Source organism: Notolabrus celidotus, chromosome 16 (assembly GCF_009762535.1).
Source record: "Notolabrus celidotus isolate fNotCel1 chromosome 16, fNotCel1.pri, whole genome shotgun sequence".
In the NCBI taxonomy this organism is placed as follows: Eukaryota; Metazoa; Chordata; class Actinopteri; order Labriformes; family Labridae; genus Notolabrus; species Notolabrus celidotus.
In genome coordinates, this window is record NC_048287.1 from 17,240,955 (window position 1) to 17,313,043 (window position 72,089).

The 72,089-nt window shown below is 38.3% G+C and overlaps 2 protein-coding genes across 2 annotated transcripts; one reads left to right on the forward strand and one right to left on the reverse strand.

Moving 5' to 3' along the window:
- Window positions 1-22,301: 22,301 nt before the first annotated feature.
- LOC117828283 (relaxin-3 receptor 1-like) lies at window positions 22,302-23,907 on the reverse strand. The gene is given in 13 exon segments (XM_034705323.1): window positions 22,302-22,742; window positions 22,745-23,002; window positions 23,005-23,055; window positions 23,058-23,105; window positions 23,108-23,199; window positions 23,201-23,228; window positions 23,231-23,312; window positions 23,314-23,367; window positions 23,369-23,436; window positions 23,439-23,483; window positions 23,486-23,686; window positions 23,689-23,776; window positions 23,778-23,907. Coding segments are annotated over 13 exon segments (1,167 nt in total). The 5' UTR covers window positions 23,814-23,907; the 3' UTR covers window positions 22,302-22,626.
- A 6,311-nt stretch (window positions 23,908-30,218) lies between these two features.
- Window positions 30,219-51,771, forward strand: LOC117828080 (zinc finger protein 516-like). The gene is made up of 5 exons (XM_034705066.1): window positions 30,219-30,478; window positions 41,679-43,210; window positions 44,248-45,489; window positions 45,718-45,782; window positions 49,150-51,771. Exons 2-5 carry the CDS (start codon window positions 41,878-41,880, stop codon window positions 49,198-49,200), a joined length of 2,691 nt encoding a protein of 896 aa, XP_034560957.1. The 5' UTR covers window positions 30,219-30,478; window positions 41,679-41,877; the 3' UTR covers window positions 49,201-51,771.
- Window positions 51,772-72,089: the final 20,318 nt, after the last annotated feature.

Below are 72,089 nucleotides of genomic sequence, written 5' to 3' on the forward strand. Positions count from 1 at the left end.
TACTAGCTTTATTTAAATGCATGGTTATGATCTAATGTGGGGAAAAAGCAGTTAAATGTCAGCCTGGTGTGTTACTATGCATCCCAGTATAATTTGCAAAAGGGAAGGACCACATTGAATACACTAAAAATGGGGGGGCATTGTGAGTCATTCAATACTATGACACGAGGTGACGATTCTGGCGACCACAACAAATGTCTGTATGAAAGCTTGTAAAAAAAAGTGACATCTTTTGGGTAAAATACCATAAAAGATGTAAATGAATTTTGACTGGTATATTGACCACACCAGTGTACAGGCAACAGCTCTCTTTTCAGATGGAAAACATTTATTAAAAGTGAGTCTTACACAATCAATTATACGATGGGTGTGTATAGATATGACTATCACATGTTTCTGTTTGGTTTTTGCAAAAGCCATAACAACATTCAATTGAAAACCTCATAATTTTACATTCAAGAAAATAATATGTTGTAAATCAATGATTGCATCACAAAATAAAAGATTACAAAGAATATATAAGAAAGTGGTGAGGGAATACAGATGAGGGATGACCCCACAGGGAGCCTCTCTTGCCTCAGAATTCAATTTCAGTGTCTAAAATTGGAGAGAAGCCCTTCATTTTGTCTACTCTTCTGTGTTAAGAATGAGTAGTTTTGAAAATCCTCCGCTGCTCTTGTCCAAAACCCTGGGGATTTAAACAGGCCTTGGACCATCCAGCTCTCTCAGCAAGTGTGAAATGGGCTTCATCAAATCATGTCCAGTCCTCTTGATTTCACCAGAGGATCCAAACCTGTTTGGTCTGGTTATTGGGATGTCATGCTTTGAGATGTGTAGAGGCAAAGCTGGCACGGCCCATTCTCTACCCATTTTATTGCCTTGTTTTACATCAACTCCATATGACACGCTTTGAATAACCCATCAAGTGCTTAGGAAAATGGATTATCAGAGAGAATTTATAACACTTCTGGCAGGACTAAAGACATGGCTGAGTGTGCCAAACATATGCAACTCTAAAAAACTGACCCAAATTGATCTGATTCTTCAAAAATCCAGGCTGTAGGTTTCTTGACAGTCCAAAGTGATATTGATCCAACCTCAGCACAGAGGCTAAATTAACATCTGGGCCTCTACTCGCCTGGGTCAGGACCATGCACTCTAACCTTGGTCATTCCTGGACCTCCTGTCTTAGTTCTTCTGTTGGCAGCAAGCACTCCCCATCTATCATCTCCATTGATCTCTACTAATGACAGATGGTGATTATGGGTGGAGGAGACAGATTGCCTTCAGCACAGCACGGCTTTACAGGCATGTTCAGGCAGCACAGGCTGTGCATGCTGGAGTATCTGATATCTTATTTTCACTGATAAACAAAGTCTATTTCAACTCTAGAAACTCAGGGAGAGAGGGAGCAATGCTGCTTGAGGATTTCACTAACCCACAAACTTAGACAGGGGCCATAAGTGTGCAATAAATGATTTATCACAGACTAATGCAAGTTGAAGAAGCCATTAAAAACCTGAGTTTTATGAAGAAAAAAACCCCCATACTAATACATAATTTCTTTTTAGTTTCTTTCTTATCAGTGTTTTTCTGGTTTAATATGAATATAAATATAACCATCAAAGATGAGCATCTGTCATAACTGAAAAAAACAAGTTTTACTTTTTCAACACCTAAAATCCCATTAGAGAATCTGGGTCACCAACCCATTCACTCATGTAATGCCGCCAGACACTATCCAGATGTGTAGCCATGTGGAACGAAGCAAAGATGCTCACTTTCCAGTAGAACATTTAGCTGAATTGTTGCATATTATGCATTTGTATGGCATTGCTTCGTAGACAGAGAGTGTGTTTAAAGATGCACAAGCCATGTGTTCATCACAAACTGCCGCTTCAGGAGCAATGGGAGGGTAATGTGGGAATCAGCAGTGTTTGCAGTTAGGTTTTGCACGCAAAGCATTGGTTTCAGTTAAACTCTGGACTCTGATCCTCACTCTTACTTGAGGATTTAAAATCAGACCAAAGACATTTAAGCGCAAAACGTTTCCCTGTTCACAATAAGAGATTTATAACTGTCTCAACCTACCAGGAGAATTGGTTGGCCTGGCAGTGAAAGCACACGCCCCATGTACCGAGGCTACAGTCCTCGTTGCTGCGATCAGTGGCTTGACTTCAGGACACAACCATTTGCTGGCATGTCTTCTCCCACTCTCTATACCCCCACGTTCCCTGTCTCATTTGACCTGTCCAATGTAATAAAGGCAAAAATGACAGATAAAATATGTTTAAAAACAGCTACTCATGGGATTTGCAACTCATGTGCCACCTCTGCATTTCAACGTGATTCCTCTGTCTCTGTGCTGAATCCTGTTCTGTAATGCATAAAAATTATTCTGTAACAAACATGGACATGGACGATGGAAGATGGGAGTTAAACACTTTTCCTTCCACTGTGGCAGATTTTTGGGTGGTCACTTGTGCAGCCAGTCATGCTTTAAAGAGGGGCAGCGCCACCCCTCACCAACCCCTGAAAACGCCCCTGCTTTAAAAATAACCAGTCTTTGACACAGCAGTCGTTGGTTTGAATCCTAGCCACTGTATGTCCAATCCTAGGCATTGTCAGTCCTTCAATACTATGACACGTATAATTTGTCTTACCCTGTCAGCTAATTACATACATCAAAAGTTTTCCTAAGAGGTTCACCATCAAAACAGAACATAAACAATGCATTGAATGAAAAAGTAAATGTGAGGTCAAAAGCAGTAATGAGAAGTCTAATCCACATTCCATTGTCACAGTCTTCAGATGTAATTTAAAACAGTATTGTGTTTCAGGTCACACTCCAGCAGAGCTTCTCCTGTTTATTAACTGGAGGGACTTGAAAGACTTGCTCTGACTAGCTCAGCATGATTTATTCATAAGACCATGGATCTGCATAAAGACATGTCGATGCAGTGGGGGCGCAGAAGAAGGTCAATAAGTGGTCAATACTTATTGTGCTTACATTAGAATTATTCATCATTCTTTTTGACTGTTCATTCACCATCATGTCAGGAGACATCAATATTGTATTTCACTTACTACTCATTACAGAGGAGAGTAGGCGGCCTGTCATTATTTTGTTCAGTTTTTTTATACATTAGCAGGGTTTTCAGTTCATGAGGTTGGTTTAATCAATCCCTTTGTCCTGGAGGGACATTAAAGTGTCCATCTGCAAACAAAAAGACACGTGCATGTAGAAATGCATATTTAAAAGAGGTGTAACTTCATGAAAAACATCCTAGGGATAAAGGAAGGTAACAGCTCATCATATAAACAAGTCTGAATTTCATCCTTTTGGTAAGTGTTGACCTGAAACTTTTTTTTATGGAGAGACCATTACTTCTTACATTAAAGTTAAATTAAAACAATAATATTTTGAAAATGAAATTAGAAATAGAAACAAAGATGAGTTTCTTGGCAGGGGATTTACAACTGATAAGAGAGGTCAAGTAAAAAGAAAGGTGTAATCAGATGGGGTGACATTTTCACAGAGGAAAGAAGAGTAACAATATGCATTACTATTTAATTTGGTTCTTAGGATATACTTCAGTATCTGTACTTTTATTCACAAGAAAACTTTTTACTTGACACCTTGTTAAATTTGAACTATTTTATTTGGACTTCTACCCAGCTGGCAACCTCCAGTGTTGAAAAATGAAGCCAGTGCAGAAGTACAAAAACTCCAGTTCCTCTGTCTCCAATTGAGGCTGGGTCAAGCCCCCAAAACCCATATAGGCTCCTATATTAAAATGTACACTTTTTGAAGAATTGGATATGTTAACAGCCTGATGTAACTTGGTTGTCTTGGTAATCTACTTCTTTGAAAACTGTACAGTTTTTTATGACTGTTTTGGCAGGTTGCATGATGTAGCTGTTAAGCAACAAGGTGGAGCTGAGTCAGGCCTTGAATCTCCTATTTGTTCTTAGTCCATTGATAGTTAGTAGCAGTCAGCATTTCCATCTTTATTGGACTCCATAACGCCTCTTCGGAAACCAATGAGTGACATCCCAGAGACTACGTATATGTTTTATACAGACCACGTTTCCACCCTTTACATTTCAATACAGACTTATTCCCGTAGCTTTCACTAAAGGGAATCTAAAGAGAAAATTAAAGATTATTTTAATTTTGCATAATCATGCATTTTCCTTTATTTGAGAAATGTTTAAGTTTAACCGTCTTCTGAATACAAGATGAGACAGTTATCTTTACACTGATACAGCTGGAAGGTCATTTAAAGGGCTGCTATTTACATTAAAATAGAACACTTTAAAGCTTCAATTTTGTCATCTGTACTTAATTTGTTCTTAAAATCAAAGTGAAAACTGTAAAAAAAAAAAAATATGAACCAGTTGTTCTGCTGTGATTGTATTTTCAAAATCTATATTTTCAAGATCTCATATTTTCATAAGAACCTTCTGCAGAAACTTCTACTTGTGTAAAGACTGTGTGTCTTTGCTTCTTGTGTGAATTTCTTTTGGAAAAATAAAGAAGTTTGGCAGTGCCACAGTTTTCACAGATGTAAGAAATTATCTCAATCATTAATTCACTCCAAAGTGGAACCACAAGCCTGCTAACCACTCATGTTTAGAATCCACAGGAGTACAGAATCAGATTAAACTTAGCCTTGCTTCTCCCGGGGTTTTTTTCAAGCTGCATCAAATGGAACCAGAAAGTGCAAACCTTGTTGTGTGCAGCAGTAAAAACAACATCTATAATTCAGAACCGTTATTAGGGGCAAGGTGGGGTTACAATCACAGAGCTGTCCCAATCCAAACTTAGCAACGTCAGGAACTTAACACTTTGAACACTTGTGCCCACATGAGGTCCCGAAGGTGTCCAGCAGTCTTGTAGGACCCTCAGACTCAGCACCAGCTACAGTATATGATTTAGATGAGGCCATAAAAGCTCAAAATGGAGATGGGAGGCTAGTTGCTTAATTGACTTTTATTGGGCTTTCTGCTTCATTTCAAGACTGGATATTAAATTAACATGATAATTCAGGCCCAGCGTGTTAATGCCATCATTGCCCCCCTCAGTTCCCCCCACATTTTAATATCACCCCGTAACTGTTATGGCCCTCATTGATTTAGCACTGCTTTTTATTAACTGCCTTTAATTTTCCATATTGGCACACACTCACACAAAGTAGGTTTTATTCCAATTGAGCAGTGCTCTGTTACAGGATTGAGAGTTTATGAGCCTGTTTCTATTAAAAACCTCCCCTACTCATACTGTGACATATACAGGCTGTAACATGGAGATGAGAACGGATATGTATAGGGGAGCTCTGGGGAGGCTTATCGGACTCATCGTTACAGTATGTGTTGAGGGTGTTAATTTAAATTTTGTATCTTGACAGAGTGTTGTACATGAAAACTGTCATGTATAATTAGCATAACAGAACAATTAGGATCATGAAAAATTATATTAGTCTCATAATTTGGAGGAAATCTGACTATAACACAAACAGGTACTGTATTAAATGTTCAAAACTGACATATCCTCACAACGTTAAGCCACTTCTATAGCACGAGGTGTAGGCTTTTAAAAAAATCAACCAGGCAACCAATCATAGACTTCAGTTAAAACAAAGCTGATTCGCTGGTAACAATCACAGTATGACTTAATAGTTAAACTGCTACATGAAACAGTGATTAATGTATGGTTTTCATTTGTTATCCCCGTTCTTGTCTATTTGATCATTATTTTTAGTTTGTACGCCATATTCATCCCTCTTCCATTCAATCAAAATATCACAAGAATCCCAGCAAAACCTAGCAACCTCTGTTGATCTTCACACTGCTTTAGGGAACAAACTAATAACATATCTCAAATGTGAAACTTATGCAGCCATCTGAGGTGAAATAAAGGAGTTTTGTGGTAAGGCTTTAAAAGAGGAGGCTGAGAGAGCGCTACTGTCCTCTGGTGGAGGCAATCAGACTAGCATTTAGGAGGCACTGAGATTGGATCTCTATTGTAAAATGAACGAGGATATCAAAAGAAGAAAAGTAAAATCTGGCTAAAATATAGTATTTTAAAGTCTTTCCAAAAAGTGAGCTTCATAATAGCTAGGGTTGATACACAAATCAAGTCTTACACTCTTAAATAAAAATTAATCCTGAGTTTTTCCTATAATAGTGATTCATGTAAACATTTGTTGGAGGGATTTTGAGTATTTTTTGAATGTGTTAATTTTTGTGAATGTCAGCCAAGGCTATTCAGGTTGTTGTAGGGTATCTAATAGTTAAAGACACACCCCAAAACTTAAATAAATGTGGCATTCAAAATTTAAGAGTGCCTCAACTGGATGGTCAATAAGTGTTGATGTTGGTTCAAGCGTCTCAATCATTGGTGTACAATTTTTCTATTAAAACTGTTGAAAAATACAAATGAATACGGATCACAGTGTACTCATACTGTTATTTTACCCTGATAAGGAAGCACAATTTTCCTGTATCTGATGCACAATGTACATATGAGCAAACAGTGACCATTACATCAAAACCTCAAAGCCACAAATGAGTAATATGAGACAAAGAGAAAGAAAGCACTTAAAATGTAGATGGAACAACTCCACACAAACACACACTAGACAAATAGGGCCACACACTGCCAGTCTGACAAAAAGCCAATAACCAAGCAGCACATTAGAGGTGAATTGCTTACCGGATGCAGCCCCCTTTTTCCCCTCTCCTAAGTGGATACATTATCATTTTGTGTGTCACAAAAAAGAGGAGCCAAAGAATATGAATATGCGTTTACATGTCTTCCATTAATATGCATGCCTGAATCCACATCTCAACACAAAGCCAATTTTCTGGCCATCTGGGGGATGGCTGGTGGAGGTAATGAATATTCTTTATGAATACGTTTTTTTTGCAAGGTAGCGATACATCATGAGCATGCCACCGTGGTTCTCTTCTCTCTCCCTCTCTCTGAGGCGCTGGGAACCTTCACTGCACGGCTTGATGAGTTTAATTAGACTGTGTAGACAAGGGATGGATGGATGGATGGATGGATGGACAGATGGAGGGAAGGTTGGATGGAGAAGAATGGAAAAAAATAATCTCTTACCGCACAGAGTCTCCCTCTCTCTTGTTCTCTAATAGCAGTCTTAATAAGCCACACACACCTGCTCTAAATGGTTGTGCTGGGGAGAGAAATACGACTGAAGCTAATAGCTATCATGACATCCGCAGTAAAGTTACAGTCCTGATGTTCATTTAATTACCCAAGTAAATTATGACCACAGTGCAACTCATAGAAAACTCACTAGTTTCACAGTGTTTTCTGATTATGCACAGGGAAAATCCTCATACTAAGTAAAGCCTTGAGGTTGTTTCAGGATTCACATTTCATATTGAAAAGTACAACTGTAAAAAGGCTTCTTATTGATGAATGACATTTTCGTGTATATATAACTTACAAAACAGGCAATAATGTGCTATCAGATTAAAGACAGAACACATAAAATGATAGTACAGCGACAGTATTGCACTTAAGATTGCACTGTATATATTGTTTTTTTGTTCTCCTTTTTATCCATTTGTTACTTTCTTAAGTTTGTGTCAGTGCTTTTTGTTATTTTGTGTCTTGGTTTGCTTGTTTTCAGGAGATGCACTGTTTAAAAACAGAGATGCACTCTTTTTAAGCTGAAGCCCAAGCTGTTTGTAATGCAGTGAGTTCCACTACAGAGTCATAACAGTTTTTAATGTAGTGATTTCCACTACAGAGTCATATCTGTTTTTAATGCAATGAGTTCCACTACAGAGTCATGTCTGTTTTAATGCAGTGCTGCTTGTGGGCCCAATTGTCTTTTAGATATATACCAGTCTATGATTCTATAGTGGAAAACAGTCATCCATTTAGTTTAGAAAACATTAAAGATTGAGGGCCAAAGACTGAAGCGTAGGAGGCTCTACTGAAAAAGAACATAGGTGAAGCTAAATGAACTATGATCGTGAACTAGCTCACTTAAGTCTGTGAGAACTGAATTTTGAGCAAGCTCATTTTTTGTAAACTTGCACAACACTGCTGTCAACAGCCAGGATTACTTAATACTCAAAGCTTTTAACACCACACTTCTCCACAACCTTTGCTATATTGCATACATTGTCTCTAAGCACAACGTGCACCCTCCTTTGTTCCACAACAATGTTCCACTGCCTGTGCATGGTTTCAAATCGCTACACAGATCACTTTTAATGTACATATGTGAAACAAAGCACTCTGTGCATGCAATGATGTCTTTCTCATGTAAATTATTTCATCCAGCCACTGGGCCATCAAACTTAGCAGACTCACAGGGCTAACATCAGAAGTCCATGGGTCTGTGGTGAAAATTGAGTCACTTACATTGTTGTCAATCAGAGTGTGAATATGTTTGGGAACTACTTCAAACAATAGGCAAGGATACGTCTGCTGCGATCTGGAGGTATACCTGGTCCAAATCTGCTATTAGCTGGCGAAATCCTGTCAATTGCTTGTCTTTGACAAACTATCTGCACTCATTTTCTTCTTGGTGCTAATGCTAGCTGGCTACTGGCTTTTAATCTTAACATCATCCTTGTGGTGTTGTTGAGTTTCCGGATGGCTTATAAAGATGTGTGTTTAAAACTTGAAGACTTGGCCTAGCGGTCTTAGGGTGTGCCCAATGTACAGAGGCTATACCCTCGTCGCATAGGTTGTAGGTCCGATTCCAGCCTTTACCATTTATTGCATGTCCCCCCCCCCCTCTCTGTTCCCCCATTTCCTGTCTCTCTTCAGCTGTCCTCTCCATTAAAGGCAAAAATGCCCAAAATATATCTTAAAAAAGAAAAACTTGAAGACTTTTTCCCTCCTCTGGGAATCGGTGATGCACACGTTTTGCAAATTGCAACTGTATTATCCTACTCAAGCCTGATTTATATTTCTGCGTCGAATCGACATCTTGGTCTACGCCTTAGGTCTGTGTAGCTCCCGTGCCTATGCAAAAGCCTACGCACGTAGCTGACGCGCACCTCTTCCAAAATGTAACTACGCATCGAATTGACACGGACCACAAGCCCTGTGATTGGTCCACTCTGCGGCATTGTTCGGCTGTGCTTGCTCTATTGCTCTGTTACCAATGGCAGAGTGCATACTGCCACATACAGTGTCAGAATTCTTGTAATATTTCATAAAATTAAAACATTAAAACGTTCACAGATCATATATTGATATATAATGTATGGATGTCTGTTTAGAACGTCTGTAATTTTTACTCCAGTTAATAAATAGTTTGTAATTCATACAAAGATGAATTCTGGCAAAATCCTCAAAATTGCATCCCTGACATGTTTTGTTTAGGTACATGTTCCCTTATTAAAGGGCAAATACATTTTCATGACTGACTTAAGAAATTAGGATAGAGAGGTGGCGAGCATAGGATATGTCACCCTGTAGGCACCTTTATATGTCACATCAATGATTTAGACGTCAGTGACAGTATTACTGTTGCTCTCATGTCTCTAGGGCCTCAGCACAGTTCATTGGCTGGTGTTGTCCTTCAATGATTTATGATTGAAGTTAGCCCGTAAACTCCCCAGAGGAGCCCCTCAGAGTGAGATGCACAGAGAGTGACCAGTTTTATGGCTGGGCTGGGAATCAATTATGCTAACGTGGCTAATGAATGCACTTGAGGGAACTGCTCCCCGCACTTGAGGGCCATTTTTTCCTATTTGCATATTGATGGCAGAAGGACAGTGGCCACTTTTATCTGTCTATGGATGAGCACCACTGCAAATGGATTCAATGTTTACCTTTTACTCTCACTCTAGACATTATTGTTTCTTTTCTTCAGATCTCAAGTTTTTTAACACAAATAGGTTACAATTAGCACGCAAGTAGAGATCCCATTTTTCCTTTACTGATAACTGGACTTGGACGATGTTAGAATCAGACATTGGGGGCGAACTTTGCTAGCACCACAATTTTGTGTGGTTTTGTCACTGGATAATTTACATCAAACCGGTTCATTATGGTTTCAAATCACCGCACTGACTGATATTCTTACCAATATTCAATATCCCATTATATATGTCAAAGACTACAGGATAATGGTATCAAATCTACCATACTAAAGAAAAGTCGACAAAACAATCTTTCCTCTGCCTCTAGACAACATTAAATACACACTATTATGCCTCTAACCAGGCCTCTTGTTCTGTTTCAACTGTCTGCAGTCATTTTCAATTAGCACTCTTATGTGGCCAGCAGGTGAAGAGTCCTGGAAGAGCTCCAGTTTCTCCCCAAGTACTCAGATAGACACAGTATGGTTTAAGAGGAATAATGGTGAAGCTTTTTACTGCAGCTGAGGTTAACATGCATTAAAGTCATCTGTTTGCAAAGATGGATGTCTGGCAACACTCACTCTCACTCCACTAAAATGCATTAAGGTAAATACCCCCCACTGAGAGAGAAATCGCTTTGTCTGATGCGTCTCAGTGAAGTAAAGAAGGCTATGAATATCAAATATGCTATGAATAAGTTATGTGGTGGCGGAAATAGTGCAAAAAAATTAAAATAAAGTCTGGATGCAGAATCAAAGGTTTTCAGAATGAAAAGAGGTTGCCTTCTTACATTGGTATTATGAAAGTGATATATGTATTGATATGTATGTATATGTAGACATGTATGACATTTTAAGGGAAAATGTTTAACATTTTTGGACATACGGTTATTTATATATTTATTATATTATATATCTAATGATTAAAGGAGAAGAGCTAGAGGAATGTTAGCTTTTCTTACAGACATTTCAAAACCTGTTTTTCCTTTTAAACTCATCACATGGTTATGACTACATACTTAATAAAACAGTACCGTCAGTGACATCACCCATTGGTCTTCAAAGGAGCATTATGAAGCACTTACAATCATCTGGGGATGCTAATCAAGTCTAACTTTCGGCCTAAATATAATCAAAACAAATGACTTATGAAACGCTGTAGTCATACATAGAGAATTGAGATGCGTAGACCAAAACCTTGTTCTATACCAAGCTTTAGGCATGTTGGTTTCTGCTGTCAAACTGCTGATTTCGTCTAGCATAGCAGCCATTATTGTAAAGCCACATCATGAAAATTCAGGTAATTAAAAACATACATTTCTATGTGCATAACTTCGAAATGACCAGTAATTATCCTTAAAAAAGAACCTATTCAAAACAACTAACCAAAGTCCTCCTTAGCACAAAGAGTATCATACCTGAGGCATATAAAGTGTGGACACAAATGAACTTCCATGAGTGATGCCGTCACTCAGTGGAATATACAGACAGAAGCAGACAGGCAGTGTTCGAGGCTCCCGCTAATTTGTTCCGGTGACATTTTCTTCTCCAGCCCCTCCAGGGGGAAAGAGCAGCAGAAAGGGAGTGAGAGAGTCAGAAAAGGAGATGTTGGAGGGAGAGTAAGAGAGGTTGAGATGGATGCAGAAAGAGAGAGGGAGTGAAGTAGACACTAATGAACGCAGACAACAAAGACCCTAACCTGAGCTTGGAGCCCCTGGAGACATGGAGAGGTTTCACACTGGGTCAATAAAAGCACTGGACCATGTCTGCATTGTCTTGCCCTTCAAGCACCCGCTAAACTGCAGAGGGAGGACTTTTGCTGAAGGTTGCTGGAGTTACAGGAAAATATCACCAGATTTCATACTTCAAATATGTGACCCACAAACTCTATTTTATAGCCCTCTGTGCAAGGGGGGGAGAAAGAATCTGTGATGTTTATGTGATGTCAAACCAATGCCCATCTACTTCAGGGGTCACTCCGTTCCGTCATTTAGTTTAAAGCTGCCAGATGAGCTGGACCAAAACACCATGTAGCAAGACTGGCATCTTTTTACAAATTTGTTGGAGTTTCGCATTTTTAAAATAATTCATTGTATTTTGATTTATATTTATTCTCTTTCATATTAAGAAGTCTATTTCAACAGAGAAGTTCACGTTCTACCTAAAGATGGCTTAGAAAGATTCTTTTCAAAGCATTGCAACTCTGGATTTTGTTATTTCAATGTATTTTAAACTGTTTGTGAGCTCTTTGTGTAATAAAAGTAGAGATATGGAAATTGTTATGGTTAGAGAACTATTACTACTATGTCTGTGTCACTGCAACAACCATCATTTTTTAAAATGACATTACTCATATTGTATGGATTTGCAATGACTGCTATAATTTTGATGTTTCCTGACTCAGTCCCTTGAATAAACCTAACCCAAAATAAAGCTGAGCACACATAGACAACCAAAACCAACCATAGCAGCACCAGTCACTGATTGTAACAATGTCCCAAGTCTGCCATCGACGGTGTTGGAGAAACAGATCTCCTAACATTTGAAGACTTTAGTATGTCTTATAACAAGTTTAGTGTACTCTAAATTTTAAATTGTAGGATATAGACTTAAAATGTATTATTTTTAAAAAGATCTTGGTAACAAAACTGCTAACTTTGACTCTTTTTAAGTTCCATTGCAATCTATATAGCTTGGAAGGCTATTGTTTTGAATGATGACAATACAAGCTGATTTTTGGCAGAGTGAAGCATTATGGGTTGCCCTGTTTGAGGCTGTATCAGAGGAATTTCAGATACTGGTATGTGTTCAGTAAAACTCCAGCACCACTGGGCAAGCTAACTGAATTGCTTCCTTAGATGTGTGATAGGCAGTGGCGGATCTGGCGAGGGGACAACAGGGGCCAGTGCCCCTGTAAAAATGAACCTGGACCCCCCTGTGGCCCCCCCTCCACACCAAACAAATATTATACAAAAAAAAAAAGCTTCAGCGATATTACAGGCGGAACACATGCGTGTGGCACTTGGTTCGAGTCCCTTAGCGCTCTAAGGGACTCATGTTGAGTGTAAACAGCCAAACAGCTGCTGTCAGTCTGCATTTTGATATAGTACATAGTAGTATATGTCTAATATAGGGATATTATATAGGGATAGTTTGTTCTCAGCCGGTCTTCGCCCTTCTCAGTCTTTTTTCAGGGTTGAATGTGTCACTCTTACAACACCCTTGGCCCCAGCCTGGCCCCCCTAGTAAAATTGATCTAGAACCGCCACTAGTGATAGGTGAAAACACGAACGCCTGCCTGTTTTGTTTTTGATGTCAATGGAACAGTCCAATATAGAAGTAGAAATACCTGTCCATGACAGTAACTGCTAATTTTGTTCCATATGTATCTCTCTCTACATAAAAACAGCACATGCACATGTCAATATTTTTAAAAACTTAATTTTCATTTAAGTGAGTCTTTAAGGAATAATTAGAAATTAAATGATGACACTGAAACTGATTTTAAAGTACAGATAGAGGATCAATATCTTCTCTCCCAGTGGATATTTCAAGGTTAATTTCTGCAAGAGAGCAGAGCTGTATTCCTCTGCCAGATCAGAAGAATGGAGCAGTCAGAGGAAGGAGAGCAAGGTTAGCCAAAAACAGCATGATGAGATATTGACTCTTGGCTTGTAATTTCATTTTATGCACCAAGTGGCAAACAAGATATCACACTGTTTATAATCCTCAGCATCCCTGAACACACACACATACGCTCACACACCCACCCACTGGCTCATTCTTGTTATTCATGGAGAATATAAAGTCTGTGCCTGGAGTGTGGGGCCTTCACACCAGGACTCACACCTGAAGGTTGAGAGTCAATACACACATTCACACACATAAGCATGCTGGGGGACACATACTTGGTGGCCCCACTAAGTCCCCCCACGTCTGACATATGTCACTCCCAATCTGTTCAGCAGGCCACATCTTTCCAGCGCTGCTACTGTGGTGAAGATGGCTGCAGAGAGGGAACATCAGGCACAGACTGAAACGGAAAAAAAAGAGGGCACAGAGGGACGGAGGCAGAAAGAGAGAGAGAGAGATAAAGACAGACAGACAGACAGAGATACAGAGAGAGGGGGGGGCATGAAAGAGACAAGGAGAGCTGCTGCTAGTGGCTTGTTGCTACCCTCTGCTTGCTGAATGTAAGCTTGAAAACAACACCATCTGTTCTTTAATATAGTCAGAGTTAAATGCACAGCTGAAAGGAAGTCACTGCTCCTGAATACATCACCGGTAGGAAAGGTAAACATTTCAACCACCACAGCCTTTTATTTCAACACAAAGATCCAAGACAGGCATCAGTTATATTTATTGTAATATTCATGGACTCTGAAACTAGACCTGTGATACTGCCAGGGAGTGCTAGATAATGTAAACACAAGAGGACAGACAGGAGAGTAGTGAGTTAGTGGACACATTAAGAAATAAGTCATCTGTACTCTGTACAAAGGCACTGTTTGGATCTGAAAGTGACAAATGAAGTTAGACTGCCATCCTGTGGTTGTTGCACGCAATCACAGTTAAGAAGTGGAAAATCTCTGCTTCATTTATGTGCTTTTCTTATTGTAAATATAGTGTTGCATTATATTGGTATCAATGATAAAGTCATAGTGGCAGCATGTAACAAATTCTTGAACTACCTACAGTCAACAAAAGGTTTCATATTATTTTTGTTACATTTTACTTTTTTAAAAGTTACTTGTATTTAGCAGGTATTTATAAATTATGTTTTAACTTTTAACTGATTTTAGTTTACTCCTTCATTTATCTTGTTCTTATTGTCTTTTATGATGTATTGATCTTTGTAACTTTTTTGTCTGTTTGTTCTATGTGAAGCACTTTAGGCTATGTGCTTGTATACATGAAAGGTGCTGTTCAAATAAAGCTGGATTGGATTGGACTGTATAGAATTTAAATAATATTTTATTTTGATTATGTTTTTGTAGGACCAATAAATCAAGGTGACTGATCTACACTTTGAATCACATATCCACTAAGCTAAATTGTGTTTCAAAAAGGCAAATACTCTTATTACAACTGTAGTAAATTTGGCTGAGCAAACAGTTTCATTCGCTGTGTTTTTAAAACTTTTTATTTATTTATGTATTATCAGCAACAGCAGATAGAGAAGGTAGTATCAGAAACACCACTACAAATTCCTTGCAAGTGGGAACCTTAGCCCGAAACCTGATCCTGAGGACATTCAAGACAAAAGTGGTTCTATACCAGCATAAGCTGCACGAAGGGATATAAACCAGGTCCTCTTGGGATTCACAGGCACACAGCTCAATGCAATGACCGTTTTACATCACCAATCTGTTACAGTGGGATCTCCCCAGCTTCAATCCCATGGATGATTAAGTGTGATAATTAAGGTTTTTGGACATTATCCACAGCGGAGCAGATGTGGCAGCTGGTGACATTCAAGCATTCCCAAACACAGAGGAGGGAATTACAATAAGGCCTCCATTCATTTCAGTGATCACAAAAGTCTTGGCACTCGCTCAAAAACAGCCATGCTGTTGTTCAAAAGGACTGTTTGCGACTCTCTTGTTGTATTGTAAGAAATGTACCTTGATCTGTGTTACACAGACACTGGCTCTGTCCAATAGTGAAAGATACTTCAATTCAGCATTTTTTCAAAACACAGATAATCTTTTTTTTTTTTTTATCATACCAATATACTAACCAAAGTTCTATTCGATGATCTAGCTGCAGTATCAGCACAATCAAAGGAATATGGTGGCAAATCAAGTATGAAGTATAAAAACTGTGATGGCTGGAGCTCTTTTATAGGCCTAGTTCTTATAATTTTGGTTTGTGAATTTGGTTTGCCTAATTTTGGGTAAAATAAAAGCCCACTTCTCTTTAAAACTTACGCCTGTGTCTTGTGCTTTACTGCTTGGTCCCTAACAAAAACACACAAATTCCAAGTCAATCCCCTTGTGTCTCTGATTCAACAGACAAATCAGAGGAAACATTTTTGAAAGAGGTCATATTGGATTCTGTTGTCCTGTCCAAACTGCAGAGGGTAACAGAGTGGGTGAAATGATTGTGTGTTTGTTGGAGTTAGCCACAGTTAGCTTGCCCGCAACATATGTCCATTATGCTTTTTTCACAGCAAGAAAGACAATTTTTTGATGGTGTCTTACTCAGAGAGGAAGTGCTATTGACGCCAGAGAAGTAATAGTGCCGACCCATAGTGGATACACTACAAGCTAAAGCTAACCTATAACTAAAGTTCAAATCTAAGCTTAAATTGGAAAAATCTAACAACAAACTACTTCTAGACAATAGTAACTTTTTAATTTCTGTAAACTTTTAACTCTAAAATCTAATCAAACCGAATCACTAAAGTCTGATAAAGATATTAGTCTGTGAAACTCTCTTAGTTCACTGAACTACCCACAGTTAGCCAAGCCAAGTGATGTACAATTTATAGGATTTGGAGACAAAAGCGTGGACCAAATATGTAAAATAAGCCACCAGACTAGCCAATAGAACAATCAAATTGTAGTAGTCGGGTTTCAACCTGTGGAGGCCAGCTGCTATGCAGATTGTTAACACAATTTGAGGAATTTATTACTTAGTACTGTGATACCCCTGTTGGGCCATCATCTACTGGTGTCATTCTGGAGGTGTCTTAATAATGGTTGCAGCACCTCAACAAAGGTAACTGCACAGTAATTAACACTCTCTCTGCTTCCCCCAACAGGTACACTGCATATTTGGTTCTGTTTGCTTCAGTTGCTCTTGATTTAGTGTTTTGTTATGTTTGGGTCACGACAGTACTCAAATGTATATAGGGATCAAGACCCGAGTGACTTAACAAAACTATTAATTGCCCGTATGAATATGTTTTCAGCAACAAAAAGTGGTTTAGGGGTTCAGTTACTCTTAAATGTAGCAAATTATCAGGCCCGCCTTAACCTACCATTAGGCCCTGGAGCTAAGTTTTGTAGGCCCCAGCCCCATCATTTGTCCCTCTCTAGGCAGGACTCACCATAAACAACAAATAACAGACTTAATCAGCAAACAACAAATAACAGTCTGGTAACAGCAAATGAAAAATAAAAGACTAATAACAACAAACAAAAAATTAAAGACTACTAACAGCAACAACAAATAACAGTCTAATAACGGCAAACAACAAATAAGAGCCTAATAACAGCAAACAACAAATAAGAGCCTAATACAGCAAACAACAAATAAGAGTCTAATAACAGCAAACAACAAATAAGAGTCTAATAACGGCAAACAACAAATAAGAGCCTATAACAGCAAACAACAATAAGAGCCTATAACAGCAAACAACATAAGAGCCTAATAACAGCAAAAACAAATAAGAGCCTAATAACAGCAAACAACAAATAAAAGCCTATAACAGCAAACAACAAATAACAGTCCAATAACAGCAAACCACAAATAAGAGCCTAATAACAGCAAACAACAAATAAGAGCCTAATAACAGCAAACAATAAATAAGAGCCTAATAACAGCACACAACAAGAGCCCAATAACAGCAAACAACAAATAAGAGTCTAATAACGGCAAACAACAAATTAGAGCCTATAACAGCAAACAACAAATAAGAGCCTATAACAGCAAACAACAAATAAGAGTCTAATAACGGCAAACAACAAATAAGAGCCTAATAACAGCAAACAACAAATAAAAGCCTAATAACAGCAAACAACAAATAAGAGTCTAATAACAGCAAACAACAAATAAGAGCCTATAACAGCAAACAACAAATAAGAGCCTAATAACAGCAAACAACAAATAAGAGCCTATAACAGCAAACAACAAATAAGAGCCTATAACAGCAAACAACAAATAAGAGTCTAATAACGGCAAACAACAAATAACAGTCCAATAACAGCAAACAAAAAATAAGAGTCTATAACAGCAAACAACAAATAAGAGTCTAATAATAGCAAACTTCTGTCCTTTTAATGCATCTCTTTTGCACTGAAATGAGTTGCACTTCAATTCTGTTGTACAATGTACAATGACAATAAAGATATATTATTGTCTATTCTAACAGCAAGCAAATAACAGCCTATCAGCAAACAACAATTCATAGTTTTCAGTCACGTGACCATTGCGGATGCCCGTAGGGCAAAAAAAGTGCAAAGTAAAATGTCAACCTCCATTGAACACTTTGGAGCTGCAGCATGGGCTTTTTAATTGTTCATCTTTCCAGAATGAAGTTTACTTTTATCCCCTAACAACACAACAGAAAACCAGAGGTATTAAGAGTTTACTTAAAGGTGAAAAAAACACTGTGTCACAAGAATGTCAGGATAAATGTGTCTGACTGTGAAAGCAGAGCGATGTACTTAGTCAACAGGTTACCACTGGAGTTTTTAACATTGTCAGAACCAGTAAGTAATTGACTAAAGCATTAATCCACATCTTCTCCTCTCAGATTCCTTCCTCAAATGGGATCCTTTTGAAGCACAACCCCAGGCTCGTCTCTCAGTCAGCTAGCGCATCCAATTGAACGGCAACCTCCGGCAGTATTTAAAAGTTTTTAAGTTTTTAACTATTTGGCAGTAGAGTCTAGTAATTTCCCTGTAGCATGAAGCTTTCTTGCCCACCAGGGGAGATGGTTCAGTAAGTGTGTCACATCCGGTCACATCATGTGAAAATTGGTCCTCTGATATATATATATATATATATATTATATATATATATGGCTTGATGATAGGCCCTGAACTCCAAAGGCCCCAGAGCTTCAGCCCAGCCAAGCCCGTGCATTAAGGCCAGGTGGAATTTAAAGTGTCAATACAACATTAAGCAAACAGGAAGAAAAATGAGATAAGGAGGACTAAAGGGGGGCAGTTCCAGCAGACTGCACAGGCTTAGAGGAGTTTTCTCTTTCGTTAAATCAAGGCAGGTCAGAAATAGAAGGTCTGTCAGGGTCTGTGAGTTCTGATCCTGGCGTTGGCAGCTCCAAGGTATGTATAAGAGCTTTGGGGATCAAGTGCTAAATGTATAACTTTAGTGCCCATCATGAATTACATTTTTTTATTTAGTTTTTAGTTTAGAGAGATACCATAGTTCTCTTTGTGAACACCATTGTTCAACCCCACAGTGGTAGATTTCTTAAAAAGTTATCATCTTAAAGCTAGGGTTGGTAGTGACAGAAAACTATCATGGATTTGAATGAAGCATTTCCTCAGGACTCCGTCTGTTTGTTCAGGGGGCACTGGGGTACATTTGTCAAGCTGCAGATTGGCTAGGCTTCCTTGTATCTGGAGAGCAAATAAATGTAACGTAATGAAATGTCCTCACTCAATAATTTATTTCTCAGGGAAAGAAACTAAAGACCACTGCCAACAGCCTCTGGCCCCCACCTCAAGGTCATCACAATTAAAAAAGGTTTGAAAGTTTGAAAGAATTCTCATAGTTTTCCAGACAGAGAGGACCAAATTACCCATTTACTCTGCAGTTAACAGTTAACTCACTTAAATTAATACAGAAGATGCAGTTCCTGTAAGGACCACATGGCGTCAGCAGAGCATAAGAGGGAACAATGCACAGCAGCCACTCCCTGTCAGAGAAACCTAGAGTCAGAGGATAATTGAGAAGACAGAGACAGAAAATTAAATTCTTATACCAAGTGCAGTGCATGTTTAACTGAAGACTTTATATGAAGTTCCAGGGTTATCTTACTTTGCTGCTCTGGGTTAGGTGCTCTCCAATCAAATCGTTCCCATGCATACCCACTAAAAATATTTCCTTTAACAAATATACATGTTTTATTTATGGGTATAAAAGTATGCCTTCCCCATTAGTAATGTTCGAGACCACCGATTTCCTTTCCGATCCGATACTGAGTAATATTCAGGCTGGTATCGGCGATACCGATACCGATTCGATACCGATACTTTGTGCAAATTCACCTGTGTGTGGTAAATCTAAAAAAGTAGTGTATTTCTGAGTTATTTATTTATTTAAAACTTGTAAGTATATCGAGGTAGCGGCCTCATTTACAATATAGCCAAGCTAATACAACAACAGAAAAATCAAACAGAGGAAACAATCATACAAAATATGTGAAAATGGTGTTTTAAACACTAAAAAAAGAAAATAAGTAAAACAATAAAACCATAAAATTAAATTATTGTTTAATTATTAAGAACTAGAACTAGTAGTTCCCACCAACTATGTATCATTTAGACAAGATCTCAATGGTTTAGTTACTTTCCACTGTGTTCCTGTTAATGATATACATTGCCTCAAATGACTGAAGTATCAAAAGTATCAATTTTGATTTGAGAATCGATTTTAGAGCATAAAGATCTGGTATCGGAAGTATCGATATTTAGTATCGATCCGCACATCGCTATTCCCCATACAATGTCATACTACTCAGACACCTAAGAGCTCATCACCATTCACATTATATGAATTAACTCAGCTTTAAGCGTATCCATCTTTTTTGATGTTATTTCATAAGCTAATAGTTGCCACATCAACCTCAGTAAAATTCAAAACTGAAGACACCATAGCATCAACTTGCCTGGGAGCACTGACTTATCTGTCCTTCCTCCCACTCTGCAACATCTTTCCTGAGTTGGTTATTCTATTATTGTCATTTAGTCCCCATTACACCACCCAAGCTCTTCTGCCTAATTGATATAATTTCTTCATCATCTACATTATTAAACTTCCTCTCAATTTCCTCCCACTGAACACTTAGACTCCTCTAGCTTACTAGGATTAAAGGGAAAGTTTCATTTCATGAAAAGTAATGGGACAACTCACAAAAGTTTTCAAGAAGAATCCTGACATTTTGCTGGAAGATTTCATCAAGTTTGTGAGAAAATAAAACCAGAAAGTTTAAAGGTAAATTCCCAAATTTTGTGTGATCTTGTTTGGAAAAAGGAGAAAACTGTGTTGGAAAAACCTGACAGATTCCAGAGAGATTCCATAGAAATAGTTGGAAATTCCAGAAAATGTTCTTTAAATGCCTAAGAGTTTTCTGAACCAAAAAAAAAGACTACACTTGAATTGACCCTCTGTCTCTCTTGGGCGCTCTCTACAATTGGACAGGGAGCCTCCCTCTCTCCCACTGCAGGCATGAAGATGGCTGGGTTGTGAAGATTAATTTAGCATCTACATGCATCCACACATGCTTTACAATTCTCAAAACAGATGTCACATTATGATCAGTTTGCTAATGTTTCTGTGTAAGTAATTAAATTACTTTTAATCACCAGCTCGTATATGTCTCTATTTAACACAATCTTGAGCTGGTTCGTGAGACTCTTCTGCCTCTTTCTTTTGTTGGTTTTGACAAAAGCTTATAACATGTGTGTTGTTTTTTATCAATACAGTAGTTCCTAAACATAGAACAGCCTGTTTGACCATCGCCTTTGTGTTGCTTCGTTTTGCCCTCATACACATTTATGTTGGTTGAAGCTGCTGTGATGGAGACAACCTCAGTGTCACAGCCCTGAGTGTCGCCTTTGACCAAACTATCTCAGTATGGTCCTCTCCCTCCTACTTCTTTAGGGTCTCAAGATGGGGCTTGGTTAAGAGTACATCTGGAGGGACAAGAAATGGCATAGGATCATCAAGTGTAGCTTATGTTCTGCCTGCAAGTCAAGAAAGTGTGAGATAGAGGTGAACAAAGCTGTGAGGGTGTGTCTGCTCAAGCTTCATTTACGAAAATGTAATTATCCCCTGGAAGTCTGCTTTCCTTTACCCAATAAACCATGGGTCTCAAATATCTTTCAGAAACATAATTATTCAACAAAACAGTAGCTGTAACCAAAAAGATATGTCTTGACACTGGGAATTACAGAAACAAGTAAAAATGATCTAAAACCAAGTACAGTTAGAATAACTAAGAACTATAAACATAGGTTCCATTGAATGAAGCCTTGGTTTGATGCTACCCTCATTGTACTTCACCTCAAAAATTCCACAGGACCGCTCAATAAAAAGTTTAACTGTTTACTGCAACATAAATATAAAGGTACAGAAAGGTGTCCATTTCCATAGTTAACATCAAATAGAATCAAAGGGATACTAAGAGAGGTCGAAATACTGTGTGCCTCCACTCTCTGCTTGCCTAACTGCCACGTCGATAAAAAAAGAAACTCCTCTCCAGAGGTCAAATCACCTTAACATGGGGGCGGGGTTACTGAAAGCAACGGCTAAGCCACCTATCCAACAGTGACATTCTATGCACGTAATAAACCCACATACATTTTAAATGTTCTAAATCAAATATATAGGATATTTCCCAATAATGTGCTTGTTGATTCCCTGTATAATTACAATTAAAGGGACCTTATGAAATTCCTTGTGCTTGCATCATTAATTGAAATGATGAAACAACCATTTTACTTTGGTATTGACCTTTATTTTTTCTTTTCCAAATGTTCAAACTAAATGAGAAAACAGGGGTTCACACTTGGACAAGTCAACCACAAACCCGAACAACAGTGCAGTAATATCAATTGTTTTCAACTGCAGTCGATAACATGAACATTTGATTTATACAGTAGTCTAGTTTTAATAATACAATAATAATGTTTGGTTTGCATCACACTAATACAGCAAAAAACTCAAATCATAAGATTCACAAAAGCTTCTGTATAGCTCATTTACAGCAGATCTTGAATTGACATACTATATATCCTTAGACATTAAGCTGAAATACATCTCTAAAGAACTTGGTCATCTTTTTGTTGCATTACAGAATTGACACATCTGTTGGTAGTGCAGACAGTGGTGCATATCTCTTTCCATCAGTCTGGCTGTGAACATCGTTCAGCTGAATAGCCAACTGCCCTGCTTGTCCTGATCCTCTGTATTAATACCATAGGGTATCTTGGCCATAATCGCCATACTAAGCTTGAAGAGCACATTGCGGAGAGCCACACGGTACTCTTTTCTCACCAGGCAGTAGATGACAGGGTTGAAACAGCTGCTGGTGAATGCCAGGCAGTTTGCAAGAGGAAAAAAGTAGGTCTGCGCCAAGTAAAACGAGGAGCTGATATCAACAATGTCGAGCTGGATGAGGGCGCTCCACAGTGTCAGGATGTTGTAGGGGAACCAGCAGGCACAGATGAAAGCACCACTACTGCTACAGACTTTGAAATATCACTTTTCCTCCTAGAATGCTACCTTTCAGTTTATGCCTGCAAAGGAAGCGTAGAAGAAGCAGATAGAGAGGATAATGGTGGTGTAGGGGAGCAGAAATCCTAGCACTATTCTCAGGAGCTGGTTTATCCCAAGCCAGGCTGTGCCATCTGGGAAGCGAGCAGCATGCTGTGTCATTTCCACTCCCCACGTTTTCACATCTGCAAATACAGCTCTTGGTGTAGCTGCTACAAGTGCCCCAGTCCAGATAAACGCTGGAGCCACTGGAGAGGTGCAGGTATCTGCTGCATCTAGAGGGTCTAGGATTGAGAGCTGTAGCCACGGCGCAGTAGGGCGGTTAGACTCATAGCTGTGAGGAAAAAGCAGCTTGCAAAGACATTGAGTCCAGTTAGAAGGGACCGGCTTTGCATGTGGCTAAGTTAAAAGGCCAGCTGTAGTCTAATGCATGTCCACTGCCCAAAATGGCAAAGCAAGAGAGAACAAGAAGTGAGCCAAAGCTACATTGAACACAAGAAATTGATGGGTTCCTGTTGTGATGGTGTGAGTAGAATACATAAGACACATTACCAACATGTTGCCCAATACTCCTGCCGTGGCAACAAATAAAGTAACAACAGAGATGATGATTCTTAACCAGGGGGATCCATCTCCAGGATCTCATGTCCGCGGTCCCAGCTGGTGTTGTGTAAAAACAGGTGGGAGTTGTTACATGATGGACAGTCGTTCAGAATACTGCGGAAGAAGCTCAAGTTTCTTGAAGTCAGCGTCTGACATCATGCTACCTTGAAGGGGATCCCGTTGAGATGTTTCCGCTTGTCCTCTTTGGGGCCAATAATGAACAAAAGTTTGTGTCGTCTGTTTCTTAGCCGACAGTCATACTGTCCATGCAAGGAAGAGGAAATGATTATTACATAATAGGCGCTGAAGTTGTATGGGTAAATAAGTACATAGTCTGAGCAGATAAACAAATTTTACAAAGTGTTGAACGAGGGTAATCCAATGTAGGTTTAAAGAAGCAAATGTCTCTGGAAGGAAAATATATTTAAAGACAGGAATTTAAGTCATTCTGCATTTCAGTCAAGTGTTACTAAGTAAGTATTTCTAGAGAAAACCATGGAACCCGGGGGATATTATTACATGTAATCTTTGCCCTGATTGATAAGACAAGACGCATTATTTATTATTAGACGCAAAAAAAAATACGGACCAGGGAGTTAAACTTTAAGTAAACCGTGTCATATATCATCTGAAAAATCTCAATGGATCTTTGATCTTTGAACAAAGATGAATTAAATAAAGCAGTGTATGGTAAAATAGGGTTAATTGAAGTTTACTATTATTATCCGTAATGATGATTTCTTTGAGTCCTTAATTACAACTTTACTTTTAAACCTCAGCTCTTAATCTCAAACCTTAACAATCTATGTTGGTCAACCTGATCCAACGGCTATTAGCTCCATATAGAAATATGTTACTGCAGTTAGGTAACACTAAGGTATTTTAACTCTGGGTGCAGTGACCCAAAAACCAATGTGAAAACAATATTTTCCAAACTCCTAAACCTATATGTGTTTGCAACTCATAATCTTTTAATAATAAGTACCGTTTGCATATTGAAAATAGCAATACAACTAAATATTTGCATTTTTTTTTAAACTGAAAGTTGATAAACTAAAACCTTTCAAAACTCTCTAGAATGTACACAGCAATATTAAAGAAAAATCTCACCTGTTCTCATTAAGGAGGTCAATTTCCAGCTTTCATTAAGTTTTCTTGGAGCCAGACGCTCTGCTGTACAACATGGAGTTAGCTCAGAGGCAGACAACAATAACAGCTAGATATCACCCATCCAAGGTTCATGCTCCACCCATCCAGATTTTCTCACTTTGCATATTCAGACCGTAAATCCCCTGCAATGGCCATATTGAACACTGTAAATAAAAAAAGTTAACATGAAACAGTTCACTGGCCAGGAAAGTGGTGTTTCTTTTTTTTTTTTTTAAATGTCATCAATCTTAAGTCAAGATGAATTTCTCTCCCACAACCCCCTTCCATTTCCCAAAGCCTCAAAGTCCATTATTCTTTTCTTTTATTCAATAACTGTTAACTGCCATTCTTTGATATCTGTGATTTATTTCTTTATGGTTGCTTCTATGTTAATCGCTGCAGAACACTGTTATGTCAGGTGCTATACTTATTTAAATGAAATAACAAATGGGAATGAAACTGAGAAATGTTGCTCTGTTTTATTTATCTTTTGTATATGTATTTGTGTTTGTGTGTGTGTGTGTGTGGTGTGTGTGTGGTGTGGTGTGTGTGGTGTGTGTGTGTGTGTGCGTGCATGTGTGCGTGCGTGGGGGATACCAAGGTCTTTGATTTATAATTTTCACTCTAAAACTAAATTCTCCTCATTCAACCAACTATGTATCGGATTGCTATCAAAAATATAATTTTCCGTTCTTACTAAATCATAAGATTCCGTTCCAAATCTGATGGAAAATTCCATAAAAGTCAAGATTGGAGTTATATTTTTACATATGTATTGTTTCAAATGATTTACCCTTGCTACGCCTCTCTATGCTTTGCTGAACCTATTGATAAATGTGTTAAAGGCACTTCAATCTTGAAGTAAATTTTTTTTTTTACAAAACTTTGACAAAAAAGAAGGTAGCAATTTCTCTCTTCTATTCATATCTGGGATGCTGCTTTAAGATTTGACTGAGAAGCACAGATGACTCTTCATTATAAATGGTTGATAGTGGAAAACACATCAGCAGTGAATGACTAAATCAGATTATCTGGGAATAGGCGGAAGAGTGGAGGAGCTGATTAATGCTAATCTGTCTATACTGAGCCATTTTCATAAACTAACAGAACATGCAGTGTTCCCACAGTGTTTATGTTGTCATGGCAGGCAGTGTCCTACAGTAACAACTTTCCTCCATGCCAACAGATTAATAATTTTGGGATCATTAAAACTGTCAGTAGCATATTTCAACATTTTCCATAAACTGTTTTAGACCCATAAAGAAGGTATATTGTTTACTTGAAATAGATGAGTTATTTCTACCTCATTAATTTAAAGTCTCTAATTTTGACTTGATGTTTTACAATAACAAACACTTGACTTGAATATTGTCCATTTACACCGCTCAATGTCTTGTATTTTAAACTTTAAGGTAATTTGTGTATATCTTTAATATTAACTATCTCCCATCATTTAATTAAATCAATAAAAAACATTGTGAAATATATGTCTATTTTGAACCAGTGTCGTTAATTTAACGAGTATGATACATTTTTTGTAAACACAAATAAGATGGCCATGCTTAAACATGAGTTAATGCTGCCTACGCAGATATTGTGTCTGCATTTCTCTGCAGTTTCCAGGATAATCAAAGTGGCTTCAGAGGAGAGGGGGTGAAGAGTGACAACATGGCTTTGTCGCCACCCTTTGTGCAGCAAGAATACAACACTTCACTGTATCAAAAACAGGAGATGCCTGACAAAGCTCCCTCCATCTCACTCCCTGTGCTCTTTTGTTAAAGAGAGCCCCTCTGGTGACAAAAGTCTGACCTGAACAACATGGTAGCATGAGCCCATAATAGGTTATGATGGGAGAAGTTGTCAAGGGAAGGGATGCATCAGACATAAAAACACAAATCCTTCTTTGTAAAAAGAGATTATTACATTTGAACAAATTTAATCTAAGACCAGCAATAGCACATATTGGTATTTTGTCTTTCAAGGAAATCGAAGTAGTCTTATTCTATAAAGAGAGTAAGCTCAAAGATAACGTCATCTCTATTGTTAAGCCACAAATTAAAACAGAGCTACAACAGGTACACAATTATACACAAGCCGTAGCAATGAACCTAACTTATTGAACTTAACACGCAACAGTGCAATTTATGATATAACAGTGCAGTATTCTTTAACTTATTTTATTATGGTGCCTTGATTTCATTTCTATTGTTTATTGAGTTATTTTATATCTCGACTTCTTACCATGCTGCTAATGTTAAGAGGTTCTAAACTGTATTCGCTGTACTTTATTTTCATTATTCATAACAATGACAATAAAGTTCTATTCTATTCTACTTGGAAGAAAAACGTATATCACCGCATCCACTAATAAATCGTGTAATGTGCCAAACACAATAACTTCAACATATGTCAGATCGATCTAATTTATTTTGTTAATAAAAACTCCTTTAAGCACATCAAGTTTAGTCATGGAGTTCCACAAATTTCAGTCCCCAAAACATCTCCTCTCACTTCATTCATGATTCCTCTGGGTAATATGATGAGGAAACACTCCATGAATGTTCACTGTTATGCATATGACACTCAGTTATACTCATCAATGAAGCTGAAAGAAATCAATCAGCTAGCTAAACTAGAAGTATGCTTTAAAAACATAAAGACCTAGATGACCAACATGTTTTGCCTCTCATCTCAGACAAAACTTATGTTATTGTTTTTGGCCCCAAACTCCTTGAAGAGACATTTTCCAACAATATTACTGTCTTAAATGTCATCAGCCTGGCATCCAGCACCACTGTTAGGTATCTGGTAGTTCTATTTAATTCCAAACACTCCCAAATACTAAGAACAGCCTTTTTTCATCTTTGCAATATTGCAAAAATCAGACACATCTCGTCTTGGAACAATCCAGATAAACTAGTCCATGCATTTGTTACCTCTAAGTTGGATCATCGTAATTCCCTTTTATTAGGCTGCCTTAATAAGTCTCTATAAACTCTTTAGCTGGTTCAAATTGTTGCAGCTAAAGTACTGACTAGAATATGTATCAGCTTGTCATTGGTTCCCCATAAAATCGAAAATCAAATTAAAAATCCTTCATCTGACCTACAAAGCTCTTAATGGTCAAGCACCATCATATCTGGAGGGTGTAAACAAATCCAGCTGCTACATACTACCTACGAATGATACATTGTTTGAAGGTAATATGTAGTAGGACTGTTCAGTTAGATCTGTTTTGCTTTATGCTGGGCAGGGGGTCGCTGGTTTTCAGTTTTGAAAAGCAGAAGTAAACAATGGCTAACCATTTCTATAGCATCCACTTGGGATTTTAAAAAAGTGTCAAGAAGTGATATAAATATAATTGAATAAGTTACTGCAACAATTAATTTCTACCTTTATTATCATCATCCTTATTGTAAATCCTAATTTCATACCTGTTGACTTTAACTGCCATAAATATTAAAATCAGTCTATATATATACTTACATACTTTTATCATTATCATCAACACTGTAACCACAGTCTGTATGAACTATTGTTGTTGCTGTCATTGTCTGTCTCTCTCTTCCCTTTATCTCCATTCCATTCCCAACACAGTCACAATATATGGCTGTTCAACAGAGTCTGGTTCTGTTTGAGGTTTATGCCAGTTGAAAGGAAGTTTTTCCTTGCCAATGTAACTTCTTAAATGTTGCATGGTGCTTTGCTTGTGGTGGATTAAATAAGATAAGACTGAATCTTTTCTAATCTTGGTGTTGTGCCCTCAAAGTTGTTGGGTTGTTTTATGTGTGCATTTTAGGACTCAGGGTTTAATCATGTCCTCAGAATAATAGAATTAACATTTATTGCAAAGACCTCTCAGTATGACACAGGATCAGTTTGACAGCATTACAAACTACAGCCTTAAAATGGGCCATCATACTTACCAACCATAAATTTATATATTTTTTACCAGGCTAGAGGCACATGCCGAGTTTGATGTGTTTCTTAGTATGGTAAAGCCACTATGTCAGTGATCTTTCACAGAATAAGATCATTCTAATCCTGAGGAATACAAAAGGGTGCCTGCACCGTTTACTCAGGCTCTAAATATGATGCCTTGTTTATTTTAAATCCATCTGTAACTACCTCAAGACCCAGACCTTCAAACATATTTGAACGGTAAATGTATTAAATATAGATATCCTGTTGAAAATGCAATAGAACTCACTTAAGTTTACTTTTCATTCACATTGTTTGAGTATGAGTAGGTCATTATTCTAATTGTAGGCCTTTCCAGCCTTTGTGGTTCAGTGTGTTGTCAAGAAAAGAGATTTATTTTATCCTAAAAAAATTTCAAAAGCAAAAGTTTTGAGAATAAGGGGGGCTTATGGACCATCATAAATAAAACACAAAATGTTCGATGAAATACTGGATTGACAGATAACTGTGACAAAATAATCTGACTGGACCAAAGGCATTTCAAGAGAACAGACAGTATGCAAGGTACAAAAACACAAGGACTGCTATTCAGGTGTTCTGAATACCTTAAGTTAACACTGCATGACTTAAATTACAGTCCACTGTGTGGATTATAATCAACCTCTGCACTAACATATTTCCTAAAATTGAACTTTATTAAACTATGTCTTGAATATCAGAACCATTCATATTTTCTTCTGCACCACCTGCGGCCTTGTGATTTTGGCTGAAATTAAGCCCCAATTAGTACTCCCCCTGGTTTCATTTTGCATGTTCAAAACAACAACCTACTCATCTTCTGTTATCAAAAAGGTGAAATGCAAACCACATTACTAATTAGATTTACATGGCTAACATAAGACTTTTTCTCACATTTTTGTTTTAAATCTGACCTTTCTTATGAGGTATTCAAATAGGTCTTTGTGTTTCTAAACATTATAATAATCCAGTGACGGGAAAATGGAGCTGTCCCTATCCCACCCTTTATCATAGCATAGTTAGTTGCCCTCGAATGTAACTGGGGACACAGTCCTATTTAAACAAAGAGTTGGCTTGAAAGGTCAAGATTGTGGAACATTTTGCCTTTACAATGGAGAACCCAATGAATTATTTTACTATTTTCATACAGCCATGGAAGTTTCTAACATGTTTTTATCCTACATTATTAAACTAACAAATGCAGCTTCATCAACGTATACATTTTGGAAGGCTAAACGTCGTTGTATGCTCATAAAGATCATCAACCACAAGCTATTATTAGATTACATTCACCTTTGTATGTACACTGCCCCATAATCCCAAGTAAACTACAGTTAATCTAAGATAAATGTTCCGCAAGCGCGCCCACCACTGGCCACTTCTTTTTCTGCTCGGTAGCGATGAACGGGGCAGCGTCGCAGAGATCACTCGCCCTTGTTATTAACGTTAATAACGTTATCTCTCGCGTCACTCATGTCCCCAACAACGACGGCTGCTGCTGCTGCTGCGCTGCGGAGGAGGAGGAGCAGGACGGGACTGCGGTTCAGGTGCACCGCTGTGATTGAGAGACACTGAAGTTTAACCGAGAAGAAAGAGATTAACACGCGGCTGAAGGATTAGACGACAAGTGTGTATCAGTTAAATAAAGCCCCACAGTTTTTTGTTTGTTTTGGTGTTATCGTTGATGATGGGATTCCTTCAGGAGCGACCTGCCGCCTAATGGTCACCCCTGTGAGGTAAGAGTGAAGCTAAAATGACGGTGAACTAACAAAAGATAGAGGAAGTGGGATGCTGAGTCAGTTTGTACAAGTGTGTGGCTCTTTTTATGAGTGTGTGTGGGCGAAAGTTGACTACAATACCGAAGAGTAGTTAGTTAAACGGTAATGTGGATGTCAGATGTAGTAAAACACTCGGCTAAGTCGTGTGTGGGAGCGACTGCTACGAGCAATTGACACAAGTCTCCTGGCACGAGCGTCCTATGTTATCATCATCATAATCACTATTTTTGGGCAGTAAATGTAATTTGAATGCGGGTCTGGCACAGCTGTACGCCGGCTGTCAGTGCACAGTTTACGCACACAAACTTGTGGTAAGTGAGTGCAAACGGGACAGACAACAAGGCTGCCATTGTACCGGATCAGCGGCGGATTAACGGAATTCCTTTTCTCTGCACTGTCTGAATGGCCTCCAGTCTCTCTATTTTTCTCTTTCTGCCTCTCTACGGGTATAACATCTTGATTTTAGCTACTTTATCCCCTGCACGTGTTGGAAATAGTTTATTAAAACACCTCACAGCCAGCAGCCATTAAATCAGAGGTACCCACCGGAGCTGGTGTGAAACATGTGGATGGGACAGTGCTGGACAGTTTCAGTTATTGTTATCAAGGCTTAAGGCTGTAAAGAGGTTATTAGTAAACAGCTATGCTGCAAACAAACGTTTTTTTTTTCAACTGTTGATTTATTGTAAAGTCTGATTGGTGTAATAGTCAGAAAATAGCAGTAATTTTCCTCTTTTTTTCTAATTCCCCATTATTTTCAGCTAATATCTTTATAATGACTGATTTGTCTAATCAACAGTGTAAACTAAAACAGTTGTATCGTGCACAGCAGCCACTCCTGATATTGAATATGCTCTTGGAATGTGGATCATTTTTGTTTGATAACTAACCAATCATTTTTAATCAACCATAAAAAAACATTTTGCCGATTAAGTGTCTGCCAAGCAGTACTTTAACTATTTCATTTTATGTAAACATCTTTGCAAGGTGATGCCACTAGTCTTCAAATTCCTGGCTGAAAAGAGTTAATGAGCCTGAGAAAACATTAGTGTCAAGTAGGTCTTCAGAGTGTTGTTTGTCTGCCCTGCTGATAAAAAGCTATTATCTCCTGACTTATAATTGGTGCAAACATTTAAGGACTGTTTTATGAACTGAACACTCTTAATTACAATACATCACAAAGACCGTCCATTATGATAAAAGCTATGGCTCTACCATGCTATAACACTCAAACACAATAAACAAACACAGATTATCTAATTCTTCCTCCTCCTCCAGTCCTCCCACCCTGCATCCATACACTTGCACATCATGCTCAACATGCACCATGCTCCCCCCCTCCCCCCCTGTGTATGTGGCCAACCAACATGTGGGGAGGTAATCCCAGCTATTAGGGTAATCTCCTCAGTATGACGATCAATATGGGAGGGTGTGCGACGACTACCAGACAAGAGTAGCGGGGGGACAAAATTTGAGCTAAAGAAAAATGATTTAATCATCCAGATTAGGTCAGGAGACTGGGGTCTGGACAGGGGCTTGTTGCTGGACGGGGGGAGGGGAGCAGACAGAGCAGACAGGAAGATGTGAGGGGTAAGGCCATCTCCACTTAGAGGCAGATAGATCCCTTGTGTGACAATGGGCTGCAAAATGTTGGGTTCTTCAATCTGGGTCGGTGAAAAAAATCCCAATTAGAAAAAAAAGATCACATGGAAAAGTTGAGATGGGGTCAAGGTTAGGGTTATATTTAAAAACGGATCAATGTTTGCAGTTTGGCTTTGAAGCATTTCATCAAAATAAGTTAAACTCACAATTTTCACAAGAAACTGAATAGAAAAGCTGACAACAAAAAATTTAGTTTTGAGTTTTTAAACTTTTGACATTTTTGAAGGAGATACGTTTATAAAGAGAATGAAATCGATGCATCAAAACGGATAAGAGTCCTTATGCTGCTCCTGTGGGTGCATTGTAAAGGAACTGTTGTCAGTGTATCACATCCAAAAAGTTGTGTATTCCCCGTTACGAAAAGTCAAAGCAGAACTTCTATTCAAATTCCAAAGCTACATCTTAAAACAAGTGGTGACCATGGCTGAACATGATTATTTTTCCCTGTAATTACTAAGTATTGAACTTTTCAATTACTTATTATTTTATTCACCTCAGGTCTTTTATGCCTGTTTTGCTCTTGTTGTCTCCAGTTCATTCTTAAACACCAACAATCAAGATGAAAGTTGCAAAAAGACATCAAAGCAGGTTCAGGAATTAAGGCCTGTGTCCACCAACAGCTTCTTTTGGGCTGGCTGTGCCTGCTACATCGATTTCCTCCGCCTTGCTAGGTTATGAAAGGTGTTTCCCAGCACTAGGTATCATTAGCTAACATACTGTCGCTAACATAAATTGATATGACCTTGATATAAAAACACTCATCTGACATCCCCACTGTTGTGACATCATCTCTCCTTGCTGTAGCCTTTTTTCCATTAAAATCCTATTAACCGTTCAAAGTATGGTCAAAAGGAATGATGGTTTTCAGTCACTGCCAGGATTAGTTTCAGCCTCACCATTGTTGTTTACAAAGTTTATATTGGACCCCCCCCCCCTTCATGAGTTTCATTGGCTGGTGAGGGAAAAGTGACAATGGTAGGATTCCAATAGTTGAACTGTCTTTAACTGAGAGCACTGTCAGTGACTGAAAAGCAGCTGACAATGAGAATTGGCATTGGTTTTGTACAGAAAATAGCCACTGGTGGCCACAGGCCCTTAATATTTTACATGCACTGTAGTAGCAAGCACCCTAAAATGTAACTGCACAGGGTGATATTTTTTGTGAAATAAATGGATGTGCTTCTAGACAAGTGTGACCTGTTTAGATCCGGCTGAGTTTACATCTTCCCACAGGATTCCTTTCAGATCCACATACTGGATTCTGTGTGTGTGTTAGTATAACTAACTGTTTCTTCCATGCCATGTTGTTCAATCTAACTGGACATTTAGTCTAAAATGAAAAACTCAAACTGCTAAGAGACACAAGGAAGCTCTTGAAAGAGGCTTTGCATAGTTTCTATATAACACAGTGGGAAAGTAATTGTCAAAGTAGAGCTTAAACAATTACATGATGAGTAACTAAAAGTTGTAGGTTTCAGCATTTCCGATTTTAGTATGTTTTTCCCTATGCAATGTCAATGCCTGTGTGCATTTTGGACTGTCTGTCATCAAAACAAAACTTGTTTGTGATTTTGAAGATCTGACGAAGAATCAGGAAATGAGTTGCAGCAGTTGGTTTTAGTCATTATTGAATGTCAAAATATAATATTAAGTGAATTTCTACAATTGGTCGTCAAATGGGAAAAATAACTAATCTTTACTGTAGGAATTACTTCAATCTATTAGTATAATATTAATATCCTAAATGTCTACAGTGGACAAACTGGTTTCCAATCACCGGGAAAATGTCCAGATGGAAGATGGGAGGGATGAGTAAGGCATTCACAGATCCCTTCTGCTCGGCCCCACTGAGACAGGGGGAGATGAGATTGGATGGGTCTGAGGGAGTCGGGTTACTATCGGCCCATTCTACTCCAAAGGATCCGTGGTGTTAAAGATGCAATACCCCTATGGGAAACCTAATCCAGACCCTGCTGCCAGCTGTCATTCTTTTGCTCCAGGGTAAAATCGCTAAGCAGGTATCGCCTTACCCTTCAATCCTTACCTTAATCATAGCAGGAGGAAGGGACTTGCACACCTGAGTCTGAACTACAATTCAACAATGTCTTTGTCATTTGAGAAATTTGATAAGTTGGATTAATAAAGACCAACACATCACACAAGAGAAACCCCATTCTCATGTAAACAGCTGTGCTCTCGAGATTCTGCTGTATGTTTATATAAATGATAATTTCTTATTCTAAATTTGAACATTGAGTATTACATTTAAAAGTTGATAAAGTCAACACTGCATACTTGTGCTAAACACAGAAGTTAAATGTAAACAATCAAGTGATTCATTACAATGGTGCACACGATGTGCAACAAATATTTTGATCCTGAGCTAAGTATTTAAAGATCAACCGGGCTTAGATTGAAAAGAAGGGAGGTGTATAAGGCTATTTTTATTGTTATCTGATACGTGGGCTCAATTGGTTTAGTATTTTTTGTGATGTGCAATTGAACAAATACAAGATCAATTAATTGGTTTATTGGAATTCAATTGTCAATAATATTGTATCTGCCAAAAATACTTTTTGGGCATGAATGTCCTTTTCAAGCCTTTTTGGAAGTAAGTTAATGTATACATGTGGGCTACTCACCTCTCTGTGATAATGAAGTTAATGAATTATTAATTATGTCAGACTGCATTTCGGCCAAATAATTAAACAAATAGATAAACTAAGCTCCATTTAAATGTTAGCATCTTCTTTAGCGAATTTTAGTATTTCAATTTGAAGACCAAACTCACTAATTTGTCAGCCATATGCATCATCATTTACAGCTCTGAAGTACTAATAACTGAAGCCCCTTTAAAAACAGTAAGGCTTTTAATCCTGAACATACATTTGATAGTAAATAAAGCTTGATCATCAAAGTTTCATGTTCCAGGCCCACCATATGAGCGAGACCGTTTCTTTATCCTTTCTAGTAATCGTATCGTATCTAGAAAGGAAACGATGTGAGTCTGTTCCAGATCAGTTAAATATTATTAGTTAATGTTTTCTTTGGCTTTACCTCTGAAAACTGTCGAATGACATCACGTTAATTAAATCTGTAACCTGTGCTTTTTCTCTTTTGCACTCACAGTGGGATTTTTATGAAAGTGGAACTAAAACAAATTACTGTTAAAATGTACACCTGGCAAAGGTACTTGGGAAGATAACAGCAAAACTGATCAAGTGAAAGACAGTAAGCAGAGTGATGGAGGGACATAAAAGGAGGCAGGCAGAGCGAGTCTGAGCTGACCTTGCCATGATAATCTAATCCCTGTCGAGAGTGCTTTTTTTAGAGAGCAAGTTAATGCTAGCAGATTATACTCCAGTGTCTCCCATACTAGCCAATCCAGACTTAAAAAAGAATAGGCCCATAGTAGATCTACAGACCTGACAGACAAAACAAATTAGCATCCATGATTGCAGAGTCATTTAAATATGTCTCTAGAAATCTAAAATCTCTAGTTTTGTTGGTGGTGTTGTCTAGTTGACTGCATTAGGGTTTGCAGGAGACATCATGTTACTTCAGCAATAGGTGAAATCCAAGCCAAGAATATTTCATGTCTGTCAGTGCCCCTTCCCTGCATGTGCCTCACAGTACTAAGGGGCATCCATGATAAAAGGCCACTCATCAAGCAGCTCATCTCATGCTACGAAGAGTAATCCCTGTATATGTTGTGTAACCAAGTGGAGAGTAGGAAAAGGAGGGGGATGGGCACAATCGGGCGTAAGTTTGTCTCTGCTTGTGACTGTTGAGCTCATAGCTGTCTAATCTCTTAGGTACATTAGGCTGTTCGCCCACAGTGCTGCAGCTTCTTCCCTGTCTTTCATAAAATTAAGTCACTCTAGGAACAGTGTTGGTCTTGAATACTATCTTGGACTTGCGCCCAGGTTATACGTTTTTACAAGAATGTGTTAAGATATGTTAGCAATAGCATACCAGTCAAACCATGTTAGGGATGCAAGGAAGTATAGATTCACTTGCATGTCAGGATGTTTCATGATACTATATTGTTTCCTAAATAAACAATTGGTTTTCAATTCATCCAAGACAAATAGTAATTCTATGGCAGTGACTAAAATATATAAATTATATATATCACCTTGCTTACAGTATATGTAATAAAACACAATGTATTGAACTTTTACCCCTTCATTGTGATACATATCATATTGCCAGGTTCTTGTCAATAAATAGCCTTCCTCATTAAACCTTGGATCTGAACAGCACAGGGTGGCACCAGATGGATAGTCCAATGTATTTTGGTTGTGATGTCACTTTAATCCTCTCTTTCTGTTGCTGTATTTTGCTTGAACATAGTTGTTCTATGGGAACAGGGGTGCTGTGAGAGCACTATAACCTTTGTTATTTGAGTGATATGCCGCAGACATTTTGTGCAGCCCATTTGCATTGAATGAGGAAATGATGTACTTACTTGAGTTTACTTACATAATGTCCTGGATTTGATAATGATGTATTTCCCACCATTACTACCAATAGGTCACCACAGTTCTGCTGAACCGCATTCTTAACTGCATGCTGCTCTGCATATCATCCATATCTACATCTTGTAGGATTTAATTCTTGTGATGGATTTCAGATTGCTCCTTCTTCAAAAGGGTATTTGTTCTATGAAAAGAGCTGCCTGCTAAATTTGAAGTTTAAAAATGTAATATTTATTTGCTATGTGCATCAAGAGTTCTTAGAGTATTTCTCAAGGGCTATAGCTTCTGTATATGGGGCACTATGCTCCACCAACTCAGCTAAATCAGGATCCCGAGCATTGAAAAATCTTGACCTGGAAAGAGACGCGAAAAGGCAGTGAGTGAATGAAAAACAATATTAAAAAAAATACATCAAATAAAACTTTGAGATGCATTTTGGCTCTGGATAAATAAATAACTTGCCCACAGAGTTTGGCAAAATATGGAAGGTAATTTGTTTTATGTTGTCCATTTATTTTGTTAGTAATGGAGAAGACAAATACACAGGATGGATCAACATCACAAAATAACTCAACTAGAAATCTAGTAGTTATCTTCTAGTTATTTCTGTTCACCTTAAATTTGAGCTTGCAGCATCAGAACCAAATGTTGAGCATGGTAACTCATGTTTGATGACTATTAAACATGTCCGATCATGCAAGTACCTGGGAGTGCGTGTCAGCTCCCTTACATCTGGAAGGAGTCATCCTCAAATGCATCAGCAGTGAATCAGCAGTGAATTCATTTTCTGCCCACTCGCCTCAAAGCAAGTTAAGAGATAAGACACCTGTTTTCTCCTGTGCTGGAGATTTAGCTTTATTTTATGAAAATAATTTGTCTAATTTGCAGTAGTGAAAAATAAAGAATAAGAGCTTTTTACAGGCAGTAATAGTTGACATTAGACAGTTAAATGTGTAAATTTTAAAAAGTATAATTTGGCGCAACATATCTTTAAATTTGAAAGGTCATGGTTGGAAACTCTGACATCAGCATGATTGTCATTGTAATAGACAGCTATATCCACTACAGCCTAGAGCGAGTATGGGATTGAATTCTAGTACAACGTATAGTAAGCAGAGAAAGGATTGCACACTGTGTACAGTGTTGGAATACAACTTCATATTACATGCTGCAAATTGATGCCAGCAACATGTTGGTCTAGAATAATATGAGTGATTTGAAGCCTATTTAATGTTTTTTATATATCCTAAATCGTGTAGTTTTATTTGGATAACATAGCTAACATGATCTTGATATTTTTTAAGCATTTTTAATATCTGTCTTAATGCTGAAAGAAAATCCTAACCCAGTGATTTGATTTTTGTGCTATGTATTTGCAGTGATTGGAAACAGACAGGATTATTGGACACATAACAGTAGATGGGAGCTGAGGCTTAGAGAGTGACTATGGCTCTGAACACTAGCATAAGGACAGTCACATGCTATCTCCAGTCAGGGGTATGTTGGCACAGGCTGGCTGCTGGTTGTTGAGAATATTTGGATGACTTCAGCTTACACACATACACTCAAAGGCATGTGTGCATGCACAAACATTAAGGTGTACATGCACTAGCTTTAACAGTTTCAGATTTTTGCAGAGACAGGCTGTAGTGGATTTTGAATGCATTTAAAAAAAGGTGCTTGAGGTGTTTTTGTTTGATGGATGCTGGAGTATCCTGCAAAGTGAATCCAGGGAAAATTCTATTTCCAGATTCTGGCAGGAATTTACACCCACAGTTTCAGTGCAGCAACCCAGCACGCAGGCAGTGCACATACACACACACGACACACTGACAGTGGGTTATTTTCATGCAAGTACACATGCACACACACACATCACAGCACTCAGCATCAGTGCCCTGACCATAGGGAGTTTGTGCTGAGCTGGTTGGGACGTCAGGATGAATCAATGCGAGGACAGCTGACTGGACATGCCTATTCATCTGCTAAAGAAAAGAGAGAGAAAAAGAGAGCGAGGGATTCTAAAAGGAATGAGTTAAGCCCTGAAGCAACATGTTTGGCTATCTGCATTACTTTACAGATCCTCCAAAGGGCTTTTAATAATGTGATCATGAAAGCAGAGGAGGCGGAAAATATAGACAAACAAAGACCAGGGGGACAAACAGGATGATTCAAATAACTATATGAGGTCAATTTTGTTGATGGAAATGCAACAAACAAACATCTGGCTTAATAGTGATGTGAGGATACACTCTAGTCATGACATGATATGACTCACAATGCTAGGTTCATGATATAACCTTTAAACAATTATTTAAGGGTCAAAGTAACCTAGTTTAAATTAGATCTTTAAAGAAGATATTGCCTCTAAAAACACATAATTTGTGTTGTTTTTCCCCCCCTTTTCACTGCATTATGCCTATCCTATTTTATTTCCTGTTATGCTGACAAACATACTTTTATTTTGAAAGGACACAATAGCGACTTCCGTAAAGCAACACTCGTAAAACGCATAGGAGGAAATGAAAATGGCTAAAAGATCAACTAACAGAAACAAATGTTAAATGCATCATGTATTAAACAGTATGTCTCTCATTCTCTCTGTTACCTTCACAAGATAGGAGATGAGAGATTGTCTTTACGATCATTAATGGCTGATGGCAATCTAATTTAAATGAAAAAGAAATGTGCTGAAAAAGTTAAATAAATGGACAGATGCATTTTGGTGTCCTAGTCAGGAATTGGCTATGTGTAGGAAATACTGGGAGGTTAGCACATACTTAGTGTTATCTGCACAAAAGTAGGATATTGCACATGAACAAATACAGCACACATAAAGCATACAGGCTGCTTAAACAAAGACTAAGCTCATACTGTAGAAGTGCCTAACTCCACACTGATGGCCCGTTTATTCCAATCTGTTGCCCTGAGCTCTCTGACTTTATCCCTATTGTGTTAACGTATTACATTCACCTTAACCTTAACCTCATAATTGCCACCCTCTAGTTTCTCCTGCGCATCCTCCCCCTCTCTTGGAGATAGTGGGCCACATTGCCCATGCACTAATCTGACGGCGTCTGCCTTTCAAACACCTGCTATGTCCAGAAAAAAAACTCCTAGACTCCTCCCAGATTCCAGATTCCACACCCACTCCAGCATGAGCGGATCAGCACACATGACCACATGCAGGCAGGCAAGCAAGCATACATGCATACAGACAGATGCGACCATGGATGCAGAAACAGATATTTAGATGGCCTCATCCCCTGAAATCATGCTAAAGTCAGCACTTTTTCTGGCCCTAATGTGTGTGTGTGTTTCCTCACTGAGAGGACAAACTGGAGTAGTCTTTTGTCCTGCTTCTCCACCCAGACATGTATTAGAAGACAGTGACGTGTGGGCCTAGGCCTCTTTGCTTTAACAATACCTCCCTCGACCCCCCAATGAGGGGTGGAGGGCCAGACATGAGGCGATGTGACAGTTCTGGTGCGGTCGACACAATAGCAGGTTTTTCTTTTGACTGCCTGCCTGGCTATTCACCACAGACTACTTTCTTTCACTGTTAACAGTCTAACACATAGCCATGTTGGCCTGGGGAACATATTTCCTCACATCACACTGTGTCTGTGCTATGTACTCTATTCATGTAGCGTACAAAGACTTGTTCTATATATTTCAGATTTGTCTGTTTATTATCAGATGGTATAGAACCATTAGAGTCTTACAGTCCTTTATATCATAGTTATCTCCCTGGCTGCTGAGATAATTCACATTCTACCACTATGTTAACTGAAATGTTTAGTGACAAAGCATTGTAGTTTTATTTTACTTAAAACCGTAATCTTATGTCAGCACTGAATCAGGGATATGTCTGTGTGGCTGGTCTGTTAGCTTCTAAAAATGAAGTTTGTTGATAATGGATTATTGATCGTAAATTAGAGTGGGCCGCCCCTCAGGGTTCATCCTGGTCAGCCAGGAATGAATACATCTCTTCATGCTCCACCTCACACACTCAATTTAGGCATAGGAAACCAAAGGGCAGACACGCACACGCATGTTGAGACACTGGGCCACGCTCTAATATGCACAGACAGGCGTCGCTCATCCACCAAGGGACAAAGGTTACTCCAAAATCTGTGCAAGGCAAATTGTCTCAGAGGGCTTTTTCCCTAAAAGCATGGTTTGTCGTTTTTATACAAAGTGAGTGAGGCTACTTAACATTTGAGCAACTTCAGCTTTTTTTCTGCTTATTCACCTAAATGTTAATGAAATACAACAAAGAAATTATATATTTTCTATATCACATATGTCTATATCTTATATGTCTGTTTAGAATGTGTGGTTTTAAGCCAACAAAAGATCATCATTCACCTCTGTTAAATTTAAAGCAAGTTCATTTTTCAAGGTTTAGAAGTCTTTAAGTATGGGTAAACTGTAGTGTGTACCCTTAGTGTAATAATAATAATAATAATAATAATACATTTCATTTAGATAGCACTTTTCAAAACATGGTTACATAGTGCTTTACAAATAATAAGTAAAATGAAATAAAATAAAACAAATAGAAGAGAAATGTGATAAATCCTTTTTTTAGTATAGATGTGTGGTAGCCCTGCAATGACTAAGAAATCAACTCTTATTGCTCTCATCCCCAGTTTGACAACTGTTTTTAAGTTGTGCAAAGTTGCTTCAAAGTCTACTTAAGTTTTGAACAAGTTTTTGCGGTTTCATCATAGCCATTAGTATTATTGGTTTCTTTGTTTTATACGCCTTCTCGTGTTTTTTTGGTATATATTTTGGGGGAAGTAAAGTGTATCCTCTCTGCTTTAATCTTATCTCACTTCTCACACAGTATGTGTCTTGGATGTGGAAAAAAAGACATATTATTTGATTTGAAAAAAAAAAGAATGATTTTGTAGTAATAATAATAATAATCATAATTTGTCTCAACTTTTGTGATGTCAAAGCTGTGTCATTATCACAAAGCAGATGTTGATTTTATTTTCCTGTTTCAGGTCTTGCCAAAACACTGAGTGACTGGATGAAGACAGTTTCTTCAAAATCCTGGATGGACACCAAAGCTGTTATGTTTTTCAAGTTTTTGATTCCAATTCTGAGAATTTGCTAGCTTTTGGAAGATACATTTGCATATACAGATAAGTTATTTCACAGCTGAGTTTTTTTTTTTGACATAATTGTGCTCCAAGAAAAGTAATGGGGACAGAAGAGAAGGAGGATGCCTCACAAAAACCCACAGCTACTATAAAGACAGAAACAGAGGAAGATGTGACTTCTGGCCACACCTGTGGGGTGTGTGGCCGCAGCTTTCCACTTCTCAGTTCTTTGTCCCAGCATATGAGAAGACACACCCGGGAGAAGCCATACAAGTGTCCGTACTGTGAGCATAGGACGGCCCAGAAAGGCAGTCTGAAGGCCCACATTCGAAGCCACAAACTGGGCCTGTTCAGCCAGAACCTCAGTGACAAGGAAGGCAAAATGGAACAAGAGCCCAAAAACAACACAGAGATCCCAGACCCTCCTGAAATTGTCTGCACAACTGCCAAAGCTCATAAAGTCAATGGGAAGGTAAAGAAGAGAGAAACAAAGAAAAAAGTGAAGGGTAAAGAAAGTGCTGGGGCCGATGGGGAGTCTTGTTCCTGCACCATTTGTGGCCAAGTGTTTCCTCAGGTACTACTCTTGAAATCCCACATGAAGAGGCACCGCAGCTCTCAGGATCATGGTTGCAGGATTTGTGGTCGTCGTTTCCGCCAAGCGTGGTTCCTTCAAAGTCATATGCGCATTCACCGAGTCAAAGCTCAGCTGAAAGGTGGTAAGAACAATGACCAACCTGCCACTATGAATGGAGTTCCTCAAGACCCAGCATCACTCATAAACGAAGAGTGCCTCTATGAGCTATGTGCTGGCTGTGGTAACTTCTTCTCAGACCGCAAGACATTGAGAATTCACGAAAAGCTTCACAAGCTGAACCACAGCCGCACTCAGACACCAAATCCAGCACAGGAAGATGTTGACACCTCTGAGAAACTTGACGCTAAGAAGCATTTTTTAGAAAGCTTGAACCTCACATGTGTTGGACAACAAGTAACTTCCGAGGAAAGTAGTTTATGCAGGCGAATTCCAGAGCTGGATCCAATTTGTAGCTACCAAGCATGGCAGCTAGCCACTAAGGGACGACTGGCGGAGGTCACAGAGAAATGTCTCGGATGGGAGGAAAGGCTCGCAGATGCTGAGGTGGCATATGACACAGAAAAGGGTGAGTACATACCCCTGAAGCAAGAGAAGAAGAGGAAGCAAATTGACGTCCCTAGCTCCAAAATTAAGAAGATAAAGGGAGATACAGTCCTCGATCAGACATTGAACGGCCCGGCACACGCAAAAGGAGGAGACAAGAGGATTTGCCAGAAGGATCGTATCCTGTTGAACGGACTGGGTCATGCGTTTTATGAGGCACTACAAAATAAGAAAGTCAAAGATGTTCACTTCACAGTGAAAAAGACAAACAACATCAGGAGCCAAGACCAGGAGGGTAAGTCATGCATACTGCACCATGATATTCTCAACAGTATAGAGAAGAGGATGATACGGGGAATCAAGTTAATTTGTATTAGACCAATTTTTGCTTACATTGAGACATCAGATGTTATGTTAGTGGACATGCTGACTTCAACTATTTGTGATGAAAAGTGCTTGCTTAAACATAGACGGAACAAAAGTCTCTCTCTGATATCATATTTTAATGTAAGTCCAGGCCTCCAGTGTGGACATTAAGCACTGCAACAACCAGGAATTGGCTGCATAGAGCACCTAAAATGTAAAATTAGAATGTGGAAAAGGGAGACCTCTAGTGAGTTTATTCTATTGTTACAGCATCTATACTGATTTTTTTACAGGAGGCATATCTAAGGTATCCTTATCAAAGCACCAGGGATTTTTTGTATGGACCTAGAGTGTTTTATTACATTATTTTGTTGGCTATGATTTCTTTTTTTTTTAAGTTATATTTTTTGACTTTATTGATAGGATAGCTGTAGAGAGACAGGAAATGTGGGGTGTTGAGAGCAGGGGAGACATGCAGTAAATGGTCGCGGTCAGGAGTAGAACTGGTGGCATCTGCGAGAAGGACTGTAGCCCCCTGTATGGGGGCGCATAGACTGCTAGGCCACCAGTGCCCCTATGATTTCTAAATGAAACATTTGAAATAACAGTTTTGGTTGAATGAAAGGCTCAAAAACTTAGCAGAATCTTCTAATGTGCCCTCATTGCACACTTTGATCATTAGAGAGAGTACAGACAGAGTAGTTGCCATTGAGTTGTGAAAAATCTAATTTGGCGTCTTTGAACCTGATAAAGATGACCTTGTCTGGATAGTAATGATCCTGCTTTTGTCCCAGGAAACATGTGTTACACCTCTTCTATACTAGATTTAGAAATGCTGCATGGAAGGAAGGATACCTGTTTGTGTACCCCACCGACCTCTTTGGTGTTTTATCATTAAAATATAGTGACACAACAGTTCAATTCTGTGCATGTCTTTTACATTGTCTCTTTTGTGCTTATTTACAGATAGAAAACCCTACTTCTGTGAGCACTGTGATTTCCACTGTTTCGATGCCTCACTACTCAGGTCTCACCTCCGGCAGCACCAGGACTTCCTTGCTCCTTACAGCAAACACAGCACTATTTTGGACAACTTTAACCAAAGTGGTTCCAAACCCTCAAGATACATGGACTACCTCAGAAACAGGAGCGCGTTGCTCAGTCAGCCATACTGGAATCCTTATACATGCCCACCTATTCAGGACAATAAAACAGAAAAGTCAAATGGCACTGAGGTCAAAGGTCAGGGACAAACTACTACTAATGCTGGAAGTCTCCTTAATCTGTCTTCATCACCCATAAATGAAGGAGAAAGCACTATTAATCAAACGCTACAGAAAGAGGGCCTGTTGAGACATCAGTGCCCATACTGCTCCCACACCAGCACCTACCTAGAGGTGCTATGGATCCATCAGCGGATTGCACATAAGGTGGATGGTAGCAGCCCCATGGCACCCAAGTGGGCACCCTGCACTAACAGCCCAAAGAGTTCAAAGGCGGGTGCAACCCCCTGGAGACGTACAGGACCTCCGCCATTCCTTGAAGGCAAGGACTGCCCTACTTTACCTGCTCCAAGAACTCAGCGCACACAACCTCCAGGTGTCGCAACTCAGAGCAGCAGCAAACATTCAGGTCCCAAGACCCAGGCAGGTGTCCCAAAGTCCAAGGTGAAGGATTCTCGGTCTTCAGATGGGACGCAATCAAGTGGGAGGACCAAACTCCTACCGCAAAAGAAATCAGGAGAACATAACCAGGCAGTGGAAGGGGGAAGTAAAAGTGCCCGACCTACGTCATCGAGCAGTACTGTTCACAGCAAGAGTACCCCCAGTTTTCAGTCTACCAGTAAACCCAAATACAGAGCCCACAGAGCTGCAGTGGAAGCAAGCTTTCCACAGGAGGGTTTGGGTTTTATGTTGGCCAGAAATCATGGCGGGACTTCCTCTAACACCCCAGACAGACACCATCCTCGCAGGCAGTCATGTGACTCTTCTTCAGGTCCCAAGGGTCCTGATCTGTGGGCTGCGATGAACATGTGGGGTCACAAGGCATATTTAGAACCACTCCAATTTGCTCAGGGAAAGAATGAAGCAGCAGGAGAAATGCCAATGGACATTGATATTTTGAGTCTCCTAAAAAACTACAGTCCCCAAGATCTGGCTGCTCTTTACCAACACTGGGGGTTTGTGGGCCCCAGAATTGATCCACAAGGTAGGAGAAGATTTGATTTGTGTTAAGTTTACTGTAATGTAAATGTGCAGATTAATAACAGTAGCCTCATTTTTTTTAGATGGAGACTAAAGTTCAGTTAAAAATTAAATGGAGCAAATCCTGACCTCTGATTTTGTCTGACTGGTAAACTTAAGATGTGTGACTTGACTATGAAACTTCTCACAGGAATTGAGGTTAAAAAATGTCTCTTTTACTTTCGCTTTACAGCAATGTTGCAGTTAAATGGAAGTTATGGCAAAGAAGTCCACTCCACATCTGAAGCTTCCAAACAAGTATGTTTTTCTCGTTATATACACACATTCCTTCTAATGTTTTGATAAGATGGATATAAAGTGTTTTTAATTAATCCACCAACTTTCCAACAAATACATTCACTTTATAGTGATCTGCAAGGATGACAAAAGAAACTAAAGCACCTCAAAGCAAAACGATTAGATATGTTCAATAAAAACACAACAGTATAAATGCAATGAAAATGTCTGCTAAATAATGTAATCATAATATAATGCAAACAAATTAATATGTCCAGCAATGACTGAACTGATATATAGCGATTCAAACATGAGAGGCCCCGTCATGATAACTGTCATCAGCGTTTTATATATAAAATCATACAGGTAGACAAAGTATCCTGCCCTTCTCTTCTCCACTGCGGGCTTGACCGCATTTCTCCCCCCTCCCCTCGCGATCAGCTCACAGAGCTCCGTGATCGAGCGAGCTGATTGGTCAGTGGGCGGAGTTTACTCCAAGCTGATCTCTGATCCTGAGCATAACCTGCTCCTGAGCAGGTTAGGAGTTCAGCATGAGTAACCATGGTTATCTACCCTGGTAAGGAGTAGACCACCTTCGTAGTACTGAAAATCCAGAGTTAACCCTGAAGTTACCTCGATGACCGCAAATCCGGCTTCATAGTATACCCCTCAGGATCTTGGAGGTCTACCAAACTTAAATCTTCATAATAAAGTATTACACATTAAAGATGACATATCACGCTTTTTTCATCAATATATATTGGTCTAAGAGGTCCCCAAAACATGTCTTTAAAGTTTATGCTCAAAAAAACACTTTGAAATCAGATTTTGGCATGCCTGAAAAGCCCTCTTCTTCAGCCCTCCTCAGAACAGTCTGTTTTCCCTCTGACCACGCCCCCTCAGGAAGTGGATGTGCCTTCGGCTCTCCAGCACGTTGATCTAATGTTTACATGTTGACTGAATATACACTGCTGCTCACAGATCGTGTTACTTCAACCTTCTGAATCTGATCCAGAATCTGATCCTGACGGAGAGGCGCCTGCAGCAGGACCTTTCTGAACGATTGGTCACAGATTTAGTGTTTCTTCTTATTTTGTTTATCAGTATGTAGACGTGTGTCTTGGTACACAGCTACTAACATGTAGCTATGTGGCTATGCTAACTAGAGCTAGCACTTATCCATGATAAATAAAAATCATCCACTAGATCTTCAAATCTGCAGACGTGAGGAGTAAAACCGACCTCTACCAGAAAGGCAGCAGGACCTTTCTGAAGGATTGGTCACAGATTTTGTGTTTCTTGTTTTATTTGTCAGTATGTCGACATGTGTCTTGGTAGACAGCTACAGCTACAGCTACAGCTACGACATGTAGCTATGTGGCTATGCTAACTAGCGCTAGCATTTTTCCATGACAAATAAAAATCATCCACTAGATCTTCAAATCTGCAGACGTGGGGAGTAAAACCGACCTTTGTGTTTATTAAGACAGCCTACAACTAGCATGCCTCCCTCCTAAGCTCCTTGATAGCAAACATGTGTGCAGGGAAAATAAATAAAATTCTGGGAATAATTAAATAAAAATGGACAGCGTTGCTCCGCCTCTTCCCGTTGTACGGTTCTGAAGCCAAAAAATCCTCCTCCTGGGCACCGCCATTGTGCAGCCAGAGACTGTGAAGCCACTTTAATAAGCTCCGCCCTACAGCGTAACGTCCCAAGACGCTGTGTGTCCTTTGAAGTTTCCCTCTACGGCGGCTGTGAATCAAAGGAAACCCGGAAGTAAAACCCCGTTTTTTAAACTCTAATAACTAACGAAAAAGAAACTTTTCAGGAAAAAGAGGCCTTGAACACAAAACACTCAAATACTAACTACATATCACCACAGCATACAGATGTGAGAAACATTCGTACGACGTGTATTTATTTTTTAAAGTTTGACTGCTCCCCCATTCAAATGAATGGGGGAGACAGATTTTTTGACATATACTGCAGCCAGCCACCAGGGGGCAGACACACAGCTGAAAGCCTCACCATCAGCCATCGGAACCTCTCCCTTGTATTTTATACAGTCTATGGGCTGAACAAGCTCCGAGCTCTGACTCCGTGACAGACCAGATATTGTTGTGACGTAACAAAAACAGAAGTCTGAAACGGCTCGTTTCACACACATTTACAGAAAGGTGGAGAAATCAAAACAGGGGCAGAATGGATTTTTTTCATTCTCGGGGGGTTTGTAGACATGCCAGGGAAACATATTTCAGGCAGAGATCCATTAAAAAGTCGATTTTGCATGATATGTCACCTTTAACATTTATCATCTGTGAATTAAGGTCAGTTAGTGCCAGAAAATGCCTTTGCTTACAACAGAGAATTTTCCTGATTTGCAGATAAACTAAAATGCATAAGTCCGTTGATTGCAGACTTTTCCCCCCAGTTAACTTTCTAGAATCAAGAACAGCCTTAAAGTCTGCCATTTCTGCTTGTCTGCTTATCTTCATGCAATTGCGTGCATGGCTTTTGACTTTCACAACCTGACTGTCGACTTCCGCAATCTGGCTATCTCTTCCTTCTCATTTTGGAAAGAGAGGCTGACAGGATGAGACAAACACATACAAAAAAAAAACATTTTTGTCCCCCTCAGGGTAAAACTCACTCAGCATCTCCATACGGTGTGTCATCAGCCTGCCAGTCAGGCTTACCCTGATGCTACCTACAACTGTTCTTGCTTTCTCCTCTTTTCCCCTCGAGTAATATGTGGGCAACTTCTTAAACACCAAAGATGGACTCTCAGTCTGCAGGGGTGAGGAGTTGTAAATCAGATAATATGGATTACACTGTGGAGGATGAAATAGTATTACTGGACATTATATATTCTATTATGGATTAAAAACAAATGAAATATATTTCTATTGTGTTAGCTTGGCATTTTTTTTGTGTTTAAAACTCTTTTTTTTTTTAAGATGGCACAGGTTGCACCAACTATATGTGCAACTTTACATTAGAGAGACCCTTTAGGGAAACCAATACAGTTGTTTTTGTTATAGATTTAAAAATATAACATGACAGGACCTGCAAAGAACAACATTGCACCAAAGACATTCAAAGAACATTGAATTATAGTGGCATAGACACACATTGTGCATCCAGAATCTGGACACTGACCAATAATGGATGCTTGAGACTGACAAGATATGGTTTGAGAGGATAAAAAATACCACCACCACCACCACCACCATAACTGCTTAGAAAAAATAAAACTGTATCATAAATTGTCTGAAGAATTGTATTGCATGTATTGTGATTTTGCTGAGAGATTCTTTTAACACACACCTTCCTTTCAGTATTGTTGGATAAAATCTAACTGGTGTGCCTCTTACTTGTCTCCCGCAGGTTACCAGCCACTCATCTTCCTCTTCAGGGTCTCTTCATAAAGGAACATGAAGATCTGTAGCATTCCTGTAATCCTTCAGTCTGCACAATCTTGCTGTTCTTTGAAGAAAATCAGCCATAACTCCTAAAAGGACAGAGGCACACTGGGTAATGCACAATATATGCAAAACAATGAAGTGGACTCTTATTTTATAATACAGTTGTTTAATTTGAAGTGTCATGCATGCTTTTTGTTTGTTAAGAGTGTAGGTGTGTTAGATTCCAAAACACAGGGAGTTCTGTTTTATTGACATGAGGTAGTTTGAATTTATTGTAAAAATGAATGCAAGGAAGGGAGCCACAGCTGGAGTGGGAATAAGATGTGGATCTACTTTTGAATGGAGAAAGAGAACATTGTCTTGGTTGAAGACATACATGTGCCCATGCAGGTGAGATCTGGCGAACAATAAGAACAAAAAAAGGTCTATTGATGACACAAGACGAAGGCTTTGATCAGAACGTTTTACTTTTCTCTCACTATGTCTGTTGCTGTTTTTTTTTTATGCAGCTCACAAGCTCATTAAGTGTTCTGTTTTGGTTTTGAGTTTAGGGCAGGCACTATATTTCTGCTTGAACATTCACAACATGCAGTGGTGCACTCCAGCATTAAATCTGTCATTTTTTAATTTGGTCTAAGAGTTCACAATTGTCATGTGAATATTTCCAAGAGTCAACTGCAGTGCTTTGTCTCAGTTTCTTACTATTAGTTACAGTGCAATTCCAGCTTCACTATCTTTCACAGTTCTCAAACAAAGTCATGATTCTCCTGTAAGACCGGCAAGGGTGGTTTAATCAGAGCTTAGTCTGACAAGAATCCAGGCTTTAGCAGTATAAGCTCATCGTCCTACACACATTTAGAAAAAAAGGATGCACTTTTATTCTGACACTAGATGTTGCAATCTTAAAGTTCTTCAGCCCACTGTCACAAAAAAGTGGATTTACTACAACAAAAAGAGCTGCTCAAATATTTTCCTTAAAGTTACTGAGATTGCAGTCACATATGAACCTTGCAATACATTTTCCAGAAAGTGATCCTCATACTGAGAGTAAGAAATGACACTACCAGTGTCCTCAAAGTGACCTATTCACAGCAAAAGGGTAGCTCATTAAATGATTATTATCCTTTACTTATTTAAAACACGTCACCACCTGTGCTCCTCATCAAAATGATGTAAACACAAGCACATTCAACTGCCAACCTTGACATAAGGCAGCCAGTGATTTGTTTTATTTAATTAAAGAAGGATTGCAGTTATTGTTTGCTAGCCAAATACTACAAGATTGTATTTCTTAAGATCTGGGTACCTAAAGAGTCAATTATAAGTATATTTCAACAAGAGCAATATGCTTGGAACTGAGTTATTGCGTTCAGTATTTTAAAAGTTAATGGGTACCAGTTGACCAAGACAGGTCTTGATCATTATTCTTATAATACTCCTTACACACAATAGTTCACAAGGGCAACACCAGGGTATAAGTTAGTGTTTTCCAGCAAGAATCTGAATTGGAGATGATCAAGTGTAGTTTACATAGGTAAATGACCAACATATAGGCAGCATAAACCCTTAACATTTTTTAACAGTTTTAAGTTGGACATATGAGTTGAATAAAAGGAGTTGCACCATATCACTGAAAATGTACTCAAGGCAAATTCATCCATCTATTGACAAAATTTAAGTCCAGAATTGATCAATCTTCCTATTTATTTATTTATTGCATCTCTTTAGACAGACTGTCAAGTTTCCAATGAAAGAAATGTCCAGTGTTTTCTTTTTCCCATCAGACGGATCGTGTAATAGTGTACACTCATCTCAAGTTGTGCTTGAGCAAATTTTTGCTGGAATATTAAGACGTAGAAACTGTAGCAAGAATTTCTACTGATGTGGCCCTGACTTACTGCTGCCAGACAAGCTAATGACTTTTTTTTTCTAGCTTATTACAAATCACCTCATTCGAAGTTTATTTTAATGTGTTATCAGCTTGAAGATATGTTTAGTACGTTTATATTTTAGTTCTGACTCAGTGTACTAATCTCCCTTAGAGAAGTAGTCTATGCATTTGATAATAAGCCATCAACTTGTGGATTCTGGAGAGATCTAGAGAATACCTATTTTGTTTACTGGATTGTTAATCTGTGTGAAAACTGTTTTGTTTTTATAAATACTGTAAATGACTGTTTATTTAATGCTCTTTTTGTTCATTGAGAGTGGAAATTAAACTCTTCCAAGTACTTGATATTTGTAGTAACAACAGAAATGTAAAAAAAAAAAGAAAAAAAAGTTTTGGTTCAGAGTGATTCTTCTGCAGGAGGTGTGATTTACAGCTACCTGTAAAGATACTGCGGGAAGGTCAACAGAGTGCGAGAGAACAACAGAGAAAGGAAAGAGTGGGACAGTGATTTTTATGCAAGCCTGGAATTTTATGCACACCTGAAGCTTAAAGTTGGGCTCTCTCTGGGTTCATTTTTGTGACAATGTAAAGTTGTTTCATAGATAAATATGTTGTAACAGAATTTCTATTTTTACCAGTTCCACATTTTGTCTGACTGTAAAAATATACAAATAAAAAGTTGGTCAATGTACATTTCCATTTTAATATTGTTTTATCTTCATTTTCCCTTAAAATCTAACTATAAATAAAGTTACAAAAATAGCAATTAGCAACCTGTGATGACACACCACAAGTTTACATTAGTGCATTTTGTGGGTTGATGTCTACCAAACTATTGTCAGGAACACACGCACACACACACATTCACACACACACACACACACATATATGTATACTGTATAAGAAAAAATAGATCCCTTTTCTTACAGTGTTGCATTTTATAGGGTTATACTGAACTCTAACAAACCTTTGCATGCTTCAGATATTATTAGCAGGTTCATTCTATACAGCATCTGCCATTTTTTGTGAAACATAACCAGTAATATTATTACATAAGGATAAAATGACTTTGACTTTCATGCTATACTGGATAATAAAAAAATGCATATTTAAAATTCACATCTCAACACCACTTCTACTCAAACATAAAGTCAAAGTCTCTATCCGGCTTCAATATAGGAGATCATTTTAAACTCATATCTTACATACTTTATGTTCAAGAAACAAGAAGAAAACTGCACTGAACTGTTTTTGCGATTTATTAAACCAATAAAAGCTTCTTCAGTGCATCACATCTTTCTCAAAATTAGTAGTTCACTTAAGATAAACACAAGGTGCTTGTTCTGAAAGAAATGATAAGCGCTTCAGTGAAGAAACCCACCCCACTATGCCCTTAACTGATAAGTTGAGTAGCCTACCCAATTGCTCCTGATGTCCCCCAAAGCCTGAGATAGAAAGGACAGATGGGCAGCAAGAGCCAGCGCATCACTGGGGTTATCAAGTGAGCACCTCCTTCACAGATGTTTAGTTTAGACAGGCCCACTACACCGGAGAGGCTAAACAGTTAGCTCTGGCATCCCAGAGCAACGCCCCTCCATGCCAGCTCCCGCTGTCCATCATATCCACTAGCAGAACACCCCAATTTAATAACCCAACCCATACAGTATTGCCACATTCAAAGGACCCAGGCTCCAGACATGCAAGCTCCAGGTAGTGACAACACGGATACTACCTACTCTAGCACCTGGGCCCTAGCAGCACCCAACACCCAACACACAACAAGAAGTCTGCAGCCAGATCTTAAAAGACAGGGGAGGCAAAGTCAAGATGAGATGCCAGTCTAGGCTGTGTGCTCTACCTCTCCCCTACTTTCCGTGATTCTGTTTTGGCCCCCCAACTGATATTACTCCTCCTCATCCAGATCCACTGACTACTTTGTCTGACATATATTTACTGTCTTTTGCAATTTCTGTACACGCACTCCCAATTCTCTTAGTAATGAGAGAGTGGATCGTGCTACAAACCATTTACATCCTACTTCTACTGGACAAACCCTAACCTTCTAACCTTGCTGCTCTGTAAGCTCATTCGTAAGCTTTCAGTTAATGATCTTGTAGGACCCTCTTCCACTACTTTGAGTTTGACATTCCTCTTATTTATTTTTTTATATTTTAGAATACCAAGCTCTTATCCCATTGGATGGAAAATAACTTGAAATTCTGGACATTATAGAAATGTTTCTGTTTCTTCCTTGTTCTCTTTGTTGACATCATTTTGGCTGCAGTTTACTTCTTCTACCAGCAGATGGTAGGCACTGCTAAGAAAAAGATGAGCTCAAAAGAGACCCTGCTTTGTTACAACTACCACCTCCTCTGGTTGGTTCACTTAATGGCTGTTTGACTTCTTGAAGTGGAATTACACTGCAATTATTTTTCCACTTTAAAACCCACTAAGCCATCAAAATATCTGCCCTTAAACCTCCTCAATAAGCTTCCTGTATTCTCCACACTTTTGGACAGTACAAGGACAAAGCTTGAAGTATAAATTGGTCTTGTTATCAGACAGCTATTTGCCTTAATGCATGATTGAGACATCATTAAAAGGACACTTCTGGCATTTTAGCTTTTAAATCTGTCAACTTAATACTATGGTTAGGATACATAACCACAAAGGAAGTCATACAGTTACAGAATAGTATTTGAATTGTAATATTTCTTCTTGTGACTATCATCATCTGTGCTTCTGACCTTCTCCAGGGAAAAAAAAAAAAACTGTGAACAAAGGTTGTACTTGTAGCTACTGTTGTCTGGCACATCGATGAGGCATAAGTACTTACACTTGTGTGTATGTCTTTGTCTGTGCAGCTTACACACTGCCGTGCCTGTATGTCCTTGTCACAATGTGTTTGTCAGCGGCTCATGTTACATCTTGGTGCAGTGACAGCATCAGTTTGCTGCCTGAGAGACATCAGAGATCATGTTTGCAGAGCCACCAGCATGAGGGCTAAGAGTCTGCTGGCCGCGGGGTCTTGGAGAGGAAACTGTCAGTGACACACACAGGCATATGTCGTCTGACAGGAAACGCCTGGCTAATGTCAAGCAGAGAGCAGAGACCGACTGGTGGCCAATTGGAGTGACAGCTGTCAGGACTCACTCTGTGTGTATGTCTTTGTGTGTGTAGTTGTTGTTGTACTGCTGTCTCTCACAAGTAAGTGCAGAACTGTAAAGTGGCTTTATTTTCGAGGGGTTCCTTACGTTTTACGAGGGGGTTTCAAGGTTTCAAGTCATGTGCAGAAGAAGTATCAGAATATGAAAATTGCTTGGATATTGCTTAATGTTAAAGTCATAGTAATAAGAACTTTCAAGGTTTTATTTTTACATGAGGTCTATGTTTCATGTACATAAGTCAGTTGGTTTTTAAGCAGATTGCATTTCTAAACCATCATGTCACAATTTAGGGGAAAAAACTGTTAATTAATTCACAATAAAGGAAACACCTCTTCCTGCCACAAGGTAATAGCAGAGGTTGATTGGAGTAAATATAAACAGACAGTGAACTGTGTAGAAATATTTTCAGAATAAGAATATATCTACATTTTAGAATCAATTTAATAGTGATTGTCTCGAAAAATGCAGTCAATTTTTTTCTGCATTTGGCAAGTCGCCTGTCAGAAATACCATGTGTGGGTTGGATTGTGCAGGCGAAAATTGGACCCCAAGTCTCAGTACTCTTAAAATCTGGATACAGCTCTGCTTTAGAATGTGTCAGAAAAATGGTTTGGTTGAGGATCTTGGTGTTCAGTGACAATAAGATGTAGTTTGCAGTATAGATTTATAAGAGGGGGATAATTATGTTCTGACAATTTGGATTGATAAGGAACTTTGTAGGTCAATATTTGCAAGGGGGGTCAAGAATATATCTTGTGTTATGGAGTATATATCTAGTGGAGTATATATCTTAGGTTATGGAATATATTTTTCACTTAATCTGGAGTTGTTGGTCACAACTTGGGGGCCTTGGAGTGACTCTAAGGGGTCCCATGATGATTTAAATGATGATGTAAATTGTATGACAACCTGCTTGGGAAGTCAGTGTGGTGCGCTGGTGTGGACAGGATTTTTTTTTTTTTACAGAGACCAAACTCTATTTTTAGAAATATCTTACTTGTGAACATAGCCTCAGAGACCACTCCGATCTACCGCTGACCTATTGCAACATTATTTCTCTTCTATCAATTATAATCATGCCTCCTCTCAAATCAGGCATAATGGAAGGCATCTATGTATGTGTTTTCTTTAGTGCTGCATGCAGTAAAATTATATATAAAATACTTTTTAATTAGTTCTAGCTCCTCACAGAGTATTGCAGTTTTAAGCAAGGCCCCACTGTGACAGTAATGACTCCACAGCAGGCTCAAACATTGAGTTCTTTCCCCAGAGATTCTTCAGCAGTCACACAAGGTGACAGGAAATGTTTTTCTGTGTACTTTGATCATTCAAGCATGGCACTAAAGATGCCATGGTCAGAGATGTGATTTTTTACATACAATACTATAAGATTTTAAGCACCTACTGATTGCCATGTGCAAGTTTTGTCTCAGGAGGAAACTTTGGAAAACATCCAAGTAACTTTGTATGCTCTATTTTTAAACCTCACAATTATTATTAGAATTATTTTTAGATTTCAATGTCAACAACAACTTAGTGAGCTGACTCATGACAAAGGACAAGACCTTGAATAAAGTAAAAAAGAAGTTGGTCACACTGTCATTATGAAGCTGCTTTAAACAGAGTAAAGATGAAGTGTGACAGTCCAGGTAGAGAGGAAGAAGAAGACAGCATATCCATCAGATTAACACACAGTAATGTCTTCCTGCTCTGGCTTCCAGCATCAGTGATTTATCAATGCAAAGCTAATAGCATCAATATGAATCTAACTAAAAATCAATATTTCATTACCTAATTGTAAGCGGGAATGAAGAGGGATGATTGTATGAGACAGCATTTGAGAGCATCTGGAGTTCACAGAGACATCTGGAGGACAAACTCCAACACTAACAGCACACACACACTTTTAAGAAGAGGGGGAAAAAATCAATGTGCCTGGCTTTAATACGTTAAAACACCAACAACAAACAGACAAAATACAATGATTTGTTGCATAATGCATCTGCAAGGTTAAAACAATGTAACAACATCACATTTTATCAAATAAACACCACACACACACACACACTCACACACACATAAACAGCACTTTGAGCAATCCATTAAAAATACTTATAGTCCAAAAAGGCTTCTAGTTCCTCACCAAGACATCAAACCCAGACTGCCGTCTCAGACGTTTTGCATCCATCACTTACACATTGTTAAATAGTCTGTTGGCAAAAGTCAATACAATGTAATATGGTGATGAAGATGCTCTAAATAAATCAAGTTTAAAACTATCAGCTACCCATTGTAAATCATCTGATAACCGTGCTCTTTTCTGCACATCTTCCAATCTGAAAATTCACTGGATATCACCCAGCTTTGTTAAATACTGTATTCTGATAGGTCAAAACCTCTTGATAATGCTTATTAATTCTGAAAAGCAATTGTGAAAGTACAAACAACCTATCATATACAATAACCCACAACCAATCAATCTACAGAGAGGAGTTATGGCACATCTAGCATACTGGTTATGATTTCACCTCTGACATAGGCGTTACACTTTGATAGAATCACTAGACAACATGGAGGGAATTCTTAATATTATACTCTCATTTACTCAGAGAGCACACAGCTTTATATAAGTTTTTAATGGCTGACCGGTCACTATAGAGACAGGGTAAACAGCACAGAAATTAGTAAGGCATGTTACAACACACAAGGTGCTAAGATAAAGAGACATCGACCAAATTGAAGAAAACAGACGGGCAGCAACCACAATTCAAAATTCAGTATGTGCTTTGGCAATGTTACAGGACTGGTCGAGTGAAAAGAAAAGGCCAGGAAAAAAGTTATGGAGAAGAAGACCTTATACAGGGGCTGCTGCTATTTTCTGCATCTGATAAAAATGCCAACTGGGAAACACTTATGTTTTGACTTTACCATGCATTAAAATGTGAAGTCCAATGTTAATCTGATATGTAAGTTATTAATACAAATATTATCATACATGATGGTTTCTGTGTGTTTCATTTGATGACAACTTTAAGGGTAAATGCATTTAACACTTCATACGCAACATATATTTCATCTTTTACTGTGCACTGAGCACCAACTTATTCAGAACACTGGATCATTTACCTCTGTTGGATACTCAAAATCTGTGATAGGTTGGCGACCTGTCCAGTGTGTACCCTGCCTTCCGCCCAAAGCCAGCTGGGATAGGCTCCAGCCCCCCGTGACCCCTAACGGGATAAGCGGTCAAGATAATGGATGGATGGATGGATGGATGGATGGATGGATGGATGGATGGATGGATGGATGGATGGATGGATACTCAAAATGATCCAAATTTTTACAACACAGACTTTGCTCAGCTCTGGATTTTCAAAATAAAATACAAATGGTAAAGTGCCAAGTTTAACAGAAATTTGTATAAACACACGTTAATCAGTAGGACTTTTACACTCTTTAATCTGGGTTGATCACTTATAGAATAAGGGAGATTCACGAACAATTAAACAGCCGATCAACACAATTTGGAGGTCTTATTCAAGGGAAAAAATAAACAATTTTAGTGATGGCATCCTTTAAGTTGAAGTAAGAATTCAATCAAAGGAAGAGTTTGTTTTTCTCCTACAGTGCTGGAAAAATGCAATATGTAATTTTTTCCAGAAGTAAGGTAGGTATATTTAGCTCTCCTGTAGTATCTATCATATATTCATAGTACATGCATAGTATACAATATCATCATGCGCCCCTGTTCAGTCTGTATGACAAAGCGGGGCCTCTTTATTTTTATACATATTTTAGAGTCTATCTGCGTTACACAGGACCTGACATGTATCACAGCCATTCACTGCATTTTTTGTTGTTACCAAAACATATCTCTCAGGAAAGGCTATTATTTGTTATGTCAAAGATCCCACCCCGTGCTCACACTTGCTGCTTTTGAAATTTATGAAATGGTTATTTACAGGCTTTGAATCTGTAGCACAGAGAGAGCAAGGGGTTTTGGTTTAATTGCTGTGGAGCAAAGTACAAGACAGGGCCCAGGAAACTGGAGAGAAGCCAGATCCCTCCGCTGTCGTCCACTAATAATACATCAGAGTGACAGAGACTCGCCTCCTCTCTACCTTGCTGTATCGATCTCCCATCTTGCTGTTAATAGTGCTGTTAAACACCAGCTTCTGGCTCTTTACGCTGTCCAAGCCCACTTAACGATAAAGCTCCCCCCTACGCTCACCTTTTAAAATGCCTGAGAGGTATTGTGAGCAGTCACCAGCAAAACTGTTGGTTGTGGTGTGCAGATCCACCTGCCAGCAGGATAATAATATGTTCACTTTCTTAGTCCTGGAGGTCTGTCTTAATTAGTATGAAGTTAGCACATATTGATATTCATGCAGGAGAATCTGCCTTTAATAACTCAAACAACAGTTTTGATATCAAAGGTTTGATCTGTCAATCAGAGTACCAAAAGAATGCAACAGGCTAACGTAGAAGAACAACAAATGTATCTGGGCTATCTGAACGATTTAACATGTTAGATGGAAGATTAGTAATACACAGTAATGCAGACTTTTACATTGAATCAGCATTGTTTTACTGTGTTTGCAGTTTCAAGAAAAGAAAAGAAATGGAAGTAGGCGGATCACTCTGGCCAAGACTAAAATATGCTACCAAATTTAATTTTGTAATTTCGTCCCAACATGAAAATCCTAACTTATTTTCACCTCTAAGCACTTAGACTTAAGCTACCAATGTATGAAGCTATCATGAGTTAACATTAAGCATGTCACCTATCAAGTTCTCCACACAATAATTAATGTTAACTTTTGTGAACTTGGTCATTATAGCAGCAAAACATTAATTCTCCAACATCTTTGCTAACAAGTACTATAACTTCCCCATCAGCTTTATACATGATTGGAATTTAGTAAGAAGCACTGGTACACATGGCATGGGAAACGGCATGGTACAGCATGGTAAACTTAAGATTAGCATGCTCGCATTGCCAACATAAGTATGCTGCTGAACCATGCTAGTATGCAGCTAAAGGAGCCACTGGGTCTAAATAAAGTCTTAAGGGGTGCTGGCATGACTGTAGACTTTTAATTTTTTTCAAGTTACTAAGTCTTTTAACAAAAGTTTCATCATCAACATCTGAAGTCAACTTGTATTTCTGTGATATCTAGCTAAGTTACATTTTCCTTCGAATAGCACCAGGCAACTAATATGGTGCATTTTGCACATATCGCGTGTTTCAATTTTCAGTCGCCCACTTTGGAAATGCTGATATACAAAGTCATACTGAAACCGGCACAAACGGTGGGTACAAGCTGGAAGTTAACAACATGAATTTTAATCTGCTGAGGTACTTTCTGTTGTGTTGAAAGGTGCTGATGAAAAATCCTGCTGTACCATGAGCTCATACATAAAGGTTTGTTGTAAAATTAAAGAGCTGCTATTTGGGGCTTTGAAAATATAGTCACCTTACTCAATAAATGCTAACAAAATTCCTGTAATCCTCAGCTGTATTTACAATGTAATGCTAATGAACAAACATTTGCATACTGACCTTCTAAAATTGGATTGTGGCGATGGTCAACATTATACTTGCTAGAATTTTCATTGTCTAAATGTAGCACTGCTACATGCCTCACAAGGCTGCTAGCGGCTGTAAACTCTTGGTTTTGTTTCCATACCAACTGTCTAAACTTAGGTAGTGACTAGGTAGTTAACATTATATAGGGTTGCTTCAACATGCTAGCGTTGTCGTCATGTTACCAACGTCAGCATAGTTTAAAGCGCTGCTGTGCCTAAAGTTAGCTTGACAAGGCCACATGGCTGCAGACTTTCTTTTAATCCAGCTTACATGTAATTTTTTTTAACCTTCAAAATGTTTCAATGTATAATGTTCCCCCTCAAACATGATAAGAGCAGCATATTAACATTTTAAAAGATTTTTCTGCAGGAATTGTTCTCAATTACAGTGAGTCTTCAGGTTTTTTTAACTTAATTTGGTCATGCAATGTTCTCTCCTGTTGAGCAACAGAGCATGAACGTCAACTAGCCTTTTGCTTAAAAGCAGGGCTTTAAAAAATAAATTGCAGAAATTCTTGCATTTTTAGATCTAAAATCAGGGTTAACTATTTTTATGTATGGTAAATGAACATATTTAGGCAGGAAACCGTGCATTAAGTAATTGCTGATGTGGGATGAGATGGAGGAGCAGGTCTAAGGCAAACAATTGATGCACATGTAGCAGACATCCAGAGGGAGTCCAAGTCTTTAGTCAAGGACTTGTGTTTTATTAGTTGAATGATATAAAACATGACAAAATGCCTACTCAAAGAGAATCAAAGATTCCCAACACTTCCCACGGGGATGTCTATATAGGCCAAGAGCTCATTGCATCGCTCTCTCTGTCTCTCTCTTTATCCTGGGTGGAGCAAAGGCATTGTATTTAAACCCCCCACTACATCGACATCCAACACGAGCATCTGGAACAACACAATAACATCATTTCCTAAATAACTGAAACACACTCCAGTGAGCACCGTCTGCACTTTCTCAGGAAATAAGAGTCTCGTGATTTTCTGTTATAGTTTGTAGTGGTTACAATCAAGCCTATAAAGCTTATAAAAGAAAATAGTTACCTCTAAATCTGGCAACATGGCAAGGTTATTAGTGATAATGGCTTTGCTCTATCTTAACTATAATTAACCTGAATTGTATCTAAGATTCTTTCTTTCTTGTGCACCCAAACAAAAAAGAGGTAAATTCAGGGTAGGGATATCTGTCGCCATTCTCCAACCTTTTGTCACAAATCCACTTTGCAGAAAAAACAAACACCGTATGCGTCTGCCTAGAGCGTGCTGCGATCATGAAGACACAAAGTGATATATTCTTACAAGAGCAAACTTGTTTTTTCTGCTTTGAACTGTTTTTGATAGTGTGTTAGCATGGCTCCGTTTGAGCAGGAAAAAAAACAACATTTGAGTAACTTAACAGGAGCAAAAGTGCGATGTTTGTTGTTTTTGATTTCACTGACGCCCCAGGTAGAAATTTCTACCTTTGGTGGTGAGGCTTTGAAGAGCTTTTTTTTTTAAAGGTGTGTGTAATTTTTTTTCCGCTTCTACTCCAACCAACATTTGATTTTTATTTATCCTGCCAGGCACACACTAAAATCACTCTCTTTCCCAGACATACATAATTTAGAGGGAAATAAAATAGAACTCATATTTGTGTGTGTAAGATTAGAAATGTTTACACATGAAACTTAGGGAGAAGTTGAAAGTATTTATAGCGTTTTGGTTTTACTAGAACAACCTTACACATTTTGATGACTTTATTAAAATAAAGGATTTAGCATAAACAATGGGCTTTTTGTTAGTGTTATAAATGTTGAATATATGAAATTGAATCCATAGCCCACAGTAGTACTAAACAGCTTTTTCAGCTGTCTTAAAATAATATCTGCTTTTTATTTGGACTTATAGTTTATCCTCACAGTGTTTTTGGATAGAATATTCTGTTTTAAGGTGCACAATCACGCCATGAATACATGAATGGAAACCTTTCTGCAGGCTCATCTCAATATTTTTATGGACTGGATTTGTCAGAAACAAAGTAAAAAGTCTTCAATATTTTTTTTTATTATTATTATATAATTATTATTATTTCATTATACTCACAATGTCAAGAACATGCAGATGTTTAGTTATTGCACCGAACCTGGGGGGACAGAGCCTTCTAGGTAGCCGCCCCCACCCTCTGGAACTCACTCCCCTCCCATATCCAAAACTGCTCTGACCCTTCAGCATTCAAATCTCTTTTAAAAACTCACCTTTTTAAGTTAGCTTTTAATTTGTGATTGTACTGTTGTTTTGTTTGATCTGTGTTATTTGTATTGACTGTAACAGTTGTACAGTGTCTTTGAGTTTTTGAAAAGCACTATATAAAATAAATGTATTCTTATTCTTATTCTTATTTTTTTGTGTTACAAAGCTGATGAAAGTTAGAGCTTGTTTATACACAAAAATACGTAAAGAAATACATTCATTTAGAGGATTTCAACATCTTGGTGTTAACATCTTGACTTATTTCATTATTTTTTTTTTTTTCCAAATATATTTTAAAACTGTGAACTATTTTTGTTGTATTTAAATACAAGGATTGACGTTACATAGTCAAAGTCTATTGCTCATGAAGTAAAATATGCTGTATGCACTCCAGCCTCAAAGCGTCTTTTGTGCTTCTACTTTTTCTCCAGTTCTTTAAGCTCAGTATTGAGCTAAAGCTAAATCATTTCATTTCAGGGTTCTCTTTTTTCCCAGCAGCAGGAACATACTGCTTATTGTGATTATTTAATGGAAAAACTGATTAAGAATATTTTCAAAAAGTATTTGTAAAATGTTAAACTTAAGTTAAAGTCTGAGCATTAAATCAAGTAGTGCTACAGCATCATTGAACAAGGGTAAGCTGACTTTTTCACTTCGGGTTCACTTCTTTTTGACTTGTACAAATCTCCATATTATAGATACATTTAAGAAATGCATTTAGTATTTATGACAAACATGTGTTATCTGGGTTCGCAAGTGTTTGCCTGCTGGACATGCTTTTCTGAGAAAAAAAAAAGCCCAAATTCTAAGCAAGTTAACTTCACAGCCTGGTAAAAAAAAAATTAAAAAAAAGAAGAAGAAATAGATTGAAGTTTTGGTCTCTCCAGCCCACACCTTTGAAATTAAAATAAGGTTTGAGGTTACACTCAAGAATATATAGACAGAAGGAAGATGGCACTAGCTGCCAGCTAGTTGTCACCTTAGCCATTCCAGTTGTTGAGACTTTTTCCAATACCAGGTGAATTAGTCAACTAGCAAATAAGCCTTGGGCACAGGCTGTGTAACTTTGGTTTTAAAAAGCTGTTTTAAACCCAACCCAGCTCTACTATCTTGTCCAACTATGGCCACTTCTGTCTCCATAATGCAAAATGGTATGGACATAAATGCCCACCAACAAAAGGCTACAAACTCACAAGTCCACCAACCTATGGATGCTGTTATTGCTTGGCTGGTTTCAACTACTTTAACTCTATCAACTCTTTCAACAATCTAGAGGAATTAAAGGTAACTACAAGTCTGGACACAACAATATTTAGCATCAGTATCTCATGATATATGAGCATAAAATTTCAATCTAAAACTGATTTGTGATAGTTTGAACCTAAGAAAAAAACACTTTAAGTGGAATACTCATTACAGGGGATGTTTGCCTACAGTTTTCTTTAGAATTATATTTCCCTATTATGTAAAGATTTGCACTGATAGCATAAAATATAAAAATAATTGTAGTGTACTCTCATTTTCATGAATTAATTAGCTTCCCTTTCTCATTTGTGAGTGTTTATGTTTGCAATACACTAATTAAATTCAATCAGCTATGTTTGCATTCACAAATATTGCAAATTGTGACCAAGAATGAGGACCTGATTAGGCATCATAATGCCACAATATACTAGAGGCCATTTATGCCATGTGTTTAGCTGCATTTTTTCATGTGACTTGTTTCCTGTCGTATCTTGTTGTTTTTTATGAACTAATACAATCCTAAATCTGATTTGCACGACATTGAATAAACAGCAGCAGCACCAGACACTTGTACATGTAAAGCCAAGGGTGACTTAATATTGTTGCAGTTACCGTGTATCACCAACAGAGGCTGATAAAAGTCATGATGACCTCATGTCTTGTGAAGCACATTCTGATACAAGTGCTGAACCCATTAAAGTAATGTGATGTATTTACAGTCTGGTGAGTGTCCTGCACTGGTTCAAATCTCTCTGCAGCGTTCCTTCAATTGTCTTTGTTTTGATTGCTTCACTGCCCACTGAATTCCCTTTTCTTTTTTTCTACTTCTTCGTCCTCTCTCCTTCTCTGTCACGATTTCTTCCTTCTTTATCCTTAGCTCTCATGTACATACTCATGGACACACACACAGACACACACACACATTTCCTCTGGCCCTCGAGTCTGCAAAAGGCCTCACCAATGAGGGCTGACAAGAAGTGACAGCTCTCTGTATCACTCCCTGGCACTGATAACTGACAGATGGATACCACTCACACACACCGCAGGACAAGGGAGAAAAAGAGAGAAACAGAGAGAGAAGGAGAGAGAGGGAGAGAGAATCAGAGGTCAAGGAGAATGATTTTCCAGCACTACTGTTTTCTTGTGGATGTGGTGAGATTGAGAGCTTGGTAGTAAAGAAGCTTCTGTCATGACAACTTTTTCTCCTAAAAGACTCAAGTTTAAACTTGTGCACACACACACACACACGCACACGCACACGCACACACAGATGAAATTTGATGGAAGCAGAAAAGACTGATTAAAAAGGAGAGTGTGACAGCAGGCAGCTTGAAACAGGGCAGGAAACTACACTGTTTTCATGCTGCTGTGTTGTTTTCTGCTCTGTAGTTTGCAAAATTTTCAAGTGTGGGAACCAGACAATAGTAGCTTTGCCGATATCTGATGTTTTCATGGAACTGATGACAAAGAAAGTTGTCACAACATAAGTGAAATGTAAATATGTGGCTTATGATCAGAACATTACAGTTGCAGAGGGCTCTGGTGGATGACTTGCACCGAACAACCAAACATTGGATGACAGCATTGTTTTTAACCTGCCCAACTTTGGCTAGGAAATACACTTGACAACACCCACATGACAACTTTTGCTGATCGAGTTTTTGAATTAATTTTTTAAAAATACGTATTTACGCATTTTTTCTCATACACTTACATCTTTATTTTTTTATAATTCAATGTTGTAGTCTGCTGGGGAGGAACAAGGTGGTTTTATGAGAGCAGAAATATTCAATTCTCCATGTCTTTTCCACTCAATGACTTTGTCATTATGCATCAGAAACAAGCCACAAGAAACAAGTTGTAACAAATTGGGAGGGGGGGGGGGGCAACTTTTAAAAAATATATTTGATTAGCTATTTGAATAATTTATGGGATGGTCATACCTCAGGGAAGTAAATAAAATTATCAAACAATACCACAACCTTTGCATTTGAACAAAGGGCCAGACATTGCATATAATGAAAGTTAAATTCTACTTTGAATGCTTCACTACACATTTCTGTAATGAACATTATAACTTGTATTGCAGTTTTGCTTTTTAGAAATGATAAGATATGTTTCAATGAGAGTATGTCATGAAATACATACAGTATAAATCTATATGCTGTAAAATAAATAGATTTTCACCTCAGTTGCATTTACATGAGAATCAGTGTCCAGATGCTGATTGTGATGCTGACCAACTCGACCGTGCAGAACTATGGAGAGTAAAAAAGAGGGAAGATCAAAGGAAATATTGAAGTAGATACATTTCAAAATTAAAATGATCTTTGTGATAACTCAACAACAGACACAATAGGAATTTTTCCAACAATGTCTTTTGTTCTATAACTTCTGTTAACTGTTAGAATCTACCAAAAAAATGAATGCTACTTTCCTCTGAACAACAGCACATTAAAATTAAAAGTCTCCGCTCTAATCCATCACTGTGACTGCCGTAAAAACCACATTCCACTCTAAGAAATCAAATTTTACACTTAAATCTCAAAGCCACACGGGGAGAAGTTGCATTCAAGAGCAACATGCTCAGATTTGATTTTAAGTTGGCACACACTAAGCATCTGCGCTGAGTCTGATTGAACTAATAAGCTCATGCCTGAAACCGTAAGTGACACACTAAAATAGCAACAGTGTCAAGTCTGAAATGGGCGCCGCCACACCAAGGCGATGATGACATGAGTATTGTGTACAGGAGGTGAAGAGTATGGTAATGTTGTCAGAGCCCCCTGAGGCTTCAGAGCCATCATACAGGGAAAACAAGAACCCCAGCAATCCGCTGTCTCGTTACTGGCTGCCACATATTCTGTCAGTCTTTCTAATGCCAGCCTGCTCCTCTGATTACTTCCTCTCCACTTCCTGCATCCCGCATTGGCTGCTTGACCTTTTGTAATTACAGAAAGTGATATTTGTTTTACTTTTTTCCTGCAGGGTAAATCTCCAAAATGTGAAAACTTGTGATCATGATAGCTGGAGTCTCATGTGATGATCATGAAAATGGCTTCTCATGCGTGTTGATAGCTGAGGGTAGCTTGTTTCCTCTGAGAGGATGCATTAGATGGGTCTGAATCTCAGCCAGGAAAGGCATTCTTGTCTTTCTTGGAAACCTTGAAAAACATATCATACAAAGTCAGATTAAAATTTTTGTATTTGCTTTTATATCGATGATGAAACTGTATTCTTCTGGATATTATTAGTTTGGCATTTCTGCTAGAGGAGAAAGTGGAGAGCAGCTTGAAGAGCAGAAGTGATGAAAATACAATGTTACACAAGATGAGCTGCAACAGAAATTACAATAATATGAGCACATGTCTGCACTGTATTCCGACAGGAGCTGTTGAGAAGTCATGGTTTAACTAATGCACTAAATCAAACCTTTGTTTTCTCCACTAAAGCTCTCTTTTCACAAATTTCAAATTGAGAAATAGAACCCTGCCCGCATTTTTGGAAGTTATGAGGATAAGCCACGTATGGTATCATGAGGTTTTAGTGTGACAAAAGTTCTTCACTATAAATGAAGATTTCCATAAACTGAGGAAATATATTTTTTGTTTCAGTTTCAGGCAGTTTGAGATTGTGCCACTCAGTCACATTCTTCTCATTTGGGCATTTTAAAATGCCTTTGTATAAAAACAAAAAAACAAAAAAAATGTACAAATCCTTTTTGAACTGAGAAAAACATTATCATAACCTTATATGGTAAGGTTTAGCTGTTACGATATGTTACGAAACAATGTTTTTTGTTAGGGTAGGCTAGGCTAGTTTAGGTTAGGTTGGGTTAGCTTACAATATGACACAATATGACACGATACAACACGATACGACACGATTCAATACGGTACGACACAACACGACAATTTCATTTTAATATCCACACAATAAGGGGTAGATTTGCACAGAAAGAATTACAACAAATAATACAGATTAATCCTAATCCTTCATGTGATCCATGTATACCCAGAAGATAATACCTGATGAAAATATTTGATTACCTAATTTTCTATAATGTCTCCATTAATACATTATATTTAGTTTTTACTGTTATGGAGAAAAATCTGAATATTTTGAGTCTCTACAATAAACCCCTCCCATGTCAACACACTCACACACACTCACATGAACACAGAAGAAATTTGCCATGAAACTTAATCACAAAAGGTCATGTTGGTGAGTGAGGAACAGATTAAATTAGCATAGTATTAGATATGGAAAATGACTTCTGTCAAATCACACTGTAGCACAATTATAATATGTTAATTACTTATTTCATTAAGGAAGTTGATTGCGGTTCACAGATGAAATCATGCGGGTAGAGACACCTGGAAAGAGGGGATGAAGCTTGAAAACTGTCCTCTTTCTCTCCCCCATCTTTTTTTCCCCACCTCCTTCAGTTTCCTCCGCATCCTTTTTCCATCGGTTCTACTCTGGCGTTTTAAGAACCCACTAATTGCCTAAACGTGCCACACAAAAATGCTTCAAAGGTTGCAGGACTTCTCATTTGTTCATCAAAGGGAAGATGATGAACTGTGTTAGATCACATGACCTACCCACAATGCTCCTGGAGGGAGCAGAGGAGCAGAGTCAGTGTGTGAGGCTTGCCAAAGAAAACATTAAAAATGCGAGCAAGAAAACTCTGACCAGGATTTTTACTGAGCATGCAAGATAAACAAGATCAGATTTTAGATATAAAAACAGGGAATTGTTTGTAAAGACGGAACCCATGATCTTTGTTGCTTTACAGTGAGAAGAAGAAAGAAAATAAAAAGCATGAAAAGAAAATGGTTCAATGCCATTTTAGATGGATTATGTGAATACAAATTTTGAGTGTTTTAAAGTAAGAGCAAACTATGCGTCAAAGGAGAGAAGATGTAGAGTAAATCTTTGTTATGACTTGATATGATTTAGTCCATATGTGCAACAGGACAGCAAATCTGAAACCATCAGCTGATCTCAGAACAAAGGTTCCTTCAGAAAAGCTACACAAACAGCAGGAGTTTGCAGGAGTTCAATGGCAGATTTCCCTCACTTGCTGTCCCACTGAAGTGTGGTAACGGAGAAAGCAGGGTTTTGACAGGTCTGAAAAGATTGCCTTCTGCAGGGAGTACATGTGATTTAATATGTCACAGCCAGGAGGTTGAAAAATTACATGGATGTTTAAACACAATAGTTGACTGCTGATTCTGACTATGAATTCTGGTGCAGATTAGGTATCTAAATGTAGACATATCTTGGGATCTTTTTAAATGTAAAACTATCAGGGAGTAGAGATAATGTCAATGACAAAAATCCTAGTCCTACTGACTGAGTTACCCACAGACTTCAGAGGTACAAGTTTTGTCATATGTTTTTTATATTTCTTGTGGACTATTTTTGTCTCCTCTAACTGTTAACCTGAACAGCTGAACAGTACAGGGTGCAGTGTACTTAGAAATACAGAAGTTGCACATTATTCAAAATAAAGCATACACTTAATGAACAGTGATTTGTAGGGGTGTCGGATTCCTTTAAAGTGCTTTGAATACTTTGTACTTTCGCAGATCTCACCCAGAGTGGTACCTATGTGGTACAACCTTAACTCATAGTCACTTTAGTTGTTCCAAAGCCGATGTAAATGTTTTTTTTACCAGCTGCTAAGTGAAATTGTGCAGTTTTAACAGTTTAAGCCTGTGAGTGTCCTGGATACACAACAACATTGTTGCATTTGACTTGTAGTGAGTATAGGGATACTGTATAAGGCCCATCAGTATGAGTATTTGTAAAGTATAACTACACACCACCGACTTCTCAGCTATAAATCGTCTTATGAAGCCTTCATCTTTTGCCATATTGAACTCATTTCTGGCAGAAGTTATTATCTAATCAATGGCCAGAAAAGCTTAAGCGGATATGAAACCTCTGCCTGATTGAATGACTGACATGTCTTGTGTGAATTTCTGAAAGGCTGAAATACTGTATGAAGATGGAAGGGCTAAGTGACACTCGCCTCTGACAAGAAGCAAATAGAGAGGATTAGCATGAGCCAATGAGCTACAGAATGAATATATGTTCAAACCTCATTTGAAGTGGCATCTGTGACATTGCCATGCCAATTTAGAGAGAATTCAATCTGCCCGCATCAACTCTCGAAAACTGTGATTGGACTTGTGAAGAGACCAATTTGTTTCTAACTGTGAGCAGTCGGGCCTCTTTGTGATTATGATACGATATCTGCATTTATTTTCAAGCTTCAGCTGTATTCTCAACTCCATCAGCACTCAAATTAGCCTTTCTTATCAAGTATTTGAGGGAAGATTAGAACATAATACAGTCTATCATTTTGAGAGGCAGGGTTAATGTCTGCAGCGTTGTTTGAGAGGTTATCAGCTGTCAGTACAAATTGCTCGAAAGTTGATGAAGTCTGTGTTTCATTTGTGACCGGCTGTTAATCCAATGTCCCAGATTTGTATTCTGGGATGAATTACTTTTCAAGAGGCTGCCAGTCCTTTTTTGTTATTTTCCAGGCATGTTTATGCAGCCATTTAATGTGACTGTCACTGTCAGGGTTTGGCCATCTTCTCTGAATGTTGCGCTTTTGAACGTTGTTCCAAAATATATACTAAATGCAACTTTTTTCTCACAATGCTACTGTATTTACTTAAGGTTTCTTCCAAATATTCTCAGTAGAAGCAACTTTGAAGGTTTAATAACAATCAATCAGGTTTTGGAGTTTTCCTATAGCATATGTATTGTGATGACTGTCACTTTCACATCAATATCTGGTCTGTGAATGTTCTAAGGTGACTAATTCCCTTGTATTTTTAGACTGAAATTTGAATTCTGACAAACAGGCTAAGGTAAATGATTAATGTTAACTGAATCTAGAGTAGAGCCCCGGCAAGTGGTGGATGACTGTGCTTCAGCAAAGGCACAACATGTGACTAGCATAATGCGACTACAATAAATACAAAATATTAACAATTCATTTAACTGACAAGTTATTCTGGTGCTAACTGCTACCACTGCCTTTGTGTTTACATGTCCCCATTGAGTGCTATTAGTTTGCTAATTTTATTTCTGTTAAAGAGGATTCCGATTTTTAAGCACCCCCACGCCACCCAATGAGACACTGTACTAGCTAGCTAGCAGCAATTGGTTTTCACTGCGTTTGTGTCTGAATTTTCTCACTTTTAGCACTGTTAGTGTGCCCATAAGTATGTGAGTCCCCACTTGGCTTCCTGTTTAAAAAGAAGACTTGTAATACACTAAATCAAAAACTAAATTGGATACCTGTTTCATTGCAGTACAACAAATATTGAGCTATAAGGGCCCAACATAGCCTAGCATAAAGAGTAGAAAACTAGAGAAATAGTTCACTTGGTTCCGTCCAATCATGACTAAATCAGCTGTCCAGCACCTCTAAAGCTAGCTAATTAACACACTGCCAGTATATTGTATGTTACAGTCTTACAAATAATACACTGTGGTAACAAGTTTTGGTTTAACTGAGGGTTGTGTCTTGAACTTTATGTTGGCTGGGGACAGAAGCTGGGAAACCAGTTAATAAGCTACTGCACATATACAAGAGAAAAACTGTCTGTTCTTGTCTGTCTCAAATATTTCTGCTAAGCTAGCTAAGTGTTTCCTGGCTGTAGATTCATATAACCAGAAATACACAAACATAGGAGTACTAACAATCTCATCTAACTAGCATCCTCAAAGCACATAACCCTACTTCCTAAACATCCTGAATTATTTTGCTTAATTTGGGTTGTAAGGCATTAAAATGATTTAAGAATAAGTAAAAAAAAAAAAAAAAAAAAAAAAAGCATCCATATTGCTATTGTCATAGCAACAGACAAATATAATTATTTCAAACAATTAGAAGTAAAAAGAAAGATACACACTTTGGCCTATTCAAGAAGAACAATAATATATAACAGCATTTCCTGCAAATATCATAGGATTTCAGGAAAGCAAAGGTTACTTGTTGTTGAAAATAAAAAAATAAAAATGAACTTTTGCTAAAAAAAAATTGTAAGGTTTTATTTGAAATGATTTCAATTCAAAAATGCAGAGTTCAAGCTTTAATGCAGTAAATAGCATGAATTCTGCGTATGTCTGATGGTTTGAAGATTGTGATGAATGAATATCATCTTTCTTGCTCTAACAGGGCAGAGTATTGGACTGACCAGGTTCTCCCACTATTATCTCTCATCTCTTTCTACAAACTGCACTTTAATGCTTCAGAGGAGATGTGTGTGAATAAAATTAGAATAACTGGATGTTAAAGAGGAGGCTCACTCAGGTGGGGCCTGGCGTTACTACAGATTGTGCGTGTTAAGTGGCATGAGACGTGTGTGTGTGTGTGTGTGTGTGTGTGTGTGTGTCTGTGTGAGTGAGTGTGTGTGTTTACTTGTGGGTTCCGTGTGCAGGAGAGCTTGTGTACGCCCTGTCACATGATAAATGTTCTCTCTCTTATAATCTATGTGCTTCAAAATATGATGTATGTGAGGATGAACTTTGAATTATAACCTAAAGAGTGACTCATTTATCTTCTGACTTTACAGAGGAGTGGACCGGTGGAATTCATTTCACGTGTTTATGTTTTATGAATAATGCAATATAGGGACTGGTCAGCTGGATCAGGCAGTCGCATTCATAAAGCTTAACATACAAAAAAACTGTTGTTGAAAACTCTGTTTGCTAGAATAGAAAAAGAAAATACATGTTTACA

Bases quoted from the DNA above. Each gene is read 5' to 3' on its own strand.
- LOC117828080 (XM_034705066.1), top strand. From the start codon at position 41,878: ATGGGGACAGAAGAGAAGGAGGATGCCTCACAAAAACCCACAGCTACT. The intron at 43,211-44,247 runs GTAAGTCATGCA...GCTTATTTACAG, and splicing joins CAGGAGCCAAGACCAGGAGG to ATAGAAAACCCTACTTCTGT. The intron at 45,783-49,149 runs GTATGTTTTTCT...TGTCTCCCGCAG, and splicing joins CATCTGAAGCTTCCAAACAA to GTTACCAGCCACTCATCTTC.